This window comes from Triticum aestivum, chromosome 7A, assembly GCF_018294505.1.
Source record: "Triticum aestivum cultivar Chinese Spring chromosome 7A, IWGSC CS RefSeq v2.1, whole genome shotgun sequence".
Taxonomy (NCBI): Eukaryota; Viridiplantae; Streptophyta; class Magnoliopsida; order Poales; family Poaceae; genus Triticum; species Triticum aestivum.
The window spans coordinates 551,667,866-551,739,954 of NC_057812.1; the positions used below are offsets into that span (position 1 = coordinate 551,667,866).

Below are 72,089 nucleotides of genomic sequence, written 5' to 3' on the forward strand. Positions count from 1 at the left end.
TATTTTTGTCTCTCGCGGAAGCAAAATCTTGCCTTTCACGGAATAAGAAAAGGAGAAAATGCATTTTGTTTTGTTTTTGAGAGGCATGGCCATGCCTCTCGTGGAAGCAAAACCGTGTCTTTCGTGAAAAAAAACGAGAAAAAGTGTTCTTTTTTTCATTTCTGAGAGGGACGACTGTGCCTCTCACGGAAGTAAAACCGTGCCTCTCACAAAAGAAAAAAAACACGTTTTTTCTTTTTTTTTGATAGACACGGACGTGCCTCTCGCGGAAGAAAAACCATGCCTCTCATGAAAAAATGTGTTTTTTCATGCAAAAAATATATTGTTTTAAAGCTAAGAAAGACCGATGAAAAACCAGAAAGTAAAAAAAAAGCTAAAAAACATAAAACACATACGGAAAAACAAAATCCGAAGGAGGTATCTAGAACGCGACACGTGGGGAGGCTCCTGAAGGAGCGCTCCTCGACTAGTTGCTCTCTTTTCAAGGGTGTTGTATATTGGACAGGCATGCGCGATAAGTTGGGCGCAAAGGGTGTGGCTTTTCTCATTCCTTGTCTGTTTTTTGGATTTCTGTTGGGCTGGGCCTTTTTCTGAGAGTGCATGGTGAAGAAAGATATCGCAAGTAGTTGGGCCGGCCCATGTAAAGCGCGTTCGAGGGAGGTGCTCATCCCAGTTTTGGGGGAGCTCATGTTCGGGCGCTTAAGCGCCCGAACAGTAGCTGGCGCCCAAGCGCCGCACCTCATGCGCCAGGCCACCACGCGCAGTAGAAGGAAAAATGTCTCGTGAAAAACCACGGAAAAAAGTGCAGGTGCAGTGACTCAAACTCACGCCTTACCGCTACAACAAAGGCATTGCTTTGCTAACCACTACACCCGGTATCCGGTTGCGACTACAACGAACACAAAATCTTTAAGAAACCAATGTATTTATTAGATTTGCGATTATTCGTAAACAATTTAGAGAAGTCGATTTTTTATGAAAAAGAGTTCATCAAATTTTGAAACAAGTTTATGAATTTTAGAAAAACAATTCATTGATGTTTAAAAAAAAGTTCGGTGAAATAAGTTCATCGATTTTGAAAGAAAAGTTCATCAAATTCAAAAAAAATTCTTCAAATTTGGAAAAAGTTCATCCATCTTTTTCAAGAACGTTCATCGGATTTGAAAAAGAAGTTCATTGAATCTAAGAAAAGTTCATCAAATTTGAAAAAATATTCATCGAATTTGAAAAAAATGTTAATAGAATTTGAAAAAAGTTCATCGACTTTGAAACAAAGTTCATCAAATCTGAAAAAAATCATCGAAATTGAAAAGATGTTCATCGAATTTGAAAGAAGTTCATCAAATCTGAAAAAAGTCCATCAAATCTGAAAAAAGATTCATCAACTTTGAAAAAAAGTTCGTCAATTCTGAAAAAAGTTCATCAAATATGAAAAAAGTTTATCGAATTTGAAAAAAAATCATATAATCTGAGGAAAAGTTTATCGAATTTAAAAAAATAGAATTTCGAAAAAATCATCAAATTTCAAAAAATGTTAAATGAATTTGAAAAAAGTTCATCGACTTGAAACTAAGTACATTGAATCTGAAAAAAAATCATCAAATTCGAAAAAAGTTTGTCAATTTTTTAAAAAAGTTCATCGAATTTGAAAAAAATTCATAGAATCTGAAGAAAAGTTCACCGAAATTGAAAAAGCGTTCATCGAATTTTAAGAAAAAGTTCAACGATTTTAAAAAAGTTCATCGAAATTGTTAAAAAGTTCATAGAATTTCACAATAGTCCATAGAATATGAAAATAGTTCATTCAATTTGAAAAAAAACATCAAATTCGAAAAAATAGTTCATCGGTTTGAAGAAAAAGTTCACTGAATTGTAAAACTTTGTACATCTTGGGAAAAGATAAAGAAAAAGAAAAGAAACAGAAAAAGAAGGGAAAATAAAAAATACAAACAATTAAGAGATAAAGGAAAAAGGAAAGAAAAATGAAATCTCGATTCACATCGAACTTGAACCAGAATAGAAAGAAAGAAAGAGGATATTAGCCACGAGTGTGAAGGTGGCTGAGTGGTCGGTGCTGGTCCGTGCGATTCTTGAATTCGCGAGTTACAACCAACGTCGCTGCACCTTTTTTTGAAGTTAGCAGGAAAAAAAATGAAATATGGGCCGGCCCATCTAGACGCGCGAGAAAGCTGCTACAGGCACCTGTTTGCGAAAACTGAAAAAACCGATGCCTGTAGCGCTAAATAGGAATTGCCCAGTTTTGGGGGAGCTTCCATAAGCTTTCCAGTCCGGTTATGGGAAGCTTCAGGAAGATTCCGGTCGGTTTTCTCTATTTTCCTGGACCAGGTTTTGTTCAGTTTTTCGCTTTTTTTTCTTTTCAAATGTGTGATTTTTTCAAATTTGGAATCGATTTTTCTTCAAATGCTTGAACATATTTTGAATCAACAAACTTTTTCAAATTTAGAATCATGAAATTTTCACAAGTACGTCAACATTTTCTGAATCCTTGAACTTTTTTCAAATACAGGATCGTGATTTTTTTTCCAATTTCATGAAGCTTTTCTTGAATTCATGAACATTTTTTGAATATGCAAACTTTTTTCAAATTAGAAATCATGAACTTTTTAAAATTTGTGAACTTTTTCTCAAATCCGTGAATTTTTTTTCAAAAAAGACAACAGTCATCGGATCTGGCCAAAGGTCAACAATCTAGCCTTTCAAATTTGCCAATACTTTCATTTTCATATTTATTTTTAAGTCCATAACCTGTAAGAGAACAGGGGGCGGAAGAAATCGAGCGAAAAAACCTTGAAGCGGACGACATATGATATGGGCCAATGATCAAAAGGGGCTGTAGTGGCTTTGAGCAAACTTCCTAAGGACATTGCTATGGAGGTCATAATTATGGGTTGCTGGAGTACATGGATGGTACGAAATGACAAAATCTTCAGATCTACACCACCACACCTTGACTCATGGAAATTCTATCTCAAGGAAGGACTTCAGAACGTCAAACTCAGAGCTAAGCAAGTCAAGGCAGAACATATTGAAGTTTGGATGGTTCAGTACTTATAATTTGATTTCTATGTTGCCTAGAATTGGCATTGGGTGATTACTCCCCTTGTATTATTGCTTGTAAATACTTTATTTAATATAATTGAAAATACCATAGAACGATTGTTCTATGGTCTCAGGTTAAAAAGGGTAACATGCCTAGTAAATGAAAGTGTTCATCTCAGCTCCAGCTCATAAGAACTCGGTATGAAGAGTAAAAACCAAAAAACGTAAAAAAATCAAACAATTCTATTTTTTTGGTAAACTTTGACAAATATTATAAATGCTTGAAAATTTTCATCATGGAATGAAATTCGTGGCAAAAAACAAAATCAGGACTCCAAAATGCTTTCGAAAATAATATATTGGAGTATCCACTTTGTCTTTTTTGCCATAGCTTTCAGAATGCCATTTCATGATGAAACTCTGCAGACAATCAAAACATTTGTCAATTTTTGCTACAAAAAAATTCAGAATTTTTAAATTTTGTTTCATTCTTCTTGTATTTTACTGTTTGCTGAGCTCATATAAGCTCGAGCTCAGCTAATTCGCGTCTACCTAGTGTTTTAAATACTTCGAGATGTTTGAATATACCCAAAACTATAATTTTATAGACAGTTGTATTCTTCGTACTGTGGGCTTTTTGGAGTTTTTAAAAAAGGTCCGGACCTCTTTTTCTCAAACTGAGAAAAAACGCTCCTTTCATCCTCTCATTGACTACCGTGCAGCTTGATTTGTAAGAACAACTAATATTGATCCATTCCTCTCCACAGCACGACCAAAACATATTGGTAGTTACCCTAAAACTAAGAAAATTATAGTGTTTAGGAACCATAGTATTTATTGCCCACACATTGCAATACTGAAGTTTTCGAATATTATGGTATTTTAGATCAAAATGATCAAGTGTGGTTATGCAATGATGCAAGACCTCCATAATTGTGTGGTGGATTGCAAACTGAATCATTTGGGTTTGATTGGGGACCTTTTCACTTGCAGAAGAGCTGACATTAGAGAAACATTGGGTCGTGTTGTTTGTGATATGTAGTGGGCTGCAGAATTCACTAGCGTTGCGGTTATCAACGAGGATCATGTCCATTCCAATCACCACCCTTTGATACTTGATACAAATTATTATGATGAAAATATGTTACGTGGTTCGAGGGGCAGAGTAAAACAATCTGAAGCTAGATGGCCCCAAGAAGAGACGGTGGTGGAGATTGTCCACTCGGCGAGGAGCGGTTCATAATGGTTTGCATATTTGGGACCGTGCAATTTTGAAGGGACCAAAAAAAGGATAACAAATTAAAAAAGGAACTAGAGAAAATGAGAAATGGTCCTAATTATGTTGAATCTTGTGCTCGGCAAAAGGTAATAATTGTTCTTATTGAAAATTTACTTGATCAAGAGGAAATGGTTTGGTTTCAAGGAGGCAGAGCAAATTGGTTAATGGGCATCATAACACATCTTTTTTTCCATCATGCGGCGACGGTCAGGAAGAAGAGGAAACAAATTAAAAAGCTTTTGGATGAAACGGGAGTTTGGTGATAAGGTACAAAATTGAAAGATCATATTAAGAGGTACTTCTCTAACGTTTACCTCTGAAGTTCACTAGCCTGATCAGGATGTTTTATCCTCTGTTCGGCTGGGGGTTTCAGTTGATATGAATGATGCACTACTCGCCTCCTACTCTGTGGAGGAAGTTCGTAAGGCTCCTTTTGATATCGGTGATCTAAAAGCCCCGAGGCGAGACAGACTACACACTATTTTTTATAAAAGATTTTGGCCAGTGTTGGGGGTGATTGGATTGAAGAGATTCTCCAGGCGATGAATACATGTACTATTTCACCATGGTGGAATGATACTGCAATTGTTATGATCTCAAAAACTAATTCACTAGATAAGATCACTTAGTTCAGACCAATCAGTTTGTGCAATGTGATCTATAAGGTGATATAGAAAATGGTGGCTGCCCATTTGAAAGTTTTATTTCCTGAGATCATTAGCCCAAATCAGAGTGCTTTTGTGCTTGGGAGAATGATTACAGATAATATTTTGGTGGCATATGAGTGTTCTCACACAATTAAAAACAAGAGGGAAGGAAAAGAAGGTTTGTGTGCTATCAAACTTGACGTGCATAAAGCGTATGACCGAGTGGAGTGGAATTTTCCAAAGGAAATCATGTTGAAGTTGAGATTTCATGAAAATTGGGTAAATTTAATTATGCAATGTGTTTCCAATGTTGAATACTGGATTCATTTTAATTTGGAAGAAGCTGAGAGTTTGAAGGCACGAGAGGATTGAGACATGGAGATCCTTTGTCTCCTTATCTTTTCTTGTTGTGTACGAAAGGTCTAACTGCTCTTTTGAATCATACTGAGGAGAGTGGAAATATTACTGGGGTTAAGATATGCAGAGATGCCCCCTCTATATTACAAATCTCCTCTTTGTCGATGACTCTCTATTCCTCATGAGAGCTAATTTGCATAACACGAAAGCTTTGAAATCAATTTAGGATTCTTATTGTGCAGCCTCAGGGCAAATGGTGAGTGTTGATAAATCAATCATCTTTTTTAGCCCAAACGAGAGTGGAAATTGGGGAACAAATTTGTATTGTTCTCAATATCTTGAATGAGGCTCTCAATGATACTTATTTGGGATTGCTAGCTAATGTGGGTATGGAAAAAACCGATTGCTTTAAGCATCTTATTGAATGTGTTATCATGAAAATCAGTCGATGGAAAGAAAAATTATTATCAAGTGGAGGGTAAGAAGTTCTCCTCAAGTATGTTGTACAGTCTATCCCCACTTATGCTATGTCCGTCTTTAGAATTCCTAACCAAACATGCAAATGAATCACTGACACAATGTCGCGTTTTTGGTGGGGTGATGAGGACAATCGAAAGAAGATGCATTGGATGGCCCGGTGGAAAGTGTGTTCAAAAAAAATCATGGAGGAATAGGTTTTCATGGCATCCATTGTTTCAATTTGGCGTTTTTGGCTATAACCAAGTACTTCCCAGATGGTTATTTGGTGAATGTCATTTAAAAAAATCATCATTACCTAGCAAAGTATTATGACGAGAGTCCATACTCTGAAGCATGGTTATATATGGAGAGTGAGCAATGGTCAAAATATTAATATTTAGAAAGTTCTGTGGATCCCAAATTGTGCTAGTAGAGGAGTTATCACTCCTAAAGGGGCATCTCCTGTCAAAGGTGTCTACTCTTTTTGATCCTGTTACTAATGTTGGGTCGAAGATTTGGTAAGACAAACTTTGTGGCCATTGAGGCACAACATGTCCTCGTGATTCCTCTCCCAATATGTAAGACTTTATAGCATGGGATTTCACAAAGAATTGGATTTTTAGTGTTCAGTCAGTTTATTTTGTGGAATGGGATCATCAACATGGGAGGAAACTAAGACGAACTAATGGTATGGGAAATACCATTGTAAATCCTATTTGGTGTAAGCTTTGGAAATTATCTTGTCCGGCCAAGGTTAATTTTTTATTTGGCGTATATTGCATGGCACTCTTCCCTGTCATGTTACACTAGCCAATAGACATTTGAAAGTGTCGCCTCTATATCCCTCGTGTTCTAATGGACTTGAGGACACTAAGCATATTTTATTACAATGTCAAAAGGCTAAGAAAGTCTAGAGAATGCTGGAGATGGAAGTTGCGATTAAAAAGGCTTGTGAAATTGATCACGCTGGTGAGGCTAAGTTTTTATTTCATATGTCGGGTCAGGATCTATCTATTTTGGGTGTTCACAATATCTGTGAGTTGGTCACCATTACCACTTGGGTACTTGTGGTGGGTGATACGTCTCCAACGTATCTATAATTTATGAAGTATTCATGCCATGTTTACAACAATTTTATATGATTGTGGTATAATTTGATTAGAACTAACCCGAACTGGCGTTGTTTTCAGCAGAACTACCTGGTGTCATTTTTTGTGTAGAAATAAAAGTTTTCGAAATGGGCTGAAAATTTACGGTGATTTTGTACGGACCAAAATAGACCCCTGAAGCATAAGAGTTGGACCAGAAGAGTCCCGAGGCGACGACAAGGTAGGGGACGCGCCCTACCCCCCCCCCCCCCCCCACGGGAGGCTGCTCCTACCTTGTTGCTGCCTCGTGGGCACCCTTGACGTGAGACCGACGCCAAAAATTTCTATAAATACCAAAAACCCCAGAAATAAACCTAGATTGGTTGTTCTAAAACCGTAAGCCTCTGTAGCCACGAAAACCCAATCTAGGCCCTCTCTGGCACCCTGCCGGAGGGGGCCATCATCACCGGAGGCCATGGAGGAGGATCCCAGAGGGGGCCATCATTGCCATGCAGTCCAAGGACCAGAGGGAGAACCTCTCCCCGTCTAGGGGGAGGCCATGGAGGAGGAAGCATAAGGGGGAGACTCTCTCCCTCTCTCTCTCGGTGGCGCTGGAGTGCCATCGGGGGAACCATCGCCGCGGTGATCGTCTTCATCAACATCACCATCTTCATCACCATCCTCATCTCTTTTACGCGGTCCACTCTCCCGCTCCCCGTTGTAATCCCCTACTTGAACATGGTGCTTTATGCCACATCTTATGATCCAATAATGTGTTGCCATCCTATGATGTTTTGAGTAGATTTCTTTTGTCTTTTGGGTTGATTGATGATATAGATTGGTTTGAGTTGTATGTTTTATTTTGGTGATGTCCTATGGTGCCTTCCGTGTCCAATGGCTTTGTTTTCACCAAGTACACTTCTTGCTACTCACGGGTACATGTATGTTTACAAGTGCATATCTTATTGTTTGCTGATTGAGAAAGTTTCAAATGCAATCTCTCAACTTACAATAAGAACCTGACTTTTAGTTGATGTTCCTATAAGGATGGATATCTTTCGTAACCAAATTGTTTGCATTACATTTTCAATTTTTAGATCTTTGGAATGAAGGGAAACTCAGAAGTTTGAACAAATTCTCATTTCTAAGATTTCTCAAACATATGAATTCTTTTGCAGGGACACATGGCAGAAAATAGGAAGCCCACAAGTTGATCTAAGATGTTCTGGTGATCGCTTTTGTTCATGACATGGTCGACACATTTTGTTCATATGGAAGTTTGAAAGAATATGTGGTGCCCCATCTTTGGTTTTGGTAATTGATGACAATCTCTATGGACTAATGGTTGCCTTGAGTTATATTTGAAGGTTTTGTCCATAGGCTTTTCTTGGAATACATGTGTTGGTTTCAAGGAGTTTATGAGATGGCCAAAGTGCTTTTCAAGGAATTATCCAAAGAATGGTCATGTGAGAGTTGAGCTTATTGCAAGCATGTCTTGAAGAAGAAGATTGTGTGATCATTCATGTTTACCTTCAAGACATCATCCAAATGAATAGAGTTGGAAAGATTCAAGTTGATCAAGACTAAGTCAAGAGTGAATCAAGTTGATCAACTCACAAAGCGTAGAAGAAGTACCGAGAGGGATCAAGTGATCCCGTGGTATGGTAAGCATTGTCCATTACACTTTGTGTACTAACCCATGGTCTATGTGAGAGTTCTTCGTGGGGTTAGGTATGTTTCCATGGTCTTGCGTCAAGAGGAATATCTCATACAACACATGGAGTATGGGGGAGCAATCAAGCTTGAAGCTTGCCGTCCATTGTGGTGTCAATGGAATTGTGAAGATGTGCCAAAGAGTGGCTCACCCATAGTGGAGTGTGGGGGAGCAATCAACTAGTCTTCATCGAGCCAACACAATCAAGAAAGGTGGTCCAACTTGAGGAAGTCAAGATCGTCATCATCTAGCTCAAGTGGACTATGTGAAAGGCAAAGGTTTGCCCTTGATAGGTTTTCTACTTTACCAGTTTCATAGTGGTAGTTGGGAGACCGGGTTGTAGGATCGATTGATGTACTATCAAGGGGGGCTCTCTAGTGAGTAGCTTGATCATATCGTTCGTCGAGAGCTCAAACCATCGCATACTGCATCATCTCTCTTGGTTCTTGTTTGGTTCTTATCCTTGTGAGATTTGGATCTCATGGTCATCTTCTTGACAAGCTCGAGTTCATCGAAAACCGTTTTCATATGCATCTTCTTTTGTGTTTTCGGTGTTGGAGTTTTTAGCGGTCTTAATTGAGAAAGGGTTCTCACCATTTTATTTTGGGTATTTTCTCAATTGCTATTTCTTGATATTTCTATCAAGATTGTGTTTGCTCTTGTACTTAGCTTTCCAACCAAACTTGATTTCATCGAATTCGGAGCTCGTATGCGAAAGTTGTGGTTGTTTAGATATTACCTATGTTACACAGAGAGGTTGTACCGCCCCATAGAGAGGTTGTACCGGTACAACCGGTGTTTGGAGCGGTTGTACCGCTCCAGAATTGGTCCGAAGGTTGTACCGGCCATGTACCGCTCTACCACCGGACTAGTTTATGTTGTGGTGTGGTTGTTGGGCGGTTGTGGGCCAGTTGTACCGCTTATTGCCTGTTACCGGTTGTACTGGTGCTCATAGCGGTTGTACCGCTCCTATGTTTTTCTGCACATAACAGGCAGATTCGTGGGGACCTATTTAAGGGTGTCTTCTTCCCTAATGGTTCCCTATCTCTTGAGCTCGTTTTTGCCCCCATTGTTGACCTTCTTTGAGCTTTCTAACTCTTAATCCCTCCATGGATTCTTGCTAGTTTTTGAGGGAAAAGAGAGAGGAGATCTAGATCCACACTTCCACCAATCACTTTCTCCTCTATGTGAGGGGAACCCCTTGGGTCTAGATCTTGGAGTTTTTTGTGTTCTCTTTCTCTTTATTCCTCTCACTTTCCTCCCTAGCATTAGTTGCTTTGGTGGGATTTGAGAGAGAAGGACTTGGGCACTCTGTGTGCCCTTGCCATTGCATTTGTGCATCGGTTTGAGTTCTCCACGGTGATACGTGGAAGTTACAAGTTGAGAAGCTTATTACTCTTGGGTGCTTGGTACCCTTGAGCTTGTTCCTCTTGGGTGCTTGGGCGCCCTAGACGGTTGGTGGTGTTCGGAGCTCAATCATTGTGGTGTAAAGCTCTGGACAAGCGTCGGGGTCTCCAATTAGGTTGTGGAGATCGCCCCGAGCAATTTAACGGGTACCGTGGACTGCCCCAAGGGTTGCCAAAGTGTACGGGTTCGGTGACCGCCCCCAAGGGTTGCCATTTGTACGGGTTTGGTGACCGCCCTCAAGGGTCCCTTAGTGGAATCACGACATCTTGCATTGTGCGAGAGCGTGAGGAGATCACGGTGGCCCTAGTGGCTTCTTGGGGAGCATTGTGCCTCCACACCGCTCCAAACGAAGATTAGCATCCGCAAGGGTGTGAACTTCGGGATACATCGTCGTCTCCGCTGCCTCGGTTATCTCTTACCCGAGCCCTTTACTTATGCACTTTACTTTGTGATAGCCATATTGTTCTTTGTCATATATCTTGCTATCACATAGTTGCTTATCTTGCTTAGCATAAGTTGTTGGTGCACATAGGTGAGCCTAGTTGTTTTAGATTTTGTGCTTGGCAAATTAACCGACTGGGTTTATTCTGCATTTGTTCAAGCCTAAACCGTAATTGTTTTAAAGCGCCTATTCACCCCCCTTTAGGCGATATCCTCGATCTTTCAATTGGTATCAGAGCCTTGTCTCTCTTTGTCAGGCTTAACCGCCTAGAGAGTAAAGATGTCTACTAGGGGATTAGGATTCTTTGACACTCTTAGTTTTGATGGCACAAATTTTGATGTTTGGGTAATTCGCATGCTTAATCTCTTTAGGGTCATGGACCCAAATTTAGAGCGAATTGTAGATATGGGTTTTTCTCCTCCAAAGGATCCCCAAAGATTATATTTAGAGGATGAGAAAAACTCTTATCTCAATGCTCAAGCTTCTAATGTGCTTTTCAATGCTTTGAGCAATGTAGTTATATTTCAACTCATGCCGTTCCGGAATGCTCATGAGTTGTGGACAAAGCTTCAAGATAAATATGGCGTGTCCAAGTTTTGTGGGGATGATTGTTCTCCCTCCACCTCCGGCCGTGTTGTGTTCTCAACTTCTTCTACTTCACCTACATGTGGATTGCCATAAGGTAATGCTAGGGTGTGTAGTGTTGGTCATTGCAATGAAGATAGTGTGCTTGTTCTTGGTGATTCTGTTGGAGATATGCCCTAGAGGCAATCATGTATGATGATATTTCCTATGTGTTTATGAATAAAGATAGTCCTTGGACATTATCAATGATGTGTATCAGCAAGTACGTGACTTGTTTGTGGGACTATGCATTGTATGATGAACGTCCTAAAAGGTCCCTAATTGAAAGGGCTGTGTGGACGCGCAGCCAACTAGACTAGCATATGACACGGTCGATGGCTTGGTCTCACTAGCCATGGGGCATTGGATGCTAACCGGATAATATGTACTCGGAAGGATCTGGTCGGATTCGATGTAGTCGGATCTGAGTTGAGATAATGTCCGAGTCGGACAGACCCAACTATGAGACGCAGAGATATGTCATCTGTGAGTCTCTAGTACAACATATGTTCTATGTACTAAGACCTGAGCTGGCGCATGTACTCGGGATGGTAATAGACTTTCTTTGGGCCAACCAAACGCTACTCCGTGACTGGGTAGTTACAAAGGTAGGTTTCGGGCTTGTCCAGACCCATGCTGCGAGACATGGTCGAGCAAGATGAGCTTTGCCCCTTTGATAAGGAGAGATATACTCTGGGCCCCTCGTGTGATCTGAGCAGGATAAGCATGGCCATGTGACAAGGATTATGAGATAATCTGATTGTGGTCGGCATCACTAGAACGAGAAAGAGGTCGGGCTAGCATAAGGATGACAGACTCGCCTTCAGCCCGACAACATATATCGTGTGGCAAAAGGAATGGAAGTGTGATGTACAGGTTCACCTAACCAGCTTCATCGTCTGCTTGGTGGTCGGCACGCCTTGCTAGAGGCCGCTACCAGCCATGTAGTCCGGAGATGATCTGAACTGCGACCAAGCTGGCTTGAACCTGAGGGGTCGCACACTTGAGGGAAGGAACCTACAAGGTCGAATCCGAGGACACTGGTCGGATATGATCCGAGCTGTATTCGGATTGTGGCTGAGTAGATTTATGGGCTTTAGGATCCGTGCGAGGCCCAAGTATTGAGCCTCGATGGACGTCTATATAAAGTGGGGTGCGGCACACTCATGCGGTTGATCACTTTGGCGCTGTCACTAGGGTTTGCATGTGTTGCGAATAGACACCTCCACTCGTCGCTAGTTGTGTGATCGGACCTAGCAGTCCGCCGCACGGCGTTCCTCTTGCACGCGCGGATACCGTTAGAGGAGGTGCACTTGTGCCACTCCGGCGAACCTGTACGTGGGAACTGACGACCGGCTGTACGAGGGAGATCGGACGAGGAGGAGATGATCCACGCGGACGCGCTGCCCAACTCTTCTTCCGTTGCACGGCACTACGCGTCCAGTGGTAACGAACTGTGATCCATCTCCCGTAGCATGTTCTTGGTTGTTCTACGCGTAGGAAAATTTTAATTTGCAGTTGACGCACCCTACCGTAGAACCCATCAGATTCTTCATCACTATTTTATTGCAATGGTCCTTCTTTGGACTTTAACACTTCGAGCACCTTACATGTTTCACATGCTTGTGTTGGTAGTCCTTGCATATCATGTAGAAATTGCTTGCTCAAATCTCATGATGATATGCTTGCTATGTCTTGTTGCCATGATAAAAATGAATCTATTTCCTCGAGTTGTTGTGCTAACAATGTAGAGGAAACTCAACACTCCATGGAACAAGATGTGGTCTTAAATGGTGCTTCAAGGGACCCTACATCATCATCTATTGTTTTTTGCCTTATGGCTAAGGCTTCAAAGGTATCTCCTACTTTGAACCCCAATATGTCTCTTGATGATGATGTTAATGCTAATGATGATGAGGATAATGATGAAGAGAACGATAATGTTGCTTCCTTAAAAATCAAGGGAGAAATGATTTTTAAATCTCTTCATAATAATAAAGTTGCTCGTTCCAACTTCATGGAAATCATGTCTATTGCCATTGAGGGCAAGAAATACATTTAGGAGTTGGAATCTCATCTCGAGGAGCATGAGGTCACCATTGATAAAATGGAAGGTCATGAGCGTGATTACGCTAATGAGATCATGGACCTCTCTCAAGCTCTTCAACTTGAACAAACCACCAAGGAATCTCTTGAGGAGACCTTTGCTCTAGAACTATCTAGAATAAAGTAATCTCATGATAGAGCACTTGAGGTGGCAAATGATTTCGAAACTAAAAATGCTAAGCTTGAAGTTGCTCATGATAAACTCCTTGAGGATTTTGAGCACCTCAAAAATGGCTCAAGGGTCATCAAGGGTGATCTCATCAAACTCACCAAGTCTCATGCTCAACTTGAAGCTTCTTATTTAAAAGAGCTTGCCAAGTTGTCCTCTCCTATTGTTGTTAATGATGATGCTTGTGCTACTAACTCTATTACTTGTGAAGCATCCATTTTGAAAGAGAATGTTGAGCTTCGGGCTCAACTTGAGTTGCTATCTAGCAATTATGGGAAATTGGAAGAAAGCCATGAAAAGCTCTCAAGCTCTCATGATGATCTTCTAGTATCCCATAATGTGCCAAAGATAGCTCATGTGGCCATGATTGCTAAGGTAACATCTAGTGAGCCTCATGTGGATACTAGCACTACTTTTAGTCAAAATGCTATATTGCCTTGTGCTAGTCCTCGTGATTCATCCATGCATAACATTCGTACATCTTGTTATGAATTACTTTCCTTGCCTTGTTGCTCTAACGATGAAGCTTATATTTCCTCTAGTGTTTGTGTTGAGACTAACCATGTAGAGGATATCAAAGAGCTCAAGGCCCAAGTCACTTCTTTGAAGAAAGACTTGGAGAAGTGTCATGAGGGGAAGGCCACACTCAACAATATCTTGAGTGCGCAAAAATCCCCCAATGACAAAGGTGGACTTGGATTTAACTCCAATAAGAAGAATAAGTCCAAGAGAAACAATAAGAAGGGCCAAAAATAAGTCAAGAATTCGGTCAAGATCATTTGCTTCAAGTGCAAGATTGAAGGGCATCATGTTAGATCTTGCCCATTAAAGTAGAAGGCCATTAGTGACAAGCAACAAGGGAAGCGGCCACAAGTTCATTCTCATGCTCAACCTCAAGTTTAAGAAAGGCCTCTTCCCAATAAAACTCAAGCTAATGCTTCTCAAGTTGAGAAATCAAGTGAGAAGAAAGTGAAGAGTAGATGTTGCTACCTATGTCGTGAGAAAGGTCACCTTGCTTCCTCATGCACTAGTGGTAACTTATCCAACCCAATTATTATTGATGATATCTATTCTCTTGGGAAGGATAAGGTTGGCAATGTGTTTGCCAAGTTTCTTGGTACTCAAAGTGGTTTCAAGCAAAGAACCATTTGGGTTGCCAAGCCTATTGTGACTAACCTCTTAGGACCCAACTTGGTCGGGGACCAACAACCTCAAACTTGATCAATAGGTGTTGATGGAGGGCATTGGAGACTTGGCTACATTATGAAGAATTAAGGGGATTTTCATTATTCATATTGTCTCAAGCCAAGTCATTCGGATTATCAAGTTCCTATCTTATATCCAATATTCATCCTTGTGGTAACTCGTGCTTAAATTGATTACATTGAAAGTTACTTGCCCCTTTGCATGTTTGGTTTTGTTCCTTGCATGTGTTTGTATATGTTGTGCTTCCAACTTCAATATCTTGAGCAATCAAGTATGTATGTGTTAGTTTGCACATCATGTGCGTGTGTGTCGTGCGTTGAGCCTCCATGCTTCTTGTTTGTATCTTAGTTGGCTCTTGTGAGAGATTAATGGAATATCCCATTGTCGGGGAGTGATGTGCTTTGTGCACCTCACAATCCTATAAATGTGTGTACATGAGGAATACCATCTAGTATTGATATTACCAGATTATCTAGTCGCTTTGTGGTATGTCTTCTCATGAGAAATTCAAATTCAAAATAGTCCATTAATTATCTCTTGTTGGATCCTCTTATTGCCTCTTGTTAAGTCTTTACTGCTATCACATTATGGGGGAGTAATATGCTATGTGCATATTACAAGCCTATAAAATGTTTACATTTGAGATATTGTCACCTAGAATTGATATTGTAAATTATCTTGTTCCTAGGTGGCATGTTAGCTCTACAAGTTGCAATTTTCTTATGTTTGGTGTGAAGATGATGTCAGATATCCTTGCTATCTACCACCGGGAATTATTTCCAAATACTTCTTGTCTTTTGACAATTGGTACTCGCTTATGTGTGGTAGAAATTATTGATCATCGCCATGTTGGTGTTTGCTTCTTATTGCCTTTTATCTTGCCAAGGAATGTATCAACTCCCTTTGTCTTCCATACCACTTGTGGATCTTGTTGTTGTCTTGTTCTTGTCTAGTGTTTTCTAGATATAGTGAAAGTGGTGATCTCACCTTGTGCATTTTTGTATTCATATGCAAATCCTCTGTAATGCATAACTCTTGGGGGAGCTATCATATTTTCTATAGAACACTCATCTTGCGATCCTTATTAAGTGTGTGTTGGTGGAAGGCAAGCCGTTTTCATTTTGGTACTTTGTGACATCATGAAATTTTGTAGAGAGCTTGGTTTGTTTGGAACCATCCTCTCTTTTGGGAGTTTGATATCTTTTATTTTGAGTGTGCCAATGGATATCTCATTCCTTGATGTATCTTTCAACTGATATCCTCCAAGTGATGATTTATTCATTTGGTATCTTCTTCACTTGGCATTTCTTTGTCTTTTGGTATCGGTTCTTGAAAGTCTTGAGCATGCATATTAACTTCATGTAGTAGATTTGGCATGCTTTATTTCTTCGAACCAATATATAGGGGAAACTCCACCAAGTCTCAAATTGGATGAGATGTGCATGATTTCCTTTTTATTTTCTATGCACATATTTATGTGGAGTTTGTCCTATGTATTGATGGTTCTCTAACTCTTTGGTCCCAATGAGGTTGGGTACCATTTTGTGTGTGTTGTTGTTCTAGAAACAATTGGAGATGCATTGGATGCCCGGCTCACTCACAAGGAAGGTGGTGTCACCATGAGCGTATTGGAGTCAAGCTAGGATGCTCAATGAACTACTACCTACTACCTTCAATTGGTTTCTTCTACATCCTTCCAATGATATCTCGGTAACAAGTATCTATTCATGCATTATTTTCTTGCATTCAACCTGGTGTAGGTTGCATCTTGGCATGCTATTCATTCCATCTTGTGATACGTGTTCCCTTTCTCAAAGCATCTCAATGATGATCGCATGTTGCTAGTTGTGATGTCTTTGATGGTTGTGTGGTAGGAATTCATTTATATACAATAAGACCATATCTAGCCATGTGCTATGCTTCCAAGCAAATATCTTATTGGTATATGTATGACTTCCTTTTGGATATCTTGTTCCTTCGTGTTGTAACTGTTTCGGGTGTACATCCTTCTTTGTAGATATATATATATCATCATGATTTTGTATACCTAGATTCTTATACACTTGAGAGAAGTTGCATATCTAGATGATATCCTTTCTTTCACGTTCACCTTGTCTTTCTTATGTTATTTCTTTGGTGGATCCGTGAAAGCTCTTGCCTTGAGTGCGTGTCTTATATCTTTGCATCTTGTTGCACTCTTGTGTGGTTAAGATTTTTTTCCTCTTGCTTGTTATGATGAGGCTTTTGCCAATTTAATTGGTATCCCTCCTCTTAACGGAGCTTCCTTTTATATCTTCACCATGGGTTGTCACAAGCATAGATTATTTATATGCTTTTTAGTGAGCTTGTGAACCCGTTTGCTAGTTGTGTGTGGGAATGACATGCCTTGCGTCGTGTATCTCATTCATTCAATACTATATTGATGCTTAATGTTCACCCTTACATTAGTCTTCTCAAGTGCCTTGCCATGACTCACACACATCATTTTGGTTGAGCCTTCTCATAAGTTGCCTCCTTTATATGTTGCTCAACCATTTGTTTGTTGCAAGTGATAGGCTTTGTTTCCTTCATGTCCACTGCACTTGTTGTGAGTCTCTACTAATTTTGGGGGGGGGCGATGATTCTATGTTGTGCACTTGGTATCCTAACACAAATATTCTAAGGAGTGCACAAATCATGGGGAGCTTCTCTAGTTTCTATAGAACACTCCTTTGCTCATATCCTAATATCTTTTATTCATGTGGCTCGTAGGATCTTTGGTCTAGTTGGTTCAATTGATATCCGTTGGTTGCTTGCTTCAATTGGTATCCTTTGATTGCTTGATTTCTTATGTCTCTCTCTGTTATGTCTTTGTGGCATATCTTCCTTGAGCAATCTTTGTGCCTCAATATAGTTGGTCTTCCTCCAAGTTTTACCATTGGCTATGTGTATGGCATGCCACTCTCTTTTGAGAAATACACAATTTATGGAGGAACTCAATCTATATTGGCCTTCTAAGTTTCTCGCCCATTTTGGCAATCGATGCCAATGGGGGAGAAGTTTCAGAGAGTTTTGTGGAGAAGTCTTCAGAGTTTTCTCCTTGCTTTGGTTTTGTTCCTAAGCATTTGCATCTCATACGCATGCATTATTGGTTGTTGCATTGCATACTGAAGCATAATTCCTTGTATAAACTCTCTTGAAAGTGATTGTCATCAATTACCAAAATGGGAGAGATTGAAAGAACATGCGGTGCCCCCATGTTTGGTTTTGTTAATTGATGACAATCTCTATGGACTAATGGTTGCCTTGAATTATATTTGAAGGTTTTGTCCATAGGGTTTTCTTGGAGTACATGTGTTGGTTTCAAGGAGTTTATGAGATGGCCAAAGTGCTTTTCAAGGAATTATCTAAAGATTGGTCATGTGAGAGTTGAGCTTATTGCAAGCATGTCTTGAAGAAGAAGAAGATTGTGTGATCATTCATGTTTACCATCAAGACATCATCCAAATGAAGAGAGTTGGAAAGATTCAAGGTTCATCAAGACTAAGTCAAGAGTGAATCAAGTTGATCAACTCACAAAGCGTAGAAGAAGTATTGACGTCTACTACACAACCTTCTTCTTGTAGACGTTGTTGGGCCTCCAAGTGCAGAGGTTTGTAGGACAGTAGCAAATTTCCCTCAAGTGGATGACCTAAGATTTATCAATCCATAGGAGGCGTAGTATGAAGATGGTCTCTCTCAAGCAACCCTGCAACCAAATAATAAAGAGTCTCTTGTGTCCCCAACACACCCAATACAATGGTAAATTGTATAGGTGCACTAGTTCGGCGAAGAGATGGTGATACAAGTGGTATATGGATAGTAGATATAGGTATTTGTAATCTAAAATTATAAAAACAGCAAGGTAACTAATGATAAAAGTGAGCATAAACGGTATTGCAATGCGTTGAAACAAGGCCTAGGGTTCATACTTTCACTAGTGCAAGTTCTCTCAACAATAATAACATAATTGGATCACATAACTATCCTCAACATGCAACAAAGTGTCACTCCAAAGTCACTAATAGCGGAGAGCAAACGAAGAGATTATGGTAGGGTACGAAACCACCTCAAAGTTCTTCTTTCCAATCAATCCGTTGGGCTATTCCTACAAGTGTCACAAACAGCCCTAGAGTTCGTACTAGAATAACACCTTAAGACACAAATCAACCAAAACCCTAATGTCACCTAGATATTCCAATGTCACGTCAAGTATCCGTGGGTATGATTATACGATATGCATCACACAATCTCAGATTCATCTATTCAACCAACACATAGAACTTCAAAGAGTGCCCTAAAGATTCAACCAGAGAATCACGACAAAAACGTGTGCCAACCCCTATGCATAGGTTCATGGGCGGAACCCGCAAGTTGGTCACCAAAACATACATCAAGTGAATCACGTGATATCCCATTGTCACCATAGATACGCACGGCAAGACATACATCAAGTGTTCTCAAATCTTTAAAGACTCAATCCGATAAGATAACTTCAAAGGGGAAACTCAATCCATTACAAGAGAGTAGAGGGGGGGAAGAAACATCATAGGATCCAAATATAATAGCAAAGCTCGTGATACATCAAGATCGTATCACCTCAAGAACACGAGAGAGAGAGATCAAACACATAGCTACTGGTACATACCCTCAGCCCCGAGGGAGAACTACTCCCTCCTCGTCATGGAGAGCACCGGGATGATGAATATGGCCACCGGAGAAGGATTCCCCCTCGGGTAGGGTGTCGGAACTGGTCTAGATTGGCTTTAGGTGGCTACGGAGGCTTCTGGCGGCGGAACTCCCGGTCTATTATGCTCCCGGACGTTTTTAGGGTATATGGAGATATATAGGCGGAAGAAGTACGTCAGGGGAGCCACGAGGGGCCCACGAGGGTGGAGGGCGCGCCCAGGGGGTGGGCATGCCCCCCTACCTTGTGGCCTCCTCGAAGCTTCCCTTACGTGGACTCCAAGTCTTTTGTGCTTCTTGTGATCCAAAAATAAGTTCCATGAAGTTTCAGGTCAATTGGACTCCGTTTGATTTTCCTTTTCTACGATACTCTAAAATAAGGAAAAAACAGAAACTGGCACTGGGCTTTAGGTTAATGGGTTAGTACCGAAAATCATATAAAATGGCATATAAATGCATATAAAACATCTAAGGTTGATAATATAATAGCATGGAACAATCAAAAATTATAGATACGTTGGAGACATATCAGCATCCCCAAGCTTAATTCCTGCTCGTCCCTGAGTAGGTAAATGATAAAAACGGAATTTTTGATGTGGAATGCTACCTAAAATATTTGTCCATGTAATTTTCTTTATTGTGGCAAGAATATTCAGATCCATAAGATTCAAGACAAAATTTTAATATTGACATAAAAATAATAATACTTCAAGCATACTAACAAAGCAATTATGTCTTCTTAAAATAACATGGCCAAAGAAAGCTATCCCTACAAAATCATATAGTCTGGCTACGCTCCATCTTCACCACACAAAATATTTAAATCATGCACAACCCCGATGACAAGCCAAGCAATTGTTTCATACTTTTGATGTTCTCAAACTTCTTCAATCTTCACGCAATATGTGAGCGTGAGCCATGGACATAGCACTATAGGTGGAATAGAATGGTAGTTGTGGAGAAGACAAAAAGGAGAAGATAGTCTCACATCAACTAGGCGTATCAACGGGCTATGGAGATGCCCATCAATAGATATCAATGTGAGTGAGTAGGTATTGCCATGCAACGGATGCACTAGAGCTATAAGTGTATGAAAGCTCAACAAAAGAAACTAGTGGGTGTGCATCCAACTTGCTTGCTCACGAAGACCTAGGGCATTTTGAGGAAGCCCGTCATTGGAATATACAAGCCAAGTTCTATAATGAAAGATTCCCACTAGTATATGAAAGTGATAACATGAGAGACTCTCTACTATGAAGATCATGGTGCTACTTTGAAGCACAAGTGTGGTAAAAGGATAGTAACATTGTCCCTTCTCTCTTTTTCTCCCATTTTTTTTATTTGGGCCTTTTCTATTTTTCTCCTTTTTATGGCCTCTTTTCTTTCTCTTTTTTTTCGTCCGGAGTCTCATCCCGACTTGTGGGGGAATCATAGTCTCCATCATCCTTTTCTCACTGGGACAATGCTCTAATAATGATGATCATCACACTTTTATTTACTTACAACTCAAGAATTACAACTCGATACTTAGAACAAGATATGACTCTATATGAATGCCTCCAGCGGTGTACCGGGATGTGCAATGAATCAAGAGTGACATGTATGAAATAATTATGAACGGTGGCTTTGCCACAAATACGATGTCAACTACATGATCATGCATAGAAATATGACAATGATGAAGCGTGTCATAATAAACGGAATGGTGGAAAGTTGCATGGCAATATATCTCGGAATGGCTATGGAAATGCCATAATAGGTAGGTATGGTGGCTGTTTTGAGGAAGGTATATGGTGGGTTTAAGGTACCGGGAAAGTTGCGCGGTACTAGAGAGGCCAGCAATGGTGGAAGGGTGAGAGTGCGTATAATCCATGGACTCAACATTAGTCATAAAGAACTCACATACTTATTGCAAAAATCTATTAGTTATCAAAACAAAGTACTACGCGCATGCTCCTAGGGGGATAGATTGGTAGGAAAAGACCATCGCTCGTCCCCGACCGCCACTCATAAAGAAGACAATCAGTAAATAAATCATGCTCCGACTTCATCACATAACGGTTCACCATACGTGCATGCTACGGGAATCACAAACTTCAACACAAGTATTTCTCAAATTCACAACTACTCAACTAGCATGAATCTAATATCACCATCTTCATATCTCAAAACAATCATCAAGTATCAAACTTCTCATAGTATTCAATGCACTTTATATGAAAGTTTTTATTATATCCCTCTTGGATGCCCATCATATTAGGACTAAATTCATAACCAAAGCAAATTACCATGCTGTTCTAAAGACCCTCAAAATAATATAAGTGAATAACGAGAGTTCAATAATTTCTATTAAATAAAACACCACCGTGCTCTAAAAAGATATAAGTGAAGCACTAGAGCAAATGACAAACTACTCCGAAAGATATAAGTGAAGATCAATGAGTAGTTGAATAACTATGCAACTATGTGAAGACTCTCTAACATTTAATAATTTCAGATCTTGGTATTTTATTCAAACAGCAAGCAAAACTAAATAAAATGACATCTAATAATAGCAAACATCATGTGAAGAAGCAAAAACTTAGGATCAACCGATACTAACCGATAGTTGTTGAAGAAGAAAGGTGGGATGCCAACCGGGGCATCCCCAAGCTTAGACGCTTGAGAATTATTGAAATATTATCTTGGGGTGCCTTGGGTATCCCCAGGCTTGATATTTTGTGTCTCCTCAATTCCTCTCATATCACGGTCTCCCTAAATCTCAAAAGCTTCATCCACACAAAACTCAACAAGGACTCGTGAGATAAGTTCGTATAAACCATTGCAAAAACCTTATCATACTCTACTGTAGAAAATCACTAAAATTATTATTCAAAATTGCATACTAAATGCCTCTGCATATTTAATAGTCCTATCCTCAAATTGAATCATTAAAGAAGCAAACATATGCAAACAATGCAAACATAACAGCAATCTGCCTAAACAGGATAGTCTGTAAAGAGTGCGGCAAGATCCATACTTCCCTAACTCCAAAAATTATGAAAGAAAATTCCCACTGTAGTAAATTTATCAGAGCTTAATATGCAAAAGGTTTCAACATTTTATCACATTCTGACTTTTCTAGGGAATTATTTCAACAGCGGTAAACTTCCTGTTTTCAAACAGCAACATGAAGACTTGCAACATAGGCATAGTAAAGACTATTAATGCCACTTTTATTGAAATAAAAGATGCAAAAAATTATTCTAAATAACAGCAAGAAAATATTAACAAAATAAATTGTCGCTCCAAGCAAAACACATATCATGTGGTAAATAAAAATATAGCTCCGAGTAAAGTTACCGATGAACGAAGACGAAAGAGGGGATGCCTTCCGGGGCATCCCCAAGCTTAGGCTCTTGGTCATCCTTGAATATTACCTTGGGGTGCCTTGGGCATCCCCAATCTTAGGCTCTTGCCACTCCTTATTCCATAGTCCATCGAATCTTTACCCAAAACTTGAAAACTTCACAACACAAAACTTAACAGAAAACTCGTAAGCTCTGTTAGTATAAGAAAATAAATCACCACTTCAAGGTACTGTAATGAACTCATTATTTATTTATATTGGTGTTAAAACTACTGTATTCCAACTTCTCTATGGTTTATAAACTCTTTTACTAGCCATAGATTCATCAAAATAAGCAAACAACACATCGAAAACAGAATCTGTCAAAAACAGAACAGTCTGTAGTAATCTGGATCAAACGTATACTTCTGGAACTCATAAAATTCTCAAATAAATTGATGTACCTGAGGAATTTATCTATTAATCATCTTCAAAAATAATTAACTAAATATCACTCTCCAAATAAACATGGCAGCAATTCTCGTGAGCGCTAAAGTTTCTGTTTTTTACAGCATGATCGCAAAGACTTTCCTCAAGTCTTCCCAAAGGTTCTACTTGGCACAAACACTAATTAAAAGCATAAAACCACATCTAAACAGAGGCTAGATGAATTATTTATTACTAAACAGGAACAAAAGGCAAGGAATAAAAATAAAGTTGGGTTGCCTCCCAACAAGCGCGATTGTTTAACGCCCCTAGCTAGGCATGATGATTTCAATGATGCTCACATAAAGGATAAGAATTGAAACATAAAGAGAGAATCATGAAGAATATGACTAGCACATTTAAGCCTAACCCACTTCCTATGCATAGGGGTTTTGTGAGCAAACAACTTATGGGAACAATAATCAACTTGCATAGGAAGGTAAAACAAGCATAACTTCAAAATTTTAAGCACATAGAGAGGAAACTTGATATTATTGCAATTCCTACAAGCATATATTCCTCCCTCATAATAATTTTCAGTAGAATCATGAATGAATTCAACAATATAACTAGCACCTAAAGCATTCTTTTCATGATCTACAAGCATAGAAAATTTACTACTCTCCACATAAGCAAAATTCTTCTCATGAATAATGGTGGGAGCTAACTCAACAAAATAACTATCATGTGATTGAAAATTAAGATCAAGATGACAAGTTTCATGGTTATCATTATTCTTTAAAGCATACGTGTCATCACAATAATCATCATAGATAGGAGGCATGCTTTCATCATAATAAATTTGCTCATCAAAACTTGGGGGACAAAAAGTATCATCTTCATCAAACATAGCTTCCCCAAGCTTGTGGCTTTGCATATCATTAGCATCATGGATATTCAAGGAATTCGTACTAACAACATTGCAATCATGCCCGTCATTCAAATATTTAGTGCCAAACATTTTATAGATTTCTTCTTCTAGCACTTGAGCACAATTATCCTTTCCATCATACTCACGAAAGATATTAAAAAGGTGAAGCATATGAGACAAACTCAATTCCATTTTTTATAGTTTTCTTTTATAAACTAAGCTAGTGATAAAACAAGAAACTAAAAGACTCGATTGCAAGATCTAAAGATGTACCTTCAAGCGCTAACCTCCCCGGCAACGGCGCCATAAAAGAGCTTGATGTCTACTACACAACCTTCTTCTTGTAGATGTTGTTGGGCCTCCGAGTGCAGAGGTCTGTAGGACAGTAGAAAATTTCCCTCAAGTGGATGACCTAAGGTTTATCAATCCGTAGGAGCCGTAGGATGAAGATGGTCTCTCTCAAGCAACCCTGCAACCAAATAACAAAGAGTCTCTTGTGTCCCCAACACACCCAATACAATGGTAAATTGTATAGGTGCACTAGTTCGGCGAAGAGATGGTGATACAAGTGGTATATGGATAGTATATATAGGTATTTGTAATCTGAAATTATAAAAACAGGAAGGTAACTAATGATAAAAGTGAGTGTAAACGGTATTTGCAATGTGTTGAAACAAGGCCTAGGGTTCATACTTTCACTAGTGCAAGTTCTCTCAACAATAATAACATAATTGGATCACATAACTATCCCTCAACATGCAACAAAGTGTCACTCCGAAGTCACTAATAGCGGAGAGCAAACAAAGAGATTATGGTAGGGTATGAAACCACCTCAAAGTTATTCTTTCCAATCAATCCGTTGGGCTATTCCTACAAGTGTCACAAACAGCCCTCGGAGTTCGTACTTGAATAACACCTTAAGACACAAATCAACCAAAACCCTAATGTCACCTAGATACTCCAATGTCACCTCAAGTATCCGTGGGTATGATTATACGATATGCATCACACAATCTCAGATTCATCTATTCAACCAACACATAGAACTTCAAAGAGTGCCCCAAAGATTCTACCGGAGAATCACGACGAAAACGTGTGCCAACCCCTATGCATAGGTTCATGGGCGGAACCCGCAAGTTGATCACCAAAACATACATCAAGTGAATCATGTGATATCCCATTGTCACCACAGATACGCACGGCAAGACATACATCAAGTGTTCTCAAATCTGTAAAGACTCAATCCGATAAGATAACTTCAAAGGGGAAACTCAATCCATTACAAGAGAGTAGAGGGGGGAAGAAACATCATAGGATCTAAATATAATAGCAAAGCTCGCGATACATCAAGATCGTATCACCTCAAGAACATGAGAAAGAGAGATCAAACACATAGCTATTGGTACATACCCTCAGCCCTGAGGGAGAACTACTCCCTCCTCGTCATGGAGAGCACCGGGATGATGAAGATGGCCACCGGAGAAGGATTCCCCCTCCGGCAGGGTGCCAGAACGGGTCTAGATTGGCTTTCGGTGGCTACGGAGGCTTCTGGCGGCGAAAGTCCCGATCTATTGTGCTTCCAGATGTTTTTAGGGTATATGGAGATATATAGGCAGAAGAAGTATGTCAGGGGAGCCACGAGGGGCCCACGAGGGTGAAGGGCGCGCCCAGGGGGTTGGGCGCGCCCCCCTACCTCGTGGCCTCCTCGGAGCTTCCCTTACGTGGACTCCAAGTCTTCTGGGCTTCTTCTGATCCAAAAATAAGTTCCGTGAAGTTTCAGGTCAATTGGACTCCGTTTGATTTTCCTTTTCTGCGATACTCTAAAACAAGGAAAAAACAGAAACTGGCACTGGGCTCTAGGTTAATGGGTTAGTCCCAGAAATCATATAAAATGGCATATAAATGCACATAAAACATCTAAGGTTGATAATATAATAGCATGGAACAATCAAAAATTATAGATACGTTGGAGACGTATCAAGTACCGAGAGGGATCAAGTGTACTAACCCATGGTCTACGTGGGAGTTCTTTGTGGGGTTAGGTATGTTTCCATGGTCTTGCGTCAAGAGGAATATCTCATACAACACATGGAGTATGGGGGAGCAATCAAGCTTGAAGCTTGCCGTCCATTGTGGCGTCAATGGAATTGTGAAGATGTGCCAAAGAGTGGCTCACCCATAGTGGAGTATGGGGGAGCAATCAACTAGTCTTCATCGAGCCAACACAATCAAGAAAGGTGGTCCAACTTGAGGAAGTCAAGATCGTCATCATCTAGCTCAAGTGGACTATGTGCAAGGCAAAGGTTTGCCCTTGATAGGTTTTCTATTTTACCGGTCTCATAGTGGTAGTTGGGAGACCTGGTTGTAGAATTGATCGCCGTACTATCAAGGGGGGCTCTCTAGTGAGTAGCTTGATCATATCGTTCGTCGAGATCTCAAACCATTGCATACTGCATCATCTCTCTTGGTTCTTGTTTGGTTCTTCTCCTTGTGAGATTTGGATCTCATGGTCATCTTCTTGACAAGCTCGAGTTCATCAAAAATCGATTTCATATGCATCTTCTTTTGTGTTTTCGGTGTTGGAGTTTTTACGGGTCTTAATTGAGAAAGGGTTATCACCATTTTATTTTGGGTATTTTCTCAATTGCTATTTCTTGATATTTCTATCAAGATTGTGTTTGCTCTTGTCCTTAGCTTTCCAACAAACTTGATTTCGTCGAATTCGGAGCTCGTATGCGAAAGTTGTGGCTGTTTAGATATTACCTGTGTTACACAGAGAGGTTGGACCGCCCCATAGAGAGGTTGTACCGGTACAACCGGTGTTTGGAGCGGTTGTACCGCTCCAGAATTGGTCCGAAGGTTGTACCAGCCATGTACCGCTCTACCACCGGACTAGTTTCTGTTGTGGTGCGGTTGTTGGGCGGTTGCGGGTCGGTTGTACCGCTTATTGCCTGTTACCGGTTGTACCAGTGCTCATAGCGGTTGTACCGCTCCTATGTTTTTCTGCACATAATGGGCAGATTCGTGGGGACCTATCTAAGGGGGTCTTTTTGCCCAATGGTCCCCTATCTCTTGAGCTCGTGTTTGCCCCCATTGTTGACCTTCTTTGAGCTTGCTAACTCTCAATCCCTCCATGGATTCTTGCTAGTTTTTGAGGGAAAAGAGAGAGGAGATCTAGATCCACACTTCCACCAATCACTTTCTCCTCTATGTGAGGGGAACCCCTTGGATCTAGATCTTGAAGTTCTTGGTGTTCTCCTTCTTGTTCTTCCTCTCACTTTCCTCCCTAGCATTAGTTGCTTTGGTGGGATTTGAGAGAGAAGGACTTGGGCACTCTGTGTGCCCTTGCCATTGCATTTGTGCATCGGTTTGAGTTCTCCACAGTGATTAGTGGAAGTTACAAGTTGAGAAGCTTATTTCTCTTGGGTGCGTGGTATGCTTGAGCTTGTTCCTATTGGGTTCTTGGGCGCCCTAGACGGTTGGTGGTGTTCGGAGCTCAATCATTATGGTGTAAAGCTCCAGGCAAGCGTCGGGGTCTCCAATTAGGTTGTGGAGATCGCCCCGGGCAATTTGACGGGTACCGGTGACCGCCCCCAAGGGTTGCCAAAGTGTACGGGTTCGGTGACCGCCCCCAAGGGTTGCCATTTTTACGGGTTTGGTGACCACCCTCAATGGTCCCTTAGTGGAATCACGACATCTTGCATTGTGCAAGAGTGTGAGGAGATCATGGTGGCCCTAGTGGCTTCTTGGGGAGCATTGTGCCTCCACACCGCTCCAAATGGAGATTAGCATCCGCAAGGGTGTGAACTTCGGGATACATCGTCGTCTCCGCGTGCCTCGGTTATCTCTTACCCGAGCCCTTTACTTATGCACTTTACTTTGTGATAGCCATATTGTTCTTTGTCATATATCTTGCTATCACATAGTTGCTTATCTTGCTTAGCATAAGTTGTTGGTGCACATAGGTGAGCCTAGTTGTTTTAGGTTTTGTGCTTGGAAAATTAACCGACTAGGTTTATTATGCATTTGTTCAAGCCTAAAACATAATTATTTTAAAGCGCCTATTCACCCCCCCCCCCCTCTAGGTGACATCCTCAATCTTTCAAACTTGATGCTGACTTGGTGATCCAAGACTTGTCTCCTCCATAATATTTGTTTAGTAGTCAAGTGAACGAACAATTGTTCTCTTAGGAGCTTGGCAATCATATTTTGCAACAAGACACGTCTTGTAGTTTGACCTATGCATTTTCTCAATGCTTGTATCTAACTTGAGTGAAAAAAACTAATGAATCTTTTATATGTGTTGGATAATTGTATCGATCAATGGTATCTTGTGATGAATACACTAGTGCAATTGTTTGTATATGTATTGCATACAGAATATGAATTGAATATTAGGAATGAAATTTCATTCAAACGATGGTGCATCTACATTTGTGCTGAAACGTAGAACCCTATCAGTAAATGTGTCGGCATAAGTATTGACCATCACACTTTCTGTCGGCATAGCCCACAACAAACAAACTGTCGGCGTATCAACCGACGTCGCACTATCTGTCGGCATATCACACTGTCAGATGATCTGTCGGCATAGCAAGTCTGTCGGGGTAGAAATGTCTGTCGCCATAGATCTCACCAACACTGTCATAATGTCTGTCGGCATAGATTTATCTGTTGCTAAAGACCTTTCCCGGCAGGACTATAGGCGACAGCTCCTTTCCGTTGTCAAAGGTTTTTGCCGACACTAAATGTGTCGCCTTAGGTAACCTATGCCGACAGATTGTTTGACACCGCTTTGAGTGCCGTGGTGTAGTGTGAGGGATTCCCACTGTAGGGTGTCGCAATACGTTCATGATTCGCTTATTGTGGGTTGCTTGAGTGATAGAAGCATAAACCCGTATAAGGGGGTTGTTGCGTATGGATAAAAGGGACTTGATACTTTAATGCTATGGTTGGGTTTTACCTTAATAATCTTTAGTAGTTGCGGATGCTTGCTAGAGTTCCAATCATAAGTGCATATGATTCAAGGAGAGAAAGTATGTTAGCTTATGCCTCTCCCTCATATAAAACTGCAATAACGACCATCGATCTTGAAGGAAATATGACCTAGAGGCAATAATAAAGTTATTATGTATTTCTTTATTTCATGATAAATGTTTATTATTCATGCTAGAATTGTATTAACCGGAAACATAATACACGTGTGAATACATAGACAAACAGAGTGTCACTAGTATGCCTCTACTTGACTAGCTCGTTGATCAAAGATGGTTAAGTTTCCTAACCATAGACATTGAGTTTTCATTTGATTAACGGGATCACATCATTAGGAGAATGATGTGATTGACTTGACCCATTCCGTTAGCTTAGCACTTGATCGTTTAGTTTGTTGCTATTGCTTTCTTCATGACTTATACATGTCCCTATGACTATGATATTATGCAACTCCCGTTTACCGAAGGAACACTTTGTGTGCCACCAAACGTCACAACGTAACTGGGTGATTATAAAGGTGCTCTACAGGTGTCTCCGAAGGTACTTGTTGGGTTGGCATATTTCGAGATTAGGATTTGTCACTCCAATTGTCGAAGAGGTATCTCTGGGCCCACTCGGTAATACACATCACTTAAGCCTTTCAAGCATTGCAACTAATGAGTTGGTTGCGGGATGATGTGTTACGAAACGAGTAAAGAGACTTGCCGGTAACGAGATTGAACTAGGTATTGAGATACCGACGATTGAATCTCGGGCAAGTAACATACCGATGACAAAGGAACAACATATGTTGTTATGTGGTTCGATCGATAAAGATCTTCATAGAATATGTAGGAGCCAATATGGGCATCCAGGTCCCGCTATTGGTTATTGACCAGAGAGGTGTCTCGGTCATGTCTACATAGTTCTCGAACCCGTAGGGTCCGCACGCTTAACGTTCGTTGACGATATAGTACTATGAGTTATGTATGTTGGTGACCGAATGTTGTTCGGAGTTCCGGATAAGATCACAGACATGACGAGGAACTCCAGAATGGTCCGGAGATAAAGTTTGATATATGGGATAATAGTGTTTGGTCTCCGGAAGGGTTCCGGATGTTTCCCGAAATGTTTGGGTATGAGAACACTTTATTTGGGCCAAAAGGGAAAGCCCACAAGGTTTTTGGAAAGTGCAAAAGGAAGTTTTGCGGAGTCCAGGGGCCAGACGCCAGGGTCCCCGACGTCTGGGTCTAGACGCCAGGAACCCTGGCGTCTAGCCCTGGAGTCCGAGAAGGACTCTTGCCTTTCGGGTGAACCGACTTTGTGGAGGCTTTTACTCCAAGTTTCGACCCCAAGGCTCAACATATAAATAGAGGGGTAGGGCTAGCACCTAAGACACATCAAGAAACACCGAGCCGTGTGCCGGCTACCCCGTCCCCTCTAGTTTATCCTCCGTCATAGTTTTCGTAGTGCCTAGGCGAAGCCCTACGGAGATTGTTATTCACCAACACCGTCACCACGCCGTCATGCTGCCGGAACTCATCTACTACTTCGCCCCTCTTGCTGGATCGAGAAGGCGAGGACGTCACGAGCTGAACGTGTGCTGAACGCGGAGGTGCCGTATGTTCGGTACTTGATCGGGACGGATTGTGAAGGTGTACGACTACATCAACCGCGTTGATAAACGCTTCCGCTTACGGTCTACGAGGGTACGTAGACAACACTCTCCCCTCTCGTTGCTATGCATCACCATGATCTTGTGTGTGCGTAGGAAAATTTTGAAATTACTACGTTACCCAACAGTGGCATCCGAGCCTGGTTTTATGCGTAGATGTTATATGCATGAGTAGAACACAAGTGAGTTGTGGGCGATACAAGTCATACTGCTTACCAGCATGTCATACTTTGGTTCGGCGGTATTGTTGGATGAAGCGGCCCGGACCGACATTACGCGTACGCTTACGCGAGACTGGTTCTACCGACGTGCTTTGCACATAGGTGGCTGGCGGGTGTCAGTTTCTCCAACTTTAGTTGAACCGAGTGTGGCTATGCCCGGTCCTTGAGAAGGTTAAAACAGCACTAACTTGACGAACTATCGTTGTGGTTTTGATGCGTAGGTAAGAAAAGAACGGTTCTTGCTCTGCCCATAGCAGCCACGTAAAACTTGCAACAAAAAAGTAGAGGACGTCTAACTTGTTTTTGCAGGGCATGATGTGATGTGATATGGTCAAGGCATGATGCTATATTTTATTGTATGAGATGGTCATGTTTTGTAACCGAGTTATCGACAACTGGCAGGAGCCATATGGTTGTCGCTTTATTGTATGCAATGCAAACGCCCTGTAATGCTTTACTTTATCACTAAGCGGTAGCGATAGTTGTAGAAGCATAAGTTGGCGAGACGACAATGATGCTACGATGGAGATCAAGGTGTCGCGCTGGTGACGATGGTGATCATGACGGTGCTTCAGAGATGGAGGTCACAAGCACAAGAAGATGATGGCCATATCATATCACTTATATTGATTGCATGTGATGTTTATCTTTTATGCATCTTATCTTGCTTTGATTGACGGTAGCATTATAAGATGATCTCTCACTAAATTATCAAGATATAAGTGTTCTCCCTGAGTATGCTCCGTTGCGAAAGTTCTTCGTGCTGAGACACCACGTGATGATCGGGTGTGATAGGCTATACGTTCAAATACAACGGGTGCAAAACTGTTGCACACGCGGAATACTCAGGTTAAACTTGACGAGCCTAGCATATAACAGATATGGCCTCGGAACACGAAGACCGAAAGGTCGAGCGTGAATCATATAGTAGATATGATCAACATAATAATGTTCACCATTGAAACTACTCCATTTCACGTGATGATCGAACATGGTTTAGTTGATATGGATCACGTGATCACTTAGAAGATTAGAGGGATGTCTATCTAAGTGGGAGTTCTTAAGTAATATGATTAATTGAACTTAAATTTATCATGAACTTAGTACCTAATAGTTTCTTGCTTGTCTATGTTGATTGTAGATAGATGGCTCGTGCTGTTGTTCCATTAAATTTTAATGTGTTCCTTGAGAAAGCAAAGTTAAAAGATGATGGTAGCAATTACACGGACTGGGTCCGTAACTTGAGGATTATCCTCATTGCTGCACAGAAGAATTACGTCCTGGAAGCACCGCTAGGTGTACCACCTGCGCCAGCAACTGTAGACATTGTGAATGCCTGGCAGTCACGTGTTGATGACTACTCGATAGTTCAGTGTGCCATGCTTTACGGCTTAGAATCGGGACTTCAACGACGTTTTGAATGTCATGGAGCATATGAGATGTTCCAGGAGTTGAAGTTCATATTTCAAGAAAATGCCCGAATTGAGAGATATGAAGTCTCCAATAAGTTCTACGGCTGCAAGATGGAGGAGAATAGTTCTGTCAGTGAGCATATACTCAGAATGTCTGGGTACTGCAATCACTTGATTCAACTGGGAGTTAATCTTCCGGATGATAGCATCATTGACGGAATTCTTCAATCACTGCCACCAAGCTACAAGAGCTTTGTGATGAACTATAACATGCAAGGGATGGATAAGACGATTCCCGAGTTCTTCGCAATGCTAAAGGCTGTAGAGGTAGAAATCAAGAAGGAGCATCAAGTGTTGATGGTCAATAAGACCACCAGTTTCAAGAAAGAGGGCAAAGGGAAGAAGAAGGGAAACTTCAAGAAGAACGGCAAACAAGTTGCTGCTCAAGAGAAGAAACCCAAGTCTGGACCTAAGCCTGAGACTAAGTGCTTCTACTGCAAGCAGACTGGTCATTGGAAGCGGAACTGCCCCAAGTATTTGGCGGATAAGAAGGATGGCAAGGTGAACAAAGGTATATGTGGTATACATATTATTGATGTGTACCTTACTAATGCTCGCAGTAGCACCTGGGTATTTGATACTGGTTCTATTGCTAATATTTGCAACTCAAAACAGGGGCTACGGATTAAGCGAAGATTGGCTAAGGAAGAGGTGACGATGCGCGTGGGAAATGGTTCCAAAGTCGATGTGATTGCAGTCGACACGCTACCTCTACGTCTACCTTCGGGATTAGTTTTAGACCTGAATAATTGTTATCTGGTGCCAGCGTTGAGCATGAACATTATATCTGGATCTTGTTTGATGCGAGACGGTTATTCATTTAAATCAGAGAATAATGGTTGTTCTATTTATATGAGTAATATCTTTTATAGTCATGCACCCTTGAAGAGTGGTCTATTCTTATTGAATCTCGATAGTAGTGATACACATATTAATAATATTGAAGCCAAAAGATGCAGAGTTGATAATGATAGTGCAACTTATTTGTGGCATTGCCATTTAGGTCATATCGGTATAAAGCGCATGAAGAAACTCCATACTGATGGACTTTTCGAACCATTTGATTATGAATCACTTGGTACTTGCGAACCGTGCCTCATGGGCAAGATGACTAAAACGCCGTTCTCCGGAACTATGGAGCGAGCAACAGATTTGTTGTATATCATACATACAGATGTGTGTGGTCCGCTGAATATTGAGGCTCGCGGCGGGTATCGTTATTTTCTCACCTTCACAGATGATTTAAGCAGATATGGGTATATCTACTTAATGAAACATAAGTCTGAAACATTTGAAAAGTTCAAAGAATTTCAGAGTGAAGTTGAAAATCATCGTAACAAGAAAATAAAGTTTCTACAATCTGATCGTGGAGGAGAATATTTGAGTTATGAGTTTGGTCTTCATTTGAAACAATGCGGAATAGTTTTGCAACTCACGCCACCCGGAACACCACAGCGTAATGGTGTGTCCGAACGTCGTAATCGTACTTTACTAGATATGGTGCGATCTATGATGTCTCTTACTGATTTACCACTATCATTTTGGGGTTATGCTCTAGAGACAGCTGCATTCACGTTAAATAGGGCACCATCAAAATCCGTTGAGACGACGCCTTATGAACTATGGTTTGGCAAGAAACCAAAATTGTCGTTTCTTAAAGTTTGGGGTTGCGATGCTTATGTGAAAAAGCTTCAACCTGATAAGCTCAAACCCAAATCGTAGAAATGTGTCTTCATAGGATACCAAAAGAGACTGTTGGGTACACCTTATATCACAGATCCGAAGGCAAGACTTTTGTTGCTAAATTTGGAATCTTTCTAGAGAAGGAGTTTCTCTCGAAAGAAGTGAGTGGGAGGAAAGTCGTACTTGATGAGGTAACTGTACCTGCTCCCTTATTGGAAAGTAGTTCATCACAGAAACCGGTTCCTGTGACACCTACACCAATTAGTGAGGAAGTTAATGATGATGATCATAAAATTTCAGATCAAGTTGTTACTGAACCTCGTAGGTCAACCAGAGTGAGATCCACACCAGAGTGGTACGGTAATCCTGTTCTAGAGGTTATGTTACTAGACCATGACGAACCTACAAACTATGAAGAAGCGATGGTGAGCCCAGATTCCGCAAAATGGCTTGAAGCCATGAAATCTGAGATGGGATCCATGTATGAGAACAAAGTGTGGACTTTGGTTGACTTGCCCGTTGATCGGCAAGCCATCGAGAATAAATGATCTTCAAGAAGAAGACTGACGTTGATGGAAATGTTACTGTCTATAAAGCTCGACTTGTTGCAAAAGGTTTTCGACAAGTTCAAGGGATTGACTATGATGAGACCTTCTCACCCGTAGCGATGCTAAAGTCTGTCCGAATCATGTTAGCAATTGCCGCATTTTATGATTATGAAATTTGGCAAATGGATGTCAAAACTGCATTCCTGAATGGATTTCTGGAAGAAGAGTTGTATATGATGCAACCGAAAGGTTTTGTCGATCCATAGGGAGCTAACAAAGTGTGCAAGCTCCAGCGATCCATTTATAGACTGGTGCAAGCCTCTCGGAGTTGGAATAAACATTTTGATAGTGTGATCAAAGCATATGGTTTTATACAGACTTTTGGAGAAGCCTGTATTTACAAGAAAGTGAATGGGAGCTCTGTAGCATTTCTAATTTTATATGTGGATGACATATTGTTGACTGGAAATGATATAGAATTTCTGGATAGCATAAAAGGATATTTGAATAAAAGTTTTTCAATGAAAGACCTCGGTGAAGCTGCTTATATATTGGGCATCAAGATCTATAGAGATAGATCGAGACGCTTAATTGGACTTTCACAAAGCACATACCTTGACAAAGTTTTGAAGAAGTTCATAATGGATCAAGCAAAGAAAGGGTTCTTGCCTGTGTTACAAGGTGTCAAGTTGAGTAAGACTCAATGCCCGACCACTGCAGAAGATAGAGAGAAAATGAAAGATGTTCCCTATGCTTCAGCCATAGGCTATATCATGTATGCAATGCTTTGTACCAGACCTGATGTGTGCCTTGCTATTAGTTTAGCAGGGAGGTACCAAGTAATCCAGGAGTGGATCATTGGACAGCGGTCAAGAACATCCTGAAATACCTGAAAAGGATGAAAGATATGTTTCTCGTTTATGGAGGTGACAAAGAGCTCGTCGTAAATGGTTACGTCGATGCAAGCTTTGACACTGATCCGGACGATTCTAAATCGCAAACCGGATACGTGTTTTTATTAAACGGTGGAGTTATCAGTTGGTGCAGTTCTAAACAAAGCGTCGTAGCGGGATCTACATATGAAGCGGAGTACATAGCTGTTTCAGAAGCAGCAAATGAAGGAGTCTGGATGAAGGAGTTCATATCCGATCTAGGTGTCATACCTAGTGCATCGGGTCCAATGAAAATCTTTTGTGACAATACTGGTGCAATTGCTTTGGCAAAGGAATTCAGATTTCACAAGAGAACCAAGCACATCAAGAGACGCTTCAACTCCATCCGGGACCAAGTCCAGGTGGGAGACATAGAGATTTGCAAGATACATACGGATCTGAATGTTGCAGACCCGTTGACTAAGCCTCTTCCACGAGCAAAACATGATCAGCACCAAGGCTCCATGGATGTTAGAATCATTAGTGTGTAATCTAGATTATTGACTCTAGTGCAAGTGGGAGACTGGAGGAAATATGCCCTAGAGGCAATAATAAAGTTATTATTTATTTCTTTATTTCATGATAAATATTTATTATTCATGCTAGAAATTTATTAACCGGAAACATAATACATGTGTGAATACATAGACAAACAGAGTGTCACTAGTATGCCTCTACTTAACTAGCTCGTTGATCAAAGATGGTTAAGTTTCCTAACCATAGACATGAGTTGTCATTTGATTAATGGGATCATATCATTAGGAGAATGATGTGATTGACTTGACCCATTCCGATAGCTTAGCACTTGATCATTTAGTTTGTTTCTATTGCTTTCTTCATGACTTATACATGTTCCTATGACTATGATATTATGCAACTCCCGTTTACCGGAGGAACACTTTGTGTGCCACCAAACGTCACAACGTAACTGGGTGATTATAAAGGTGCTCTACAGGTGTCTCCGAAGGTACTTGTTGGGTTGGCGTATTTCGAGATTAGGATTTGTCACTCCGATTGTCGTAGAGCTATCTCTAGGCCCACTCAGTAATACACATCACTTAAGCCTTGCAAGCATTGCAACTAATGAGTTGGTTGCGGGATGATGTGTTACAGAACGAGTAAAGAGACTTGCCGGTAACGAGATTGAACTAGGTATTGAGATACCGACGATTGAATCTCGGGCAAGTAACATACCGATGACAAAGGGAACAACGTATGTTGTTATGCGGTTTGACCTATAAAGATCTTCGTAGAATATGTAGGAACCAATATGGGCATCTAGGTCCCGCTATTGGTTATTGACCAGAGAGGTGTCTCGGTCCTGTCTACATAGTTCTCGAACCCGTAGGGTCCGCACGCTTAATGTTCATTGACGATATAGTACTATGAGTTATGTATGTTGGTGACCGAATGTTGTACGGAGTTCTGGATAAGATCACGGACATGACGAGGAACTCCGGAATGGTCTGGAGATAAAATTTGATATATGGGATAATAGTGTTTGGTCTCCGGAAGGGTTCCAGAATTCACCGAAAAGGGTTCCGGATGTTTCCCAAAATGTTTGGGTACGAGAACACTTTATTTGGGCCAAAAGGGAAAGCCCACAAGGTTTTTTGAAAGCGCAAAAGGAAGTTTTGCGGAGTCCAGGGGCCAGACGCCAGGGTCCCCGGCGTTTGTGTCCAGACGCCGGGAACCCTGGCGTCTGGCCCTGGAGTCCGAGGACTCTTGCCTTTCGGGTGAAACCGACTTTGTGGGGGCTTTTACTCCAAGTTTCGACCCCAAGGCTCAACATATAAATAGAGGGGCAGGGCTAGCACCCAAGACACATCAAGAAACATCAAGCCGTGTGCCGGCTATCCCGTCCCCTCTAGTTTATCCTTCATCATAATTTCCGTAGTGCTTAGGCGAAGCCCTGCGGAGATTGTTATTCACCAACACCGTCACCACGCCGTCGTGCTGCCGGAACTCATCTACTGCTTTGTCCCTCTTTCTGGATCGAGAAGGCGAGGACGTCATCGAGCTGAACGTGTGATTAATGCGGAGGTGCCGTACGTTCGGTACTTGATCGGGACGGATCGTGAAGGTGTACAACTACATCAACCGCGTTGATAAACGCTTCCGCTTAGGGTCTACGAGGGTACGTAGACAACACTCTCCCCTCTCGTTCCTATGCATCACCATGATCCTGTGTGTGCGTAGGAAAATTTTGAAATTACTATGTTACCCAACAGATCTTGTTAATAATTGCATAGGATAATTCCGCACACTGATCCATTATTATTCCACACTTGCTATTTATAATATATAGCAATATATTCTAACTTTATGTTAACAGCATCTATTTTTATATTTTAGTTCACCGATATTATGCAAAGTTATCCTCTTCATACCCACAACATAGTTTATTTCTCATTTCTAGATGGAAGCAAACGCTTGGTGTACGTAGTCGTATCAGTGGCAGATAGGGCTTGAGAGAATATTGATCTTACCTTTAGTTCCTTTTGGGTTCGACACTCCATACTTGTCACTTCCATCTTTGAAAATTGCTACGATAATTCCTTGCACTTGGGGATTATCAGTGGGAAAGACATAAGTTGGTCCATTATGAGATTACTCAAGATGTTAGCCAGATAGTTATGGGGATTCATGCCTTGGCAGCAAACTATGTTATTGCTATTTCCCCTAATGCTACCAGAAAGAATGGGGTTGGATCCGGCCACCTGTCAGCTTTGTTAAGCTTAGACCCTCTTTGTTTAGGTTTTTCCTTCTGCTTTTGCAGCTTTTCACTTTGGCAAAAAAAAACACAAAAGCTCCTAAATATGGTCTTTTTGCTTCGGCTTTTGGCTTATGATTCAATTTGTTATACGATGGTAAAAAACAAAAGTTGAAGCAAAAAAAACACCTATTTAGGAGCTTTTTTGACTTTTGTTGTTAGAGTGGAAAAGCTGCAAAAGTAGAAGCAAAAGCCCGAAGAAACAGGGCTTCAATGTTGATGCATCTTTTGATCATGACTTACTTAGGGGTTTGGCTGGTGCAATTCTTAGAGACGCTAGTGGGAAAATCATTGTCGGGGGTAACTGAAGAATTGATTGGTGTGATGAAGCCCTCACAACTGAAGCGTTAGCACTAAGATTCGGCCTTTCATTGGCCTAAAGGACGGGATGTAATTGCCTTGTTATTAACTCTAGTAATATGGAAGTAAGTGAGACTATGAAGAATGAAGGACGGTCTGCAGGAACAGCAGCGACAATTTTTTATAATTGTTATTATCTAGCTTGTAAATTTTTGCTCACTAGATTTGAACATTGTAATAGGGAATTAAATAAATAATGTTGTCCATGAGCTTGCTCTTTTAGCTAGATTTTCTACTACCAATGATTGGTTTGAGTCATCTATACGAGCGAAGTTGTATCTATCTTTCCCTAATATTAAAGGAAGGATTGTTTCTCCAATTTTTTTGTCCACATTTATGTGTTTCGTACGTTTTTTGGTCCACGTCCATGTTTTTCGTACATCTCCACGTTTTCTGTTGCACCTAAAAAGAAAAAGCACGTTTTAAAAAAAATTGTGCTACTGGGGAGTCGAACCCCGCTTGCATAGAAGCAAGGCAACAGGCACCAACCAGTTCACCTAACAATATGTTTTGTTTCCCAAAGGAAGGACTCTTCCTTTTATTTTACACAAGTGCGAGTTTTGTCAATAAAAAAACAACTTAGAAGCCGACCACGATCCGCTCGCTCATCCTCTTCCTTCTCAGCGCCTCCCAGTCCGCCTCATCGCTCCGTTGCCCAAGCGCCTGGATCACCGCTCCGCGGTCTTTCATCTCCCAGCCTCCTCCACCTCCAGCCAACCCTATTCTAATCCACATTCTCTTCTCTACCTCACTTTCCGGGTCGGCGCGGCTGATGGCTCTGTCGTCGAGGAGCGCGGCTGCAGCGAGGGAGTTGGCAAGGAGGACTGCCGCGGCGAGGGCGTTGGTGAGCGAGTTGAGTGGTACGAAGAGCCCACCGTGGCGCGCTGGGTGGAGGGCGATGTCCTCTCAATGGCGACCGCCGTCCCTGCACGGCTGCACCTCGAACCAGAGCGTGCCGATCCGGCGGCCGCTCACCGCTCCGTCATAGTCCGTCTCTCGGCCTCCTCCACCTCCATCCGACTTGGACCATAGTCCCTGTGTCGTGTCTGTGCAGGATAACGAAACCGACTGAGCACGCAGCCATGGGGTGGTACCTGACTCGGATTTCATCCGATCCCCTCGCTACCATAAAAAGGTCTCGACCCCCCAAACCCCGAGCGATCACAAGTTACGGTGCTCCAAAGTGCCACACTAGCATCCGGAGCTTCCAATCTCGCCTAATTCGCCGGAACACCGTCCGCTCGAGTTCCAGTCGAGACCGTCCGCTCGAGTTCCAGTCGAGGTTCCAATCTCGACTACTTCGCCGAACGCCGTCCACTCAACTCCAACCGAGGTACCAATTTTCAATCATTGGTTTAGGTGTTTCTACATGAATCCCCTGCGTGGTCTCGATCACCACCACCTGCGTAACGGCTTCAAACACAAATCACTGTTGCAAGAAATTTGGAAAATCGAGTTAGCCTCATCGGATATGTGATATGTCTGCAGGTTTCCTAATTAATTAGTCTTCTCAATGCTTCTTTGCCCTTTAAACCTTTCAGATTGTATTTGTTTTCTGTATTTTGTATTGTTTCTTAATGTACAGAAGCATGATGTGCTACCAATTGTGATGGAACTCAGTAGCCTATTAGCCTTGGTCATGCTCAAACAAGGTGCGTCAGGCATAGCCACGAGGGAGCGCACCTGTCTTTCCTGGTCGGGTGGCACGGCAGGATAGCAATTGGAACACAGGCTTGACACTCTGACAGCCACCACTAGGAAGGCTTCCGGCACTTTGGCCGTCGCGTGCTCCGCCGCAACGGTGAAGGCAGCATGGCAGAGGCAGAGATGGCGACGGCGGGGGTCAAAGGATGAGGAGACCTAGAGACGAGTGTGGCGGCTGCGGCTGAGAGGCTAGGGGAATTAGTGTTGAGCGGCCATACGCCTGTGTGTTGCAGATCAAGCAGTAGATATGGTTAAATTCAGATTGGTATTTAAACGCAGCAGACGCGAATGGCATCGTCTTTTGTCAAAATTAGAGTATTTACCACTTCCATAAAAAAGTTTTGAGTCTGACGGCATGCATCTCAAGTACAAATTATTGGCATGATGAGCACCCACAATAAGCTGCAGGGAATATGTACAGGAGGACGAAACAAAAAAGACATGGAACTGGAAGAGGCTGCCCCATCGGATCTTGGTATAGGTCCCGCAAAAAAGGTATTTTGGTATAAGCACCTCGCTGAATTCCACTGCCGTAGGACAAAATACCAACACCATTGGATCATTCATGGCGCGTAGACATTGCCAGCTCGCGACTGGATATGACCGCGGCTCCTGGACAATGCTGGATTGCGACTGGAGACGGGTCTTGGCTCAGCAGCTTGGCTGCACGAACGGTTCAGGTGCATCTTGAAAGTCTATTTTTTTCTGTCGGGTCATGTGATCACGGGACTCTCATCTCAATTTCTTTTTGGTTGTTCAACCCGTTCAGCACAAGATCTACCAGCAAACTTTACTTAGGTGGCAGTACACTATGGCATGAATGCATATTGGCAAATGCATGCTGCATCTGTTGCTCTTGTGCTAATTCAGGAACACAATCAAGGCAAGTGCTCCAATAAGATGAGAGGAATACGATGGATTGATGGATTGCCCAGTTGAACAACTCCAAAATAAATCTTTTAGCTAAGTAGTCTTGGAGTAGCTTATTCCCAGTTTTTCATAAATCTCATTTGTTTCTTATCACATACAAACTGAAATACAAGAAAATTGCCCCGTTGTTAAATTTTTGGACATGCTTCCTTTCTTCACAACGTATTACTTCATATGAAACTAATCTCATATTCAGCTCATATATAATTAATTAAGTTGCTGATTCATTGGTGACTAACGAAGAGATCGTTTCAGGCCTATGACAATGAATAAGGAACCCACACTACAAAAAACGAATCAGATATGCTCTATGACTATGAATACATTCCTCGCCTTTTCACTTGGAGGTCTTCCTCACCTCTTTTTCCATCGCAACGCACTCATTTTAATTGTCATAGTTTAACATAATTGAATTTTCCCGCAATCCAGTTACTTGACCCGATCAATTGTAATTCATGGCAATTGCCATATGCCCCATAGTGAAGCACATGCGTTGCATGCATTTAACACAATTGATCTTGTGCTATAAATATTAATACCCCGTTGCAACGCACGGGCCTTTTTGCTAGTCTTAATAAATGATTTAACCATTGTTTTGAATTAATAGAGTGACTTTTTCTATTAAAAAAAGTGTGGGTATGCTTGCCTTAGTTGGCTCCTTCTTCAAACTCGTCAACTCCTTCTTCGACTCATTCGTCCAATACGTACGTAATGTAACGTCGCAAAGTAACGTAGCAAAATAAGCCATGTATATATAGAATGAAAACCAAGGTCTGTACAATTTTGTCCAACAAAAGTCCAAGTAAGCAATACTACAATACACGATTTGTCCATGGAACGCCTAGCTAAAACAAATTCTTCTTTGTCATGGCGATAACATATCCAGAGTCGATCGCTCAATTTGTACAAATCAACTCCCAATTGCTTAATTCCGTCAAACAAAACGAAACAAGCAACGAGCTGTGAAGTGTTAACACGCCACTGAGCTGAAGGAATTCGACGATGCGCCGCACGGCCGGTGCCTGCCTATCTTTGGTGGCCTTTGGCTACCTGTATTCTCCTTTGCCCAGCCCTAGCAGCCTGACTGCCACCGGCGACAGCCTCCCGGGGCTCACCGCCGCCGCGAGCCTCCTCCCCTTGCGCTCCTTGATCGTGTCCAGCCGCGGCGACCACGTCCTCCCCCTCCCGGATCCCACCAGCTGCTCGTAGTGCTTCCTCAGCTCCGGCGTGCTGCACAGCGCCCCGCCGCACGCGCCCTCTCCGTCGACCACGGCCTCGCTCCCGCCGCCGACACCGCAGCCCGGTCTCGCGGTGATGGCCTTGACGAGGAACTCCGGGGTGACCTTGATCACCGTCCGGCCGTCGTCGCCCTTGACGTACTCGAACGGGCTCCTGGGCCCCCTCGCGACGGACCCCGCCGGGCCGGCCCTGTCGTAGGAGAGCGTGGCCAGGGACGCCGCGGTGACCGCGTCGTAGCCCCGCGGCAGGCGGTCGACGGGGAGCACAAGGTAGGTGGCCCCCGCGACGAGGCGGTCCTCGATGGCCAGCACCGGCGCGGGCCGGCCGATGTAGAACCCGTCGGCGAGGCAGACCACGGTCCCCGCGAAGTCGAGCATCACCTGCCCCGCCTGCGTCCCGCGCTTGGCCGCCCGCGCCTCGCCGCCCCACAGCACCAGCCTCGCCGCGCGCCCCCGCCGCGAGACGGCCGAGCCGCAGAGGAAGCACGCCAGGGCGCGAGCACCGCCCATGCCAAGCTACGGCGATGATCCGAAAATGAAGTACGTAGCTACGTAGCTAGCTAGGGTTCACGTGATGCCCGGTGATGGGAGATACGGAGTTATGGATGGATGGGGTTGTACACTTGTACTCTTTTTTCCGGATCGCCGGGCCGCATATATGAGCGGGTGGGAGTATGGACGCGGGGCCGCCCGGAAGGGGTAGCTCGACCGGGGAGCTGCTGGCGCTGCGTCGGTAGTCAAAGTCGACGGCGTATTGCGCGCGTGGTGATTACGGTGTGAAGACGACAAATTCCAAGCAAAGCCTTTTTTAAATCCAACTGGACATGCAAGGTCGTCCCATGTGAGGAAGTCGTGCTTCTTATTGCAGAAGAATGCTGGTGCTAGTAGAGCAGTTGGGTGGCTGATGCTGTCACATTAATTGTGTGCTTTCTATGTGCGTGTTATTGTTGCGTTGATCGTTTCTTTTGAGAGTTACGCATGTGCATTCCGAGTTGCCGGTGTCTCCATGGTAAAATTAAATTGTAAGACAGGTGATCTGCTGGAGGCATCTGACCCTCCGTCGCCTCCCGTCGCCCTGCCCAGCCCAGCACCGGAGATCCCGTCCCCATCTCTCGCCCTCACCGCTAGAAAGATGAAATGGGGGAGTTATTCAGCCTAGCAGCGGCGCTACAAAGATGGAATGGAGCAGTTACTCGGCTATGCTGCCCTCCTATGGGGAACTGCCCGATAGGAGACGGCGTGTGATGGCAGAGGCATACTGCCCGATGTGTGGCCATGACGAAGAGCCATTATTTCATGCTCTGGTGAAGTGCGACCATGCGGTGTGTGTTGTTTTGGGAGTCGGCGCAGGATTATTTCGAGCTCAAGCTACCGCAACTTCACCCTTTGACGTGGTCTAGACTCAAGCTGCCGCAATTTCATGCTCTAGAAAGATGGAATGGAGCAGTTATTCAGTTAGAGCAACTCCAACAGGGCGACTCATTTAGTCCGCCCATGTCTGTTTGGGGCGCGGCGGACAAAAAGGCCGGTCCAATGCGTCGATCCAAATACAAAATGCGTCTGCTTCATATCCGCGCCGACCCATTTCAAGCTCAAATTTGAGCTGAAAATGCGTCGGCGCGGACACAAAGCAGACGCGCCGTGCGTCCACTCGGTGTTCGCCGCGGCCCCACAAATCAGCCGGCCAACAACCACGGGCGGTCGTATTAAACGTGGCCACCTATCTCGGGCCCGCCTGGCAGTGTGTGGAAGGGTCGCGTGGCCGTCTTTTTTAATGGAAGCATGTGGTGGGGCCGGCCTCATCCACTTCCATCTCCCCCGTTCACATCTGGCCACGCTTGCTCCCTCGTCGGCGACCAGCAAACCCTAGCGGACGAAACCCTAGCCAGCCAGCCACCAGCCATGGGCTTCTTCAGCGGGAAAGGAAAGGGGAGGTTCAGCTTCGGCACGAGCTCTTCCCGCGAGCAGCCTCCTGCGCCGGCTAGACGCGGCTCACCACCGCGGGAGCGGCAGCGGTTGTACATATCAATCCACCGGGCACAGTGGCACTGGCATTACCGCTGGCCACTGCAGTATCCGGATGTCAACCTGTCGCACGGCTGGCATCTAGACCCATAGCGAATCCCCATTCCGGCGGTGCCGTGCACGCCGCGGGCGCACGCCAAGCCGAGGAGGTTCGCCGGCGCCACGAGGCCCTTATTCCCGAGCAGCGCGCAATGTGTGTGTGCGCGCCAGACTCCCCTACCTGGGAGCGCTGGTTTGCGCTAGAGCACGAGGAGGAGCGTCGCCGCGGCGTCCACGACGTTCCACCACCACCCCCATAGGTCTTGCCAGAGGAGGAGGCGGCGTACCAAGTCACCCTTGAGGATGCCCTGCAGCACGCGCTGGACGAGGACGCCCATTGGGATGGGCTAGACCAAGCCCTCGCCTTGTCGGCGGCGGGGGACTCCATCCACACTCGCTTTTCGTCCTGCCGCTCGAGCCCAAGGCCGAGCCAGAGCCCAAGCCCACGCGGAAGCGGTCGTCGTCGTCGCCTACCTGACCCGAGGAGTCCTACTCCTGGACCGATGGGTACCGTGAGTGGGTGAGGCGCACCTCCCGTCCACTACACCGCAACGTCGAAGGAGGAGGCTGCCCACCTTGAGCGCTGGAAGGTGCATTGGCTCGCCGAGGAGTTTGCCGACGGTGACCGGCAGATGCGTTGGGAGTAGGACGAGGAGGCACTGCGCCTTGAAAAGGAGGAGGGGAGGAGGAGCGCGCCAGCCTTGCCGCAATGCCACTGCCGCAGGAGACGCTGGAGGAGGCAGCCTATCAAACCGCGTTCGAGTGGGCTGATCTGCCTCCCGTCTTCATCGACCTCACCGACGGCGACAACGACAGGAAGGGCAAGGGCAAGGCAGACGCCTAGGGCAGCGTGTGGCCCAAAGTTTTTTTAAAATAATGTTTAAGTGGGCTTTGACCAGTTATTTGTGTTTAATTATGTGTTATTACGTTTACTTTCGGACATGTGTTTATCATTTTTTTCTTAGCACACGGGTAAATATAGATCTATCTTTCGTTGGGCACACTTGCCGACCCATTTGAAAAAGCGGACGCGCCCATCCGTCTCCTCGACCCAAATGAACGAAAAACAGACAAAGCACGCGTGTGCTTGGATCGCTTGGTTGGAGTTACTCTTACGCTGCCCTCCTATGGTGAACTGCCCGATAGGAGACGACATGCGATGGCAGAGGCATACTGCCCGATGTGTGGCCATGACGAAGAGTCATTATTTCATGCTCTGGTGAAGCGCGACCATGCGGTGCGTGTTGTTTTGGGAGTCGGCGCGGGATTATTTCGAGCTCTACCGCAACTTCATCCTTTGACGTGGTCTAGAGGGGACTGAGATCCAGTGCCTCGCCTCTGTCAAGGCACGACGCGCCTTGAGGCCTGGAATCCAACGTCCAATGTGCATCCAACGGCTATCCAGAGTCAACGCAGAAACTACCAGACCTCCACTCGTCCCCGTCCTCGAGTCCTCACACGCGAGGCAACAGGGGAAAGAAAAACCGCCACTGGCTCGCGGGCGGGAACTCCTCTGCCGCCGTCGCCGCCGTGGGGAATGGAGCTCCAACGACGGTGGCATGCCGCTCTGCCCCAACTCCTCCCCGCCCCGCTCCGGCAAACAGACCATGAACGCGGCTGCTGAAGGTCTCCAATCGGGCGGCTGCCTCCGCCCGTTCCAGTGGCTGTCGACGACGGACCCCCTCCAATGGACGTCCCCCTCCGATGGTCCGCCCTGACCATGAGACAGACGCAAGGCAAGAGCAGCATACATCTGCACACAAACAAAAAATTCAGTTAACCATACACAGATACGAAATTCAGTTAACTGAAGACAAAAGCAAATATACTTAACCAGACAGCAAACCAACATCAGAAAAGTATTCAATACAAAGACTTCAGTACATAATTCTTCATGACTACAGCATTTAACACTTGAATTTGGCATCAATAATCTGTTCTTACATAATTCTTCAAGTACATAGATTAGGCCAATCTACTTGTACACTTAGGCCACGACAGACTATAGTCAGCCCCAAAATCCAAAATAATATAGTCATCTTTGTCCAAAATACTAGTCAAAATGTCCAAAACACTATCTAACAAGCTTGTACATGTTAGATCAGATCTTCATCATAAAAACCACCAGGGGGAGCCATTAAGAGCTGTGTGTAACTGATGGCCGTGTTGCCCTCTTGAAGCTCCACATTTGCTCTTTCAGCGTCATCGTCCTTTTCCACTCTCACTTGAGCCTGTCCACCATCATTTTTTTTGTTGCTTCCATGAAATTTCAGTATTTAGTTTAGCAATGAGTGGCAACTATATATCATGTATAGCTTCTGCCATGAACATACCTTTGCTCCTTTTTTTTGGAAGAGGCAACTTTAGTTGGCTTGCGCTTCCCCTTGAGTAGCTTATCAAGCCAACTTTTTTTTCTCCTCAATTTTTTTGATTGAACCTCCTTTTTCTTGAGCTTTGCGGCACTAAGAAACTCACTAGTTAATTGCACATTTGGGTCAACATTTTCTTGGTCATCACATGGCTTGTTCGTAGAATTCATAGTTGCATTGAGTTTCTCATCTAGTTGTGGACAGACATAATCAAGTGCATTTTCTAATATCAAACGACACTCTAGAGAGTTGGCTACTTTATATGCCGTAGTGTGAAATTTGTGAGACACGCCCTTGTACCAAAGTTGTGCTTCCAACTTTGGATTCTCTACCACATTTCTTCCTTGTCTATCTCTTCACCTTCACCTTCCTCTTCATGTTTCTCTTTTCCTCCTTCATATTTTTCTTCACCCTTCAATGGACATAAATGCTTAACCGCATTCTGCATTATATGAAAGGTGCACAATCCATGATATGATGCCGTGAAGACTCTCTCTATAGCTTTCCCCATTGCTACATCTTGATCCGTATAAATAGTTCTAGGTTGCTTCCCATCATGTGCAGCTAGAAAAGTCTCAAAAAGCCATTTAAATGAGTCAAATGTTTCATCAAACATCAATGCCGCACCAAAAATGGTGGTTTCTCTAAACTGATTGAGTCCAAGAAAAACACCAAATGGCCTATATTCTTTGTTTGTGCCAAAAGATGTATCAAATGTGACAACATCGCCAAAGTGTGCATAGTCAAGAAGCATTTTAGCATCTGCCCAAATTTTTTTGCCACTCGATCAAGTGATATAGTCATGCGAGCTTTGCAGTTTGTTCTTGTTTCAGCTCTAACACGATTTAACTCGTGATCCATTGTTATGATTTTCTTTCGTATACCCTCATTCGAATAAACAAGTGTGCATGAAGTCACTTGACCATCCATCTTGCTTACATGTTTGTTTCTCTTCCTCAGATCAAACCCAACGCGACCCCCATATGCAACCCAAAACAGCCAAGCTTCATCCGGATTTCTAAACCTCATGCCAATTTGAGGCATCCCCTTGTCAATTTCTCCCATTGCACAATTCTTGCAAATGCACACCACTCACAATTGCATAGCACAATAATCAAATTGCGTAACACATCATCTCAATCAGCACAAGAATTCTGTCAAATAAGGCAGGAAACACATCGATCAATTCACATATGAATTCATGACAATCGAGACAATATTGATCCGGCACAATTTTTCAGTATTAACAAGCTGCCATCAGACTGGAAATTCGTGTTCAGAGTATTAACAAGCTGCCATCTAGCACAATTTTCATATACAGATTAATAGAGACAGTACTGAACAGAGAACTACCTGTTTGTCTGTTGGAGTCTGAACTGAAGTTGGCGTTCAGTTTTCTGCTGCACGGGGAGGCGCCGTGGCCGACGAGCGTTGGAGGGGGCGGAGCGAGCCGCTGGATGCGGGCGGAGGGAGCAGCCAGAGGTGGGTGAAGCGAGCCGCCGGATGAGGGCGGAGGGAGCAGACAGAGGTGGCCGGTCGCGACGGACAGCTGCCAGCACAGCGGGACGAGGAAGAGTCGCAAGGGAGCGAGGGCGCCGTCAGAGACGAGCGGAGGCCGTTTATCCGGTGGCCGCCGCGGGAGCTCCCATGCCTCCCTCCCCACGGCGGCGACGGCGGCAGAGCGAGTTCCCGCCCGCGAAGCTTTCTTCCCGCGGTTTATTTTGCCTCGCGCGTGAGGAATCGAGGACGGGGACGAGTGGAGGCCTGGTAGTTTCCGCATTGACTCTGGATAGCCGTTGGATGCACATTGGACGTTGGATTCCAGGCCTCAAGGCGCGTCGTGCCTTGACAGAGGCGAGGCACTGGATCTCAGTCCGTCTAGAGGTATCCTGGACCCGACCTCCTTGTGGAGGGACAAAACAGCGATTACAATGGGCGTCCCGGCGCCTGCTGTGCGGGTGGAAACAGTTTTGGAACTTATCTGGAAGCCGGCAGAAGATGGATGGATAAAAATTAATGCTGACGGTGCTACTTCTGCAAGCCAGGACGCTATGCTACTTGCAATGTCCAAGTATTATGCTGCTGGAGAGCCTCTGGTAATTGAAACCTTGGCTTGCATGGACGGTATGCTACTTGCAATGTCAAAGCGGTTCGCCCAAGTGGTGATTAGACCGACTGTCAAGTTGTTTGTACACTTTGGCATAGTGGGATGACCGATCCTGGTCAACTCTTCAGGGAAATGAAGTCCTATCTCCCACGTTTTACACGGATTAAAGCTTCTGTATCTCAAGAGGGAATCGAAAAACAGCGGCAGCTCATCTCTGGGCGAGGGCGGCCCTTAGCCTCGATGTTTATTTTTCTTTCGATGTAATCCCTGCTTTTCTAATTGACATTGTACAATCACTTGTGAATCCTCAAAAAAAAATGCTTCTCCTGCCATTTTAAAAAGAAAAGGAATATTTCATTTTCAAGGTATATCATTGATCAAAATGTATGCCGATAATAAATCACTTTTCAATGGGCCGCCGATTACTGATTTATCAGACAACGAACTGGCCGATTTGACAAATTATTAATCACCTAGTTACCATCGACCAATCAGTTACCAGTTGACGATTTCCTGAACATTAGTCTGCGTGTGAATTATAGGAAACTGAATGCTCACACAACAAACATATTCCCAACATCATGTAATAGAAAATTTGTTGGATGAAAAGTTACACCGTGTTCTGATTATTCATGGTGGCTGGACAGTGCAGCTCCTTAACCTTGCCTGCCTTACAAACTCGGTCTCAATTTATCATCAACATACTTAAAACAGATTGCGGTAAGAAAATAAAGCTTGGATGCAGTTTAATGTGCCGGTGCTGCCGCTGGCCCTGCCTGTAACAATAGCATACCAGATTAAGTAAGGTATAGATTGGATTGAGCAATGGCAAATTTACATGCGACACAAAAAATGGCAAGCACATATGTTCATTACACACAAACATGGCATCTGATTCAAAATTTACATCACCTCTCCAAATAAACGATGCAAAGGGTGCAGACAAGGCTATTAAAATGTCATCTGACTATGGTAGTGAACTACTAGAATAGCTTGGCTACTGTTTGATCTCACCTCGATATCTGATATCTCCACATTTTGTGTTTCCCCCACTTATTTGATTTAGCTAGTAAAATGTCAGGTGCCTCATTGAAGTTCCATCTATATCTTGATTCTATAACAAGGCCTAGGCCTAAACAGCTTACATGTGGATATGAAGATAGAAACTATTACTAACTACAGCAAAAGGCTAAAGACATGCTAGACAAAACCAATAACTGTAGGTCTGTAGCAAAACGCCAAAAGGAAATGCCAACCATCAAAGTAGACATGCAGTGTTATGGATGTGGTCAGGACCTAGGCCAGCAGTGTTAGTAGTAATCTTGTCTAGCAGGTTAAGCAATTAGTTTCTAGCTAAGTTGATTGGTCCGGCTAGGAGTTGCCTTGGGTGTGTACGCGTGTAGCTAGTAGTAGTCCATGTCCTAGGGTAGTACTAGTCCTAGTTGTTTTGTGTTACTCCCTCCTTCCATCTATATAGGGCCTAATGCGCTTTTCGAAGCTAACTTTAACCAAATATTAGAGCAATAATATATGACATGCAATTTACACAAAGCACACCGTTAAATTCGTGTATGAAAGGAGCTTTCAATGATATAATTTTCACATTGTGCATGTCATGTACTATTAATCTTGTCAATAGTCAAATGCGGTCTTAAAAAACGCATTAGGCCCTATATAGATGGAAGGAGGGAGTAGTTCTAGCTTAGGAAGTTGTATCCGACTAGGATTTGTAGTAGGTCTAGGTTGCTATAGGTCGGTTCAGGTCATGTGTAACATTGAGAGAAAAACAAAAAGCAATAACGAGGGGAGAAAACCAGAAAAATGAGAAATAAAGAGGCAAAAGAAAGGCACGACAGGTGCCTTTGGCTATAAGTTTTTGAGCGTGCGTGTTCATCGTGATTTTGATGTGATCGATCCTAAGGGCGGAGTTCCAACAAGCAGGCAGCAACAGACACACAAAGGTATGGAGCATTAGAAAATCAAGTTGTTAATAGTAGTGGGTTCGCCTTGCCAGGTGTTTTTCTATCGGTACCTGGCTACCTGCTGCAGGTTTGGGGACTTGGGGGCATGTGACAGCTTCAAAATGACTACTGATGTTAGAAATTGTGTTTGTGCAGTATAAAAACCTACCCAAAACAATCACTTGTACCATACCATCTTTATAAAAATAAATCTCGTTCTTTAGATTAAGAATACCTAGCAAGTTTAGATATAATTAACTGGAAACAAAAGAAACAAACCAACAAGGAACAAGGGCAGACATAGTGCAATTGTATCCAAAGAGTACCAAACTGTACCAATCAGGTACGTGCAATGCATTTATTTTGTAACATCGCACAAAATATATTCAATCAAATTCCAATAGTAAAAAGCATATACATATATAAAGTACTCCCTCCGATCCATATTAATTGTCGTTGATTCAGCACAACTTTGTACTAAATCAGTGACAATTAATATGGATCAAAGAGAGTACAATAACCAATGAAAAATTAGAAATCAACATGCCAAGTAACATGACCCAAACCCACGTAAAAAATGAATCATATTGTTTCACGCATGTATCTAACAACATCATGTTAATGCAAGAGAAGGACTAAAGGCAAATATGGGGAGTTACTGAAATGATCTGATTGTGCATTAGGAGAGAAAGTGAAATTATTAACTCAACTGATGCAGATTTTGCAAGAGTCAAACTTAATTCGTAAACCAATAAATAAGAATTCGATGATACATAAATGTATATTAGAAATTATGCATTTTTATTTGAGAAATCAGCAACACTTCATGTCTCCAAGAAGTATCATTGGAATTTCATATGATTAATGGTACAGTTCCTATAGCCTGAAAATGTCAAACAGCACAGGCCTGATAGTTATATAGGTGCACGATTGCTTAGAATCAATGCAGCTCACCATCCATCTCTAATGGGTACATGATTGTGTAATATCATTGCAACCTTTGTTCTTGAGTTGCCGACTAATCGCCAAGCCGGTACTGGAAAACATGGCGACTTGGCGACTAATCGCTGAGATGGAGGCATGAGGACTTGACTTGACTGGACGACTCAAAACCATCCATCCCAAGGGAGAAGGGACATGAAGTATCCAAGTATTTTGCTAGTAAAGAAAAATTCTTTGTTAGGATTGCTTGTTTCTAAGGCGGTAAGGTGAGGACCAACCGCCTTGACGCCTAAACGTCGCCTAAGCGTCCAAGGCAGGACGCCTTACAAACAATGATTGCTGCCTATTTAACTAATTGGACTCTTGCAAGAATTCCCTAGAGTAAAGGATGCCATTGGAAGGTAAGTGACAAGATAAAATAACATCAAATGACAACATCACCGCAGTTAGCTCAACAACATCTGCTAACTATGCTAACGAATTATGATACATATGAATTTATTATTTAGCACTTAACAATGTAAAATGCCGCATGGTCATGTATTGGTAACTACCAAAATAATCCTTGAAAAATTCTTGCACGATGAACTATGTACAATAACAGTGTCAATGTTTCGTACAGATAAGTAAATACCTCTGTTTTCACTTCTTTTTTCCCACCAAATGCCTTCAATCCACCATATATAATAGCGCCCCACATAGCTAAGCTGGCTAGCACAAACTGCAGAAGGTACAACAACATAATAAATAACAAAAAGCAAGAATATTGTACAGCCAAAATAAGCTATGAAAATGTATATGTTAAAAAATTGTCAGAATAGTTTAACTGAAAATCATTTATTTATATCCATATGGACAGACGTTTACAAGGCAGATAGCATGCCACAGGAACATAATGCAAAGCAAACAGTGTTAGTAAGAACACCGATTTGACTGCATGGACATGATAGGGGCTGCAGAAATATTGCTCCTCAAAAGGTACAACGATGAGAAAAGGGAAGAGGAAAATGAGCAATCTATTAAAGTGGCCAGACAAAGTCAAATTTACAATATGATCTTTTCAACAAAGATGAATGACAACAAAGGATGGGTAGCTTCTGGCCAAAGAGTAACTAGGAGGTCTAACCTGTAGTAGTTCTGTAATTACTAACAAGAGGGAGATTAAATAAAAATAATTACATTTGGACTTGCTGCACAGTAATAGCATGATATTTCAAAAGTAGTATAAAGACCTTTGGGATTAACTTTGTGATTAGTTGACCCACAAGCTCAAGGACGCCAGTAATGTACTCTACAGTACCAGATGAACAGCATTGTAGCTAAGAACGATATATCAAGTGGACACGTGAATCTTCAAAATGTTATTACATAGTACATATGAATGAGTCATTCTTGCATTTTTAAAATGCACTTGCATGGTGTTTTCCTGTAACGAATCACTAACAACTTACTAGACTTCATGCCAGTGGATGAGCCATGAGAGCTGAAAGCGAAAACATATTGTTCAGCAACCACAGAAAAGAGACACAAATTTAGTTAACCTGCATTTTGCCAACCTAACCTAAAACCTCTTGGAACCCTAAACCAATTACTGCAGTTTCTGTATAGCAGATCTTAACTGTCTGTTCCTCTTAAGCAACTCATCAATTTTCATGACAACTTCGCCTCTAGTGGTTCCTCAGAACACTGATACATGTACCTCTACATCCACTTGGAAAAATATTCAAGAACAAGACATGCATGAAGTATCCACCGTTACAGTACAAAAATATTAATCTGACTATTATATCTATGGTACGTTAAGACCATAGATGAAACAAACCTCCCTCTTTACCCCTGAACTAGGCAAGAAAAAAAAACTGCCCACACTGCACGGTTGTGACAATGGAGTTCGATTTTATGGTCTTATTGTACAGCACACATCAAATGAGATCAAAAGAAGGCGCGGAATAATCTCTGAATGAAAGCAAAAATGCAAGCAAACCCTAATTTAACATTAACAGTCTTGCTACTTGATCTATCTCAAGAAGATAACTAATGCAATACTAATAAAAAGCCTCCCTACACTTGTTGTACGCCAGGGCAATCAAGTAGAAAGCCCTCCTAATAAAGAACAAATAGAAATCAATGCTCTTTACTGCGGTGTGGGTGGGGAAAAACTCACGTGCTCTTCCTTCCAGTTGCCGGGGTTCAAGGGCTCCTGCCACATGTTCACCTTGGTCGATCCGTGGTGATCTGTTCAAGCACACAAGGCGAATCGATCGATCAAGAAAAGTACGAGACATCAATCAAGCACAAGGACGCGCCGCGCCAAAACTAGAGAGGGAAAGGCGCCCTGATTTCTGGCGGACAGCACGCTCCCCCTCCCCACCATGGACAACCAATTGCATAACCGAATCGTGGTCAACAACCGGCGACGGCCGACGCGCGACTGGCGGATCCGAACGATCCGTGTGTGCGGTTCTCGGATCTGGCAAGGGGGGGAGAAGGGGCGCATTCTCAGATCCAGACATACCTGCGGCGCCGGCCATACGGCGGCTGGAGATGAGGCGGGCGAGGGGGGAGGAGGAGGCGGAGGAGGAGGAGGCCGCCGCAAGCAGACGAGACGCCATCGCTTCGATTCGACCTAGTTGGGCGATGTGTCTGGAGAGCTGGTGGTGGTAGCGCAGGTCCTCTGTCTGAAGCCTAAATGCCGGTGGTGGTGGATACGGCCCGCTCCCCGCTCAAAGCGTTCTGGCCCTAGTTGGATCTCGAACTCCCACTAATATTGCTGCGTCCCCCTCAAAAAAAACTAATATTGCTGCGTTTGCTCAAAAAAAAACTAATATTACTGTGATAATTCTAAAAAAACTAATATTACTCAGGTTTTTCATTTTCTTTTTTCAGAAAAAAAACACTTGCAAAACGTCGTTGCTCGCATCTATTTTGCATGTGTTGCATACTTGTCTCAGTTGGGCCCGATTGAGTAAAAACAGGCTAAAAATCAACATTTGCATGTTGTTTGGTTGCTTGTATACCCTCTAGGCTGGCTGAGGCAAAACGGAAGGTAAGTTGTTTGGTTGCGGGCTTTTTAGGCGGAAACATGAGTCAGGATGTTTGGTTACATACAACACATGTTGTTCTCGTAGAGGTGGTGAGGTTATGAGCACACAAACAGAATAAATCAGAGACACAAAATAGATAGCATAGAAACAAGTTTAGCATAGTACAAAATTTAAACAAGTAGCTTTAATCAAACTAGCACAACATAGTCCTAAACAAGCATGGACCAATTTAACTCAGAACACACAAAATCAGGCAACAAAGAGCTCTCTAGATGTTCACGGGGAAGGGTCACCGCTTCAACGCCGTCGTCGTTGAAGACGATCACCTTCAAGGTGTCGGGAGTCAACGGCTTGAAGGTGACCATGTAGTCGATCCTGATCTGGTGGTTAGCCCTGAAGCGGGCCCAACACTGATCGAGGGCGACCCTGTGTTTTATCAGCAGAACTGTGACCCTCCATACGCAGACGGTGTTTGTCTTCAGTTTGAACTCCTGAGGCATAACAGGGAAGTGCTTCATGAAGTCTAGAGTCATAGGCAAACACTCCAACTTCGAGCAAGGATCACCTTGCAGAAGTGAGTGGGGACTGCCTCCTCATGGTTGTGGTCGTAGTTCCTTTTCTTGCTGCTAGGGGGCTCCTCCTCCTTGCCCTTGTCGCCAGGCACCACCACCTCCTGCCCCTTCGTGTTCTCCATCTCGATTTGCATTATGAACAGGATAATGTTCAAAGGTTGATTAGCATTCAATCATATCGTCCAAAGCATCTATGTTTACCCACCCAAAGGCTCTACTACTTACCCACCACCGCACTCAATGAACCCTCTATGTCTCTCACTGTCATTCCTCTTCCACATCTTCATCGTCATGAACCCCATCCCCAACCCCTTCCCCTAGGGCATTGTATGGAGGGTGTTATTCCTTGGTTGTTCGCTTGGTGGTTGCACCAAGTTCAGAACACCATGGAGGTATGCTCTAACTTCACCAGCATCGACGACATGCATAGGGAGATGGACGCTATGGTAAAGAAGGCGACGGAAGAGGAGCTGAAGACGTTGATTCCTGATCCAGTCAAAGGCACTATGTTAGTGGACATACCACGTTGGGCGACCGATAAGGCTGAGTCCGACGATGCTGGTTAGAGAGCCAGATGGGCCAAGTACAAACAGTACATGGCTTGTTGAAAGGATCAAGAAGAGGTGTCTAGAGGGGGGTGAATAGACTCTTAGCAAGAAAAGTTGCAGTTTTTAATTTCTTTAAGTTGAAGTGGAGTTTTGGCACAAGTTTAAACATTCACAATACATATCAAGCAAGCATGACAAGAGTATATGAGCAGCGGAAAGTAAATCATGCAAGTTGCAAGAATGTAAAGGGATGGGATTGGAGTGTGCAAACGCAATTGGAGACACGGAGATTTTTGGCGTGGTTCCGATAGGTGGTGCTATCGTACATCCACGTTGATGGAGACTTTGATGTCAACTACACAACCTTCTTCTTGTAGACGTTGTTGGGCCTCCAAGTGTAGAGGTTTGTAGGACAGTAGCAAATTTCCCTCAAGTGGATGACCTAAGGTTTATCAATCTGTAGGAGGTGTAGGATGAAGATGGTCTCTCTCAAGCAACCCTGCAACCAAATAACAAATAGTCTCTTGTGTCCCCAACACACCCAATAAAATGGTAAATTGTATAGGTGCACTAGTTCGGCGAAGAGATGGTGATACAAGTAGTATATGGATGGTAGATAAAGGTTTTTGTAATCTGAAAATATAAAAACAGCAAGGTAACTAATGATAAAAGTGAGCGTAAACTATATTGCAATGCGTGGAAATAAGGCCTAGGGTTCATACTTTCGCTAGTGCAAGTTCCCTCAACAATACTAACATAATTGGATCACATAACTATCCCTCAACATGCAACAATGAGTCACTCCAAAGTCACTAATAGCGGAGAACGAACGAAGAGATTATGGTAGGGTACGAAACCACCTCAAAGTTATTCTTTCCAATCAATCCGTTGGGCTATTCCTATAAGTGTCGCAAACAGCCCTAGAGTTCGTACTAAAATAACACCTTAAGACACAAATCAACCAAAACCCTAATGTCACCTAGATACTCCAATGTCACCTCAAGTATCCGTGGGTATGATGATTATACGATATGCATCACACAATCTCAGATTCATCTATTCAACCAACACATAGGACCTCAAAGAGTGCCCCAAAGTTCCTACTGGAGAATCACGACGAAAACGTGTGCCAACCCCTATGCATAGGTTCATGGGCAGAACCCGCAAGTTGGTCACCAAGACATACACCAAGTGAATCACGTGGTATCCCATTGTCACCACAGATACGCACGGCAAGACATACATCAAGTGTTCTCAAATCTTTAAAGACTCAATCCGATAAGATAACTTCAAAGGGGAAACTCAATTCATTACAAGAGAGTAGAGGGGGGAAGAAACATCATAGGATCCAAATATAATAGCAAAGCTCGCGATACATCAAGATCGTAACACCTCAAGAACACGAGAGAGAGAGAGAGAGAGAGAGAGAGATCAAACACATAGCTACTGGTAGATACCCTCAGCCCCGAGGGAGAACTACTCCCTCCTCGTCATGGAGAGCACCGGGATGATGAAGATGGCCACCGGAGAAGGATTTCCCCCTCCGGCAGGGTGCCGGAACGGGTCTAGATTGGCTTTCGGTGGCTACGGAGACTTCTGGCGGTGGAACTCCCGATCTATTGTGCTTACGGATGTTTTTAGGGTATATGGAGATATATAGGCGGAAGAAGTACGTCAGGGGGGGGCACGAGGGGTCCATGAGGGTGGAGGGCGCGCCCCCCTGCCTCGTGGCCTCCTCGCAGGTCCCCCGACGTGCACTCCAAGTCTTTTGGGCTTCTTTCCTTCCAAAAATGAGTTCCGTGAAGTTTCAGGTCAATTGGACTCCGTTTGATTTTCCTTTTCATCGAAACCCTAAAACAGGGTAAAAACAGAAACTGGCACTGGGCTCTGGGTTAATAGGTTAGTCCCAAAAAATGATATAAAAGTGTATAATAAAGCCCATAAACATTCAAAACAGTAGATAATATAGCATGGAGTAATCAAAAGTTATAGATACGTTGGAGACGTATCAACATCCCCAAGCTTAATTCCTGCTCGTCCTCGAGTAGGTAAATGATAAAAGAAATAATTTTTGATGTGGAATGCTAGTTGGCATAATTTCAATGTAATTTTTCTTAATTCTGGTATGAATATTCAGATCCGAAAGATTCAAGACAAAAGTCCATATTAACATAAAAATGATAATACTTCAAGCATACTAACTAAGCAATCATGTCTTCTCAAAATAACATGGCCAAAGAAAGTTCATCCCTACAAAATCATATAGTTTAGTCATGTTTCATTTTCGTCACACAAGAATGCTCTCATCATGCACAACCCCGATGACAAGCCAAGCAATTGTTTCATACTTTAGTAATGTCAAACCTATAAACTTTCACGCAATATATGAGCGCGAGCCATGGACATAGCACTATAGGTGGAATAGAATATAATGAGGGGGGTTATGTGGAGAAGACAAAAAAAGAAAAAGTCTCACATCAACGAGGCTAATCAATGGGCTATGGAGATGCCCACCGATTGATGTTAATGCAAGGAGTAGGGATTTCCATGCAACGGATGCACTAGAGCTATAAATGTATGAAAGCTCAACAAAAGAAACTAGTGGGTGTGCATCCAACTTGCTTGATCATGAAGACCTAGAGCACTTGAGGAGGCCCATTGTTGGAATATACAAGCCAAGTTCTATAATAAAAAATTCCCACTAGTATATGAAAGTGATAACATGAGAGACTCTCTACTGTGAAGATCATGGTGCTACTTTGAAGCACAAGTGTGGTTAAAGGATAGTAACATTGTCCCTTCTCTCTTTTTCTCTCATTTCTTTTTTTTTTGTTTTTTTGGGCCTTCTCTTTTTTATGGCATTTTTTTATTCCTCACTTGGGACAATGCTCTAATAATGATGATCATCACACTTCTATTTATTTACAACTCAATGATTACAACTCGATACTAGAACAAAGATGACTATATGAATGCCTCCGGCGGTGTACCGGGATTGCGATGAATAAAGTGTGACATGTATGAAAAATTATGGACGGTGGCTTTGCCACAAATACGATGTCAACTACATGATCATGCAAAGCAATATGACAATGATGATGTGTGTCATAATAAAAGGAATGGTGGAAAGTTGCATGGCAATATATCTCGGAATGGCTATGGAAATGCCATAATAGGTAGGTATGGTGGCTGTTTTGAGGAAGATATAAGGAGGTTTATGTGTGACAGAGTGTATCGTATCACGGGTTTTGGATGCACCGGCGAAGTTTGCGCCAACTCTCAATGTGAGAAAGGGCAATGCACGGTACCGAAGAGGCTAGCAAGGATGGAAGGGTGAGAGTGCGTATAATCCATGGACTCAACATTAGTCATAAAGAACTCACATACTTATTGCAAAAATATACAAGTCATCAAAAACCTCGGCACTACGCGCATGCTCCTAGGGGATAGATTGGTAGGAAAAGACCATCGCTCGTCCCCGACCGCCACTCATAAGGAGGAAAATCAAATAACACCTCATGTTTCAAATTTGTTACACAACGTTTACCATGCGTGCATGCTACGGGACTTGCAAACTTCAACACAAGCATTTCTCAAATTCACAACTACTCAACTAGCACGACTTTGATATTATTACCTCCATATCTCAAAACAATCATCAAGCATCAAACTTCTCTTAGTATTCAATACCCTATATGAAAGTTTTTACTATTCTTGGATGCCTTGCATATTAGGATTATTTAAGCAAATTAACATGCTATTTAAAACTCTCAAAATGATATAAGTGAAGCATGAGAGTTCATCTATTTCTATAAAATAAAACCACCACCATGCTCTAAAAGATATAAATGAAGCACTAGAGCAAATGACAAACTACTCCGAAAGATATAAGTGAAGCTCAATGAGTAGTCGAATAATTATGCAACTATGTGAAGACTCTCTAACATTTAATAATTTCAGATCTTGGTATTTTATTCAATCATCAAGCAAAACTAAATAAAATGACATCTAAGAATAGCAAACATCATGTGAAGAAGCAAAAACTTAGGATCAACCGATACTAACCGATAGTTGTTGAAGAAGAAAGGTGGGATGCCAACCAGGGCATCCCCAAGCTTAGACGCTTGAGACTTCTTGAAATATTATCTTGGGGTGCCTTGGGCATCCCCAAGCTTGAGCTTTTGTGTCTCCTTAATTCCTCTCATATCACGGTCTCCCTAAATCTCAAAAGCTTCATCCACACAAAACTCAACAAGGACTCGTGAGATAAGTTAGTATAAACCATTGCCAAAACCTTATCATACTCTACTGTAGAAAAATCACTAAAATTATTATTCAATATTGCATACTAAATGACTCTGCATATTTAATAGTCCTATCCTCAAATAGAATCATTAAAGAAGCAAACATATGCAAACAATGCAAACATAACAGCAATCTGCCTAAACAGGACAGTCTGTAAAGAATGCAGCAACATCCATACTTCCCTAGCTCCAAAAATTATGAAAGAAAATTCCCACTGTAGTAAATTTATCATATCTTAATATGCAAAAGGTTTCAACATTTTATCACATTCTGACTTTTCTAGGGAATTATTGCAACAGCGATAAACTTTCTGTTTTCAAACAGCAACATGTGGACTTCTAAAATAGGCATAGTAAAGGCTATCAATGCCACTTTTATTGAAATAAAAGATGCAAAACATTGTTCTAAATAACAGCAAGCAAATCCTAAAAAAATAAATTGATGCTCCAAGCAAAACACATATCATGTGGTAAATAAAAATATAGCTCCAAGTAAAGTTACCGATAAAAGTAGACGAAAGAGGGGATGCCTTCCGGGGCATCCCCAAGCTTAGGCTCTTGGTTGTCCTTGAATGTTACCTTGGGGTGCCTTGGGCATCCCCAAGCTTAGGCTCTTGCCACTCCTTATTCCATAGTCCATCGAATTTTTACCCAAAACTTGAAAACTTCACAACACAAAACTTAACAGAAAACTCGTAAGCTCCGTTAGTATAAGAAATAAAATCACCATCATAAGGTACTGTAATGAACTCATTATAAATTCATATTGGTGTAATATCTATTGTATTACAACTTATCTATGGTTCATACCCTCTGATACTACTCATAGATTCATCAAAATAAGCAAACAACACATGAAAAACAGAATCTGTCAAAAACAGAACAGTCTGTAGTAATCTGTATCAAACGTATACTTATGGAACTCATAAAATTCTCAAATAAATTGGTGGACCTGAGTAATTTGTCTATTAATCATCTTAAAAAAGAATTAACTAAATAGCAATCTCCAAATAAAAATGGCAGCAGTTCTCGTGAGCGCTAAAGTTTCTGTTTTTTACAGCATGATCATAAAGACTTCCCCAAGTCTTCCCAAAGGTTCTACTTGGCACAAACACTAACTAAACATAAAAAAACACAACCATAACAGAGGCTAGATAATTATTTATTACTAAACAGGAGCAAAAAGCAAGGAACAAAAATAAAATTGGGTTGCCTCCCAAAAAGCGCTATCGTTTAACGCCCCTAGCTAGGCATGATGATTTCAATGATGCTCACATAAAATATAAGAATTGAAACATAAAGAGAGCATCATGAAGAATATGACCAGCACATTTAAGTCTAACCCACTTCCTATGCATAGGGATTTTGTGAGCAAACAACTTGTGGGAACAAGAATCAACTTGCATAGGAAGGTAAAACAAGCATAACTTCAAAACTTTAAGCACATAGAGAGGAAACTTGATATTATTGCAATTCCTACAAGCATATATTCCTCCCTCATAATAATTTTCAGTAGAATCATGAATAAATTCAACAATATAACTAGCACCTAAAACATTCTTTTCATGATCTACAAGCATAGAAAATTTACTACTCTCCACACAAGCAAAATTCTTCTCATGAATAATAGTGGGAGCAAACTCAACAAAATAACTATCATGTGATTGAAAATTAAGATCAAGATGACAAGTTTCATGGTTATCATTATTCTTTAAAGCTTACGTGTCATCACAATAATCATCATAGATAGGAGTCATGCTTTCATCATAACAAATTTGCTCATCAAAACTTGGGGGACAAAAAATATCATCTTCATCAAACATAGCTTCCCCAAGCTTGTGGCTTTGCATAGCATTAACATCATGGATATTCAAGGAATTCATACTAACAACATTGCAATCATGCTCATCATTCAAATATTTAGTGCCAAACATTTTATAGATTTCTTCTTCTAGCACTTGAGCACAATTATCCTTTCCATCATACTCACGAAAGATATTAAAAAGGTGAAGCGTATGAGACAAACTCAATTCCATTTTTTAGTTTTCTTTTATAAACTTAAACTAGTGATAAAACAAGAAACTAAAAGACTCAATTGCAAGATCTAAAGATATACCTTCAAGCACTCACCTCCCCTGGCAACGGCGCCAGAAAAGAGCTTGATGTCTACTACACAACCTTCTTCTTGTAGACGTTGTTGGGCCTCCAAGTGCAGAGGTTTGTAGGACAGTAGCAAATTTCCCTCAAGTGGATGACCTAAGGTTTATCAATCCGTAGGAGGCGTAGGATGAAGATGGTCTCTCTCAAGCAACCCTGCAACCAAATAACAAAGAGTCTCTTGTGTCCCCAACACACCCAATACAATGGTAAATTGTATAGGTGCACTAGTTCGGCGAAGAGATGGTGATACAAGTGGTATATGGATGGTAGATAAAGGTTTTTGTAATCTGAAAATATAAAAACAGCAAGGTAACTAATGATAAAAGTGAGCGTAAACGGTATTGCAATGCGTGGAAACAAGGCCTAGGGTTCATACTTTCGCTAGTGCAAGTTCCCTCAACAATACTAACATAATTGGATCACATAACTATCCCTCAACATGCAACAAAGAGTCACTCCAAAGTCACTAATAGCGGAGAACGAACGAAGAGATTATGGTAGGGTACGAAACCACCTCAAAGTTATTCTTTCCAATCAATCCGTTGGGCTATTCCTATAAGTGTCACAAACAGCCCTAGAGTTCGTACTAAAATAACACCTTAAGACACAAATCAACCAAAACCCTAATGTCACCTAGATACTCCAATGTCACCTCAAGTATCCGTGGGTATGATTATACGATATGCATCACACAATCTCAGATTCATCTATTCAACCAACACATAGGACCTCAAAGAGTGCCCCAAAGTTCTACCGGAGAATCACGACGAAAACGTGTGCCAACCCCTATGCATAGGTTCATGGGCGGAACCCGCAAGTTGGTCACCAAAACATACATCAAGTGAATCACGTGGTATCCCATTATCACCACAGATACGCACGGCAAGACATACATCAAGTGTTCTCAAATCTTTAAAGACTCAATCCGATAAGATAACTTTAAAGGGGAAACTCAATTCATTACAAGAGAGTAGAGGGGGGAAGAAACATCATAGGATCCAAATATAATAGAAAAGCTCGCGATACATCAAGATCGTACACCTCAAGAACACGAGAGAGAGAGAGAGAGATCAAACACATAGCTACTGGTACATACCCTCAGCCCCGAGGGAGAACTACTCCCTCCTTGTCATGGAGAGCACCGGGATGATGAAGATGGCCACCGGAGAAGGATTTCCCCCTCCGGCAGGGTGCCGGAATGGGTCTAGATTGGCTTTCGGTGGCCACGGAGGCTTCTGGCGGCGGAACTCCCGATCCATTGTGCTCACGGATTATTTTAGGGTATATGGAGATATATAGGCGGAAGAAGTACGTCAGGGGGGCACGAGGGTGGAGGGCATGCCCAGGGGGGTGGGCGCGCCCCCTGCCTTGTGGCCTCCTCACAGGTCCCCCGACGTGCACTCCAAGTCTTCTGGGCTTCTTTCCTTCCAAAAATGAGTTCCATGAAGTTTCAGGTCAATTGGACTCCGTTTGATTTTCCTTTTCTTCGAAACCCTAAAACAGGGTAAAAAACAGAAACTGGCACTGGGCTCTGGGTTAATAGGTTAGTCCCAAAAAATGATATAAAAGTGTATAATAAAGCCCATAAACATTCAAAACAGTAGATAATATAGCATGGAGCAATCAAAAATTATAGATACATTGGAGACGTATCAGACTTCAACCCACGAAGGGTAACTGTTGCGCGAGTCCACGAGGGCTCCACCAACGAAGGGTCCACGAAGAAGCAACCTTGTATATACCACCATGGCCATCGCCCACGAAGGACTTTCCTCACTAGGGTAGATCTTCACGAAGTAGGCGATCTCCTTGCCCGTACAAACTCCTTGGTTCAACTCCACAATCTTGACGGAGGCTCCCAAGTGACACCTAGCCAATCTAGGAGACACCACTCTCCAAAAGGTAATAGATGGTGTGTTGATGATGAACTCCTTGCTCTTGTGCTTCAAATGATAGTCTCCCCAACACTCAACTCTCTCTCATAGGATTGGATTTGGTAGAAAGATGATTTGAGTGGAAAGAAACTTGGGGAAGGCTAGAGATTAAGATTTATGTGGTTGGAATGGAATATCTTGACCTCAACACAAGTGTAGGTGGTTCTCTCTCAGAAAATGTATGTTGGAAGTGTAGGCATGTTCTGATGGCTCTCTCCATGAATGAAGAGTGGGTGGAGGGGTATATATAGCCTCCACACAAAATCTAACCGTTACACACAAATCACCAAACTCGGTGGGACCGAATCATATAACTCGGCCAGACCGATTTAGTTCAAAATGTGAACGTTAGGATTTTTGGTGGGACTGACATGATCAACTCGGTGAGACCGATGTTCTAGGGTTAGGGTAAAGTCTTATCTTGGTTGGACCGATTACACAAACTCGGGGGAACGATTTGGGTAATAAGAAAAACAGAGAGTTGGCCAAGCAAACTCGGTGGGAACGATTTCATATTTCGGTGAGACCGAAATTAATGCAATAGGCAGTAGAGAGTTTCCAAGCCCATCTCGGTGAGACTGAATTGATTAGGGTTTCTGGCAGTGGCAGTGTCAAGAGAACTCGGTGGCGCCGGATAGAAAGTTTTGGTGGGGCCGAGTTTGACTTTTGGTTTGGGACAAATGTGGATGTGAGAAAGTGGTTGAGGGCTTGGAGCATATCACTAAGCATTTGAGCAAGCAAGCCATTAAGCAACACCCCATCCCCTCTTAATAGTATTGGCTTTCCTATGGACTCAATGTGAACTTGGATCACTAAAATGAAAAATGTAGAGTCCTGAGCTTTGAGCTTGAGCCAATCATTTATCTTCATCATCTTGAAGGGGTCCCACATCCTCTAGTCCATGCCACTCCACTGTTGGACTTATCTTAAATATGCTAGATGAAAGTATTAGTCCAACAAGAGATATGTTGACATTAATTACCAAAATCACCTAGGGAACATTTGTGCTTTCAATCTCCCCCTTTTTGGTAATTAATGACAACATACATCAAAGCTTTAGATAATGATATAGAGAATAACAAGTAAAGCTTTGGAGAGACATGTAACATGCATATGCTCCCCTTATATGTAGGCAATCATGTAAATATGGAATGTAAGAGCATGTAAATGCATAGCATGACAGAGTAAGCAATGTGTTACATGTATCTTGGCTATATGCATCAGAGCAAAAGATGTAAATATAGGAAATGTACCTACATGCTCATGAGTCTTTCTTGCTAACAATATGTACATTAGTAACAAGTCCTCATGCACATGAGTGTGATGCATATACTTACCTTGTGGTCTTGAGTTGGATTAGGAGAAAATGTACCCGGGCAAACAAGGTTAGATAACACAGATACGACTACAAACCAGAGCAAACAAAAGAATCCATAAGAGTACCAAGACTGGGATGACATGTAGTGAGTGAGTACTGAGTACTCTATTTGATATAGACATGTCCCCAAGAGGTAAAGATATGCAATGAATTCACAGATTTCCTTCCCTAGCAGTCTTTCTCCCCCTGAATCTTGTATTGGATAATGGGAGAACATAGGGAAACAAAAATCAGAGCAAAACAGATCATAACTATAACATAGACATGTTCTTGCCCTCTTAAAGACATGTAACTTCTCTCCTCTTGAATACCAAGCATCTGGGGCCTTTGATGTGATTACCTCTCCCTCCCTTTTTCTCTTTCTCCCCCTATTTCTTTTTATCCCCCTTTGAAGAGAATAAGGTTTGATGTGATCTCTCTCCCACTTTGACATCAATTTCCAAGAAGGGATCTTCTGGAGTGTGAGTCAAATAGGTTTGGTCCTTGAGTCACAGAGCAAAGCAGCATATAGATTGTGATGCTGGTAGAGGACACGAATCATCGAGTGGAGCTGGAATAAAACTATAGGAACAAATGGCAATTTGTCTTCTCTGCAGTGAAATCGGTGATACCGAGTTGTAGTCTTTGGTGGCACCGAGTTAGTTCGGTGTGACCGAAAGCAACAGATCGGTATGACCGAGTCCAACACAGAGAGGACACTTGTCACCTCAGCTCACTAGGAAAATAAGATCTCACAAAGATTTGCAAGGCATTAACTGAAAGATTTTCAAGGAATTGGATGCAGGGAAATGTAGGACTACAACAAAGAAAAGAAAATCTAGATGAAGTATGCAAAAACTCAAGGAAACACTAGAGAACTTCATCTAGAATTGGGCGGTGACAAAGTCACCTATGTTAGAGTATATTGACTGAGGAGTCAAGTGAGAACACTTGATCGTAAGTCATACTCATCGTCTAAGCTCAAAATGGGGTTACCATTTTTCGTTTAAGCATTTGATGTATTCACATTTTGTTGAGTTGCTTTGACCTATGTCTTGAGGTAAAGCTTCTCTAAGATGGAATGACATACCTTGGGTGGTGGTGTTGATCTTGATCATGTAGTTGAACTTGCGTGGAGTGCTCAAAGTTGATGTAGCGCAATAATGGTTGGGAGCACCACTTGGAGTTGAGTTCATCTACCCACATGGGTTAGTTTTGCAAGGAAGAGCAATTATGTATCCAAAATGACAATCATGAAATTTGATACCAAATGAAATTTGATACATAGAATTTGTCAAAGGATATGTTGAAGGGTTTCATGCTTCCTTGTTCTCAACCACCATGGAGTAGAGACTTGATGATGTAGAGATTGCTCAAGATGTGAGTGAGTTGAAATCTCATAGATTTAGATTCATCCAAGTACCTACAAAGGTTAGATAGCATGCAAGGGTGCAAATATATCCAAGACATATGATCATCATCATAAGAGAAAAGTCAAGGATTAGTCATAGGCTCATGCCTTGCATGTATCCAAATGGAGTTCCTACTCCAAGTTTGAAGCATCAATGATGTTCAATTCACCTCTCAAATGGCAAAAGACTTTCTCATCAAGCGGTTTGGTGAATATATCCGCCAATTGCTTATCGGTACGAACATGTTTAAGATCAATGTCCCCTTTAGCAACATGATCTCGAATGAAATGGTGATGAACTTCAATATGCTTAGTTTGAGAATGTTGCATGGGATTGTGAGCAATCTTAATAGCACTCTCATTTTCACAAAGCAATGGAACATGTTTCACATTGATCCCATAATCTTTAAGAGTTTGGGTCATCCAAAGTAATTGAGCACAACATGAACCGGCGCAATGTATTCCGCTTCTGGCGGTGGATAAGGATACCGAGTTTTGTTTCTTGGAAGACCAAGACACAAGAGATCTACCAAGAAATTGACAAGTACCCGAAGTGGACTTTCTATCAACCTTGTCTCCGACATAGTCCGAGTCGGAATAGCCAACAACATCAAAAGAGGACCTCTTAGGATACCAAATGCCAAAAATTGGTGTATGTATTAAGTATCTCACTATCCTTTTCACAGCCTTAAGATGACATTCTTTGGGGGCCGATTGATATCATGCACACATGCACACACTTAGCATAATATCGGGACGAGAGGCACATAGATATAACAATGATCCAATCATAGAGCGATAAACCTTTTGATCAACCGGTTTACCATCCTTAGTCAAATCAAGATGTCCACTAGTAGGCATGGGAGTTTTCATACCTTTGCTTTCTTGCATGTTGAACTTCTTGAATAAGTCCTTGGTGTACTTTGTTTGAGAGACAAAGGTGCCTTCCTTAGTTTGCTTGATTTGCAAACCAAGAAAGAACTTGAATTCACTCATCATAGACATCTCAAACTTCTCTGACATTAGTTTTCCAAACTTCTCACTAAAATGAGGGTTAGTTGAGCCAAATATGATATCATCAACATAAATTTGGCATACAAATAATTCACCATTAACCCTTTTAGTAAAAAGAGTAGAATCTATCTTTCCAATCTCAAAACCTTTTTCAATAAGGAACTTGGTCAAGCATTTATACCACGCTCTAGGAGCTTGTTTAAGACCATAAAGAGCTTTGTGAAGTTTGTAAACATGATCGGGTTTCTTAGGATTGATGAAGCCGGGAGGTTGTTTAACATAAACCTCCTCCTCAATCTCACCGTTTAGAAAAGCACTCTTAATGTCCATTTTGGTATAAAGTGATATCATGGTGATTAGCATAGGCAAGTAAGATGCGGATGGACTCAAGTCTAGCAACGGGGGCATATGTCTCACCGTAGTCCATACCTTCGACTTGAGTGTAGCCTTGGGCGACGAGACGAGCTTTGTTGCGGACGACTTGACCATCTTCGTCTTGCTTGTTGCGAAACACCCATTTGGTACCAATGATGTTGTGGTTGTTGTCGGGCTTCTCGACCAATGTCCACACTTGGTTTCTCTCAAAGTTGTGTAGCTCTTCATGCATGGCGTTTATCCAATCCGGATCTTCCAATGCTTCTTCAACTTTCATAGGTTCAATGCTAGAGATGAATGAATAATGTTCACAAAAATTAGACAAACGAGTTTTAGAGCGAGTGATTCTCCCGGTTTTAATATCATTGTAGATTTGCTCGACGGGATGGTCTCTAGCGACTCTTGCTCGAACTCGTGAGAGATTTTGCTTGGGTCGGGGTGGAACATATTCTTCATCATCTTGTCCTTTTTCTTGGCCTTCATCATTATTGACGTTGTCGTTCTCTTGTCGTGATGGAGAAGGAGGTTGATGAGGTTCATATTGGTGTACTTCCTTGTTTTCTTCATCTTGATGTGTCCCACTCGTGGATGCTTCCGTATCAACTCTTGGTTCACCTTGTCGTGAGGTAGAAGCTTCCACTTGGACGGACGAGGTACTCTCCTTCACCTCCGTTGGATGGATCTTGCCAATAGACAAGTCTTGGATTGCTTTCGAAGGATCTTTATCTCCTACATAAATTGGCAATTGCTCTACTTGCGAGCCGTTAGATTCATCAAACTTCACATCTACCATTTCTTCAACCTTTTGGGTGAAATTGTTGTAGACACGGTAAGTGTGAGAGTTTGAGCCATAACCAAGTAGGAAACCTTCATGAGATTTAGGAGAAAATTTAGGACGACGATGCTTATCAAGAATGTAACACTTTGAGCCAAATACTCGAAAGTATCCAACTTGGGGTTTGTTACCGGTGAGGAGCTCATAAGCCGTCTTGCTGAGTAGCTTGTGAAGATACAAGTGATTTGTTGCATGACAAGCTGTCTCAAAGGCTTCCGCCCAAAAGTGTTTTCGAGTCTTGCACTCATCAAGCATCGTTCTTGCCATCTCAATAAGAGTTCGGTTCTTCCCTCAACAACTCCATTTTGTTGAGGCGTGTACGTAGCCGAAAACTCGTGTGAAATCCCTTCTTCATCAAGAAAGGTGTCCACATTTGCGTTCTTGAACTCCGTTCCCTTGTCGCTGCGAACCTTCTTGATCTTCAATTCAAATTGATTTTGGGCCTTCCTAGCAAAGTTCTTGAAGATCTTTTGGACCCGCGATTTATCATCAAGAAAGAACACCCACGTAAATCTTGAAAAATCATCAACTATAACTAGACCCAATGAGTTACCACCGAGACTCTTATAGGCATTGGGACCAAAAAGATCCATATGAAGTAGCTCGAGCGGTCTTCTTGTGGTCATAATGTTCTTCACGGGGTGACTTCCTCCAACTTGTTTTCTGATACGTCTCCAACGTATCTATAATTTTTGATTGTTCCGTGCTATTATATTATCTATTTTGGATGTTAATGGGCTTATTTCTACACTTTTATATTATTTTTGGGACTAACCTATTAACCGGAGGCCCAACCCAAATTGTTGTTTTTGCCTATTTTAGTGTTTCGCCGAAAAGGAATATCAAACGGAGTCCAAACGGAATGAAACCTTCTGGAGCGTTATTTTTGGAACAAATGTGATCCAGGAGACTTGGAGTGGATTTCAAGAAACAATCGAGGAGGCCACGAGGCAGGGGGCGCGCCCTCCACCCTCGTGGGCCCCTCATTGCTCCACCGACCTACTTCTTCCTCCTATATATATATCCATATACCCCGCAAACATCCATGAGCACCACGAAACCCTATTTCCACCGCCGCAACCTTCTGTACCCAAGAGATCCCATCTTGGGGCCTTTTCCGGAGCTCCGCCAGAGGGGTCATTGATCACGGAGGGCCTCTACATCAACTCCATGGCCCCTCTGATGATGTGTGAGTAGTTTACTTCAGACCTTCGGGTCCATAGCTAGTAGCTAGATGGCTTCTTCTCTCTCTTTGGATCTCAATACAAAGTTCTCCTCGATTCTCTTGGAGATCTATTCGATGTAATCTTCTTTTGCGGTGTGTTTATCGAGATCCGATGAATTGTGGGTTTATGATCAAGTTTATCTATGAACAATATTTGAATCTCCTCTGAATTCTTTTATGTATGATTGGTTTATCTTTGCAAGTCCCTTCGAATTATCAGTTTGGTTTGGCCTACTAGATTGATCTTTCTTGCAATGGGAGAAGTGCTTAGCTTTGGGTTCAATCTTGCGGTGCTCGATCCCAGTGACAGAAAGGGAAACGACATGTATTGTATTGTTGCCATCGAGGATAAAAAGATGGGGTTTAAATCATATTGCAGGAGTTTATCCCTCTACATCATGTCATCTTGCTTAAGGCGTTACTCTGTTCTTATGAACTTAATACTCTAGATGCATGCTGGATAGCGATCGATGTGTGGAGTAATAGTAGTAGATGCAGAATCGTTTCGGTCTACTTGTCGCGGACGTGATGCCTATATACATGATCATGCCTAGATATTCTCATAATTATTCACTTTTCTATCAATTGCTCGACAGTAATTTGTTCACCCACTGTAATACTTATGCTATCTTGAGAGAAGCCACTAGTGAAACCTATGGCCCCCGGGTCTATTCTCCATCATACAAGTTTCCCATCTACTTTATTTTGCAATCTTTACTTTCAATCTATATCATAAAAATACCAAAAACATTTATCTTATTATTATCATCTATATCAGATCTCACTCTTGCAAGTGGTCGTGAAGGAATTGACAACCCCTTTATCGCATTGGTTGCGAGGTTCTTATTTGTTTGTGTAGGTACGAGGTGACTCGCACATGGTCTCCTACTGGATTGATACCTTGGTTCTCAAAAACTGAGGGAAATACTTACGCTGCTTTACTGCATCACCCTTTCCTCTTCAAGGGAAAACCAACGCAGTTCTCAAGAGGTAGCAAGAAGGATTTCTGGCGCCGTTGCCGGGGAGATCTACGCCAAGTCAAGACATACCAAGTACCCATCACAACTCTTACCCTTTGCATTACATTATTTGCCATTTGTCACTCGTTTTCCTCTCCCCCACTTCACCGTTGCCGTTTTATTCGCCCTCTCTTCCCGTTCGCCTCTTTTCCGCTTGCTTCGTCGTTATGCTAGTCCTTTATCTAATCCTTTGTCTCCCGAGAATGAAGTTCTTAATTTTAAACAAAGGGAGGGAGAAAATCTAAAAGATGCTTCGTACAGAATTTGCAATGCGCAAAACAGATCTACTAGGAAGCAATCTACTTTCGTTCGTCTTCGCAATTTTTATGTAGGCATCACTCCTTGGAATAGATATATTCTTGATACCATTACCAGAGCAAATTTCTTGGGT

General features: G+C 42.4%; 3 protein-coding genes across 3 annotated transcripts; all 3 read right to left on the reverse strand.

The window, feature by feature from the left end:
- Positions 1-41,968: 41,968 nt before the first annotated feature.
- Positions 41,969-43,270, reverse strand: LOC123151978 (uncharacterized). Its single transcript, XM_044571596.1, has one exon. The coding sequence runs from the start codon at positions 42,965-42,967 to the stop codon at positions 42,266-42,268; it is 702 nt and encodes a 233-aa protein (XP_044427531.1). The 5' UTR covers positions 42,968-43,270; the 3' UTR covers positions 41,969-42,265.
- A 4,406-nt stretch (positions 43,271-47,676) lies between these two features.
- On the reverse strand, positions 47,677-49,330 carry LOC123148159 (uncharacterized). Its single transcript, XM_044567523.1, has 2 exons — positions 48,244-49,330; positions 47,677-48,044 (listed from the first exon to the last, which is right to left on the reverse strand). Exons 1-2 carry the CDS (start codon positions 48,668-48,670, stop codon positions 48,031-48,033), a joined length of 441 nt encoding a protein of 146 aa, XP_044423458.1. The 5' UTR covers positions 48,671-49,330; the 3' UTR covers positions 47,677-48,030.
- A 235-nt stretch (positions 49,331-49,565) lies between these two features.
- LOC123148160 (uncharacterized) lies at positions 49,566-54,650 on the reverse strand. The gene is made up of 4 exons (XM_044567524.1): positions 54,416-54,650; positions 54,065-54,135; positions 52,535-52,621; positions 49,566-49,773 (listed from the first exon to the last, which is right to left on the reverse strand). The coding sequence occupies exons 1-4, from the start codon at positions 54,510-54,512 to the stop codon at positions 49,744-49,746; spliced, it is 285 nt and encodes a 94-aa protein (XP_044423459.1). The 5' UTR covers positions 54,513-54,650; the 3' UTR covers positions 49,566-49,743.
- Between the last annotated feature and the right edge of the window lie 17,439 nt (positions 54,651-72,089).

What these genes read in the sequence shown, in the direction of transcription:
- LOC123151978 (XM_044571596.1), bottom strand. Translation starts at nt 42,967, where the DNA reads ATGGGCGGTGCTCGCGCCCTGGCGTGCTTCCTCTGCGGCTCGGCCGTC.
- LOC123148159 (XM_044567523.1), bottom strand. Translation starts at nt 48,670, where the DNA reads ATGCGGAAACTACCAGGCCTCCACTCGTCCCCGTCCTCGATTCCTCAC.
- LOC123148160 (XM_044567524.1), bottom strand. Translation starts at nt 54,512, where the DNA reads ATGGCGTCTCGTCTGCTTGCGGCGGCCTCCTCCTCCTCCGCCTCCTCC. An exon ending in GCAACTGGAAGGAAGAGCAC is followed by an intron (nt 52,622 to 54,064) that starts GTGAGTTTTTCC and finishes TACCTTCTGCAG; the next exon opens with TTTGTGCTAGCCAGCTTAGC. An exon ending in AAAAAGAAGTGAAAACAGAG is followed by an intron (nt 49,774 to 52,534) that starts GTATTTACTTAT and finishes CTATTGTTACAG; the next exon opens with GCAGGGCCAGCGGCAGCACC.